This window comes from Triticum urartu, chromosome 6 (assembly GCF_003073215.2).
Source record: "Triticum urartu cultivar G1812 chromosome 6, Tu2.1, whole genome shotgun sequence".
Classification (NCBI taxonomy): Eukaryota; Viridiplantae; Streptophyta; class Magnoliopsida; order Poales; family Poaceae; genus Triticum; species Triticum urartu.
In genome coordinates this window covers 213,723,210-213,795,298 of record NC_053027.1, presented here as the reverse complement: position 1 = coordinate 213,795,298, position 72,089 = coordinate 213,723,210, and positions in this window count along the sequence as shown.

Here is a 72,089-nt window from a genome sequence, read left to right as displayed (position 1 = left end):
ATTGGGATGTGCTCAAAATGTTGCTTTATAATGAATCATGTAGAGTTATGGTTGGTTTTGTTGCATCCTACAAAGTAATAACTATGAAATGCATTTAGATTTCATTTGACTAGGATTATGTGAGTCTGAGCATATTGTGAAGTACTATAGACCTCATATACATCTTGGAATTCAACAATGATTCTAACTATTGGATTGTATAAACCATTACATTCGAAGTCAGTAGCCTAATATATTTATTTCATGATTACAACAAATGATTAATTCCATTACTAAGAAAACAAATGTCTATTGAAGCAAAAAATGGCTATTATGGCGCTGTAAATGCTTTTTTAACACGTTGCACGTTGCACGTTGCACTTCTGTTGGAGATGCTCTAACATGGCAGATGAGTGCTTTAATGTTGCCAACAAGATGCGTTAGTATTACTATATTATTCTTGCCATGTTGAGATTTTGAAACCATAAGTGCGAACATGCAGAGGAGCAATGAAGACCAAACACGCGATATTTTTCTTGCCATGTTGAGATTCAAGGAACGTGGCAAGTTAAAGAGGAGCTGCACCGAACCTGTAAAATGAGCTTTGGTAAGTAACACCCTTTCAATTACTTTCGTTTAGCCTCGTGTTCTTCATTGTGTATATGTTGTAGTTTCTTTTTCTCTTAGCCTCGTGTTCTTCGATGTGTAATAAGAAGAGTCTTAATCGTCCTAATGCTTTTGTTTTTAGCTTGATGTAGGAAGTGGGTGTTCTAACGATGGAGTCTATTTTTATATTTCTCCTTTTGAATTCACTTCTCCGAGTCCTGTTTATCTGGCTTCTACTAAATGGATCTGGGTTGCTCTGAGTATTGATCTAAAAAAGAAGTAACTTCATGTCTGGGTGCAGTTCCTGCGAGGAGGTAAGTATGGTAAACCTCGAGATCATGTTTCCAAAATGAGGCTGGATTACACACAAGGTGCCCGTTCCCTAATGATGCTGGATTAGACACAAGGTGCAAAGCCAGGTGGAGTCGTCAACTGTTCGTGTCCTCGTGGCTCTAGTAAATGCTGAAAGAAAGCGTGCATCAGCCCTTGAGAATGTAGTTGAGTTCCTGAAGAAGCGAAAAGAGCAATCAGATTCTCTCTTCACCCAAGCCAAAGAAGAGATGGAAGAAGCGAGAAAGAAGCTAGCAGAGGCAGAGCAGGCTAGGCGTCTCCTGCTTTCTAAAACTATTGTCAATGCAAAATTTCCTTCATAATAGCTAGGTTCAAATGTTTATCCACTCAGCATGCCTATTGTGATGTCCGTACTTCTACTGTTGTGGCACAATATAAATTTTTTTGTGTCATGTAATAACAACAATTACTTTTGAAACAATAAGTATGAAGCATTGGACATGGTATAGTTCACACGCAAGCCCAACATTCCAAGTTCAACTTCCACATCAAACTCATGCTCACAGATATCTGCACATTCATAGATAATGTCCACAACCATGATTTACTTCAAAGCCAAAAAAGTGAGGAGAGTTATAAATAATGATAAATCTCTAGTTCATACTACTAGTGTGAGCACAACAAGTCAAGACCATACATAATTAATTATATTTTGGACATTGTTTGACTAAACATGAATAACTTCTAGAAGCAGGTATAATTTCTAATGCCGGCTGTGGCTGGGGTCCACAATGTTTTGAGCGAAACCGGGCAACACACCGGGTGTCGGCGGGCGACGCTCTGGTCGTAGCATTCGTGGGTTCGGAGTGACGGCGGCTCTCGTGGTGTACTATTCCTCAGTGTCGGTGGTGGCCGTAGACATGTTGGCCACCTCTGCCACCATGCCGTGGTTCCGCCGACATTTGTGTCAGATGGCGTGGCTTGCTCCTCCGCCTGCCCGCCTGCAGCCTCACACATGGTACTGACGGCCTGGGGCGGGGAGGGAGGTGGGGCAGCAAGTCGCCTAGCTCGTCGGGGCACCCACCGGCTTTTATGCCGGAGAACTTGTCTTGCTGCTCACCGGATACTATGGAGAGTGTAGAGAAAATGGTGCAAGGAGGATATGGGGAGCGGCAGTGTGGTGCGGTTCTTGCCAGGCGTCTGGCCTCGTTTAAATAGCGGGTAGACGAGAGGAGCCAGCCGACTTTGTGTTCTAAAATGAAGGCCGGCTCGTGGAAGGACGTGTTGCGGGCACACGCGCAGATTCAATGGAGGCAGGCGGGGCAGTCTAAAGCCGGTTCCATGCGGCGAGGAGGCGTGTTCAGCCTGGCTTGCACCGAGTGGGGCCCTCTTGGCTGGCGTGCCGGTTCAATGCCTGCGCTATGAGAGGTCGCGTCCGTGTCAGAGAAATCACTCCCTCCTATCCTTTTTTGTTTGGGTATAACAAAATCTCATTTTCCATTTACATTTTACAAGTAAAAATCATGGACAAACTTTGACCCAAAATACGATGGGGACTAGTAAACCAGGACGGAGGTAGTAGTTATGAATTACATTTTCACTCCATACCATTCATTCTGAAAACAAGTATAACGCGCCATTGAAAATCGAATCTCTTACCCCGCTAAAAAATGATATTTTAAACGTGGCTACTCAATCAGTGGTGACTGGCGAGCCACCGCCTCCAGGTCGTTCACCTGTGGTCCCGACCATCAACTCCTATGGTTCAAATTATTACGCGAGCTGACTATTCCTAGAAAGGTGCGCTCCACCACATACCCAGTACCCGCGCATGCAACAATCATGCACATAGGGTTTTAGGGTTTATTTGTTTATGGTGCCTTTACGTAACTCTCATGTGTGCGAGACAGCGAGACACTGACTGCGTGCGTGCGCCTCTTCTCTTCGTATATGTACTCCACCGTTTGTCTGGTGTCCAAAAAATTATACAGTAGTAATAACTAGCAATATGCCAATGCGTTGCCACATGTTAAAAGTAGATTAATACATATTCACCGATTTGATAGAAAAAATTCTTGTTTTCAAATAAGTATATCACTAAAACTATGTTATGTTTCACTCAAAATATATTCCTTTGGCAGTTTTGATGAGATAATGGAGGAATGTTTCTGGTTTCAAGGTTCGAGAAGTGGTATATTGTTGCAAAAAGCCCATGTGTGTGTGGTGTGTGTGTGAGAGAGAGAGGGAGAGAGGAGGAGGACGAAGTGCATGTGTGATAAAGACACAAAGAGTGTGTGTGTGCGAGAGGTATCACCATAAAATGAGGCGATAGTGTGTATGTGCACGATCGAGAGGGCGTGTCTCAAGAAGGGACGAAAAATCTACATAGATACAAGGAGCGGGAGAGAGACATGTACGAGATAGTGGAAGCAAGAGTGTGCGGATTTATGAACCTATCTGGAGGCTAGTCGATCAATGTTTGTGAGAGAAATATGAGTCTGGGGTGCAAAAGTGAGAGTTTGTGTGTGTGAGAGAGATAGTAGTCGGGAGGGGGAGTGGAAGCAGGAGTTGTGTGTGTGTGTGAGATAGAGAGAGAAAGGGGGGGGAGAGTTTGTCTGATCGGTAAACAAATGAATAATGTCAGTTTTATTACTGAGATGAAGACAGAAAGGAGACCCCAACAAACTTTGTGTGTGCGGGAGAGAGTAATTTTAGTGGTAGGACTCATATCTAGAAAGATATAGGGTGCATGAGATAACCCTAGAGAGAAAGACAAAGTGAAAGACGAGTGAGAGTGTGTGTGTGGCGGTGAAAAAGAAAGCTTAGGTACCTAGTGATACCAGAGAACGATAGAGACGTGAGAGATAATGAAAACCGTGTAATGTATAATGATAGGGAGAGTGTGACACTTCTCAAGGGAGACGTCGAGAGACAATGTTTGCGAAAATAGGAGAAACATGAAGTGAGCATGCGGGTGAGCTAGAGAAAAGAGACTGATAGCTACATGAAGGTGCACATGAGAGAGATGGGCGTGAAAGTAGATTCAAATATTTAGTTGCGTGTATAGAAAATGTCAACATAAAAGGGATTCAAATATGTGAATTTGGTATGATGATACATGTAATTCATACTCGAACCAAAATTGATCTATCAAACATGCATACTCATATGAATTCACGCACATTTATGTTATTTAATATCTAGATATTACTGATCCATACATTTGAGTAGAACATAATTTGGTTTAAAAAATTTGAATTCAACCTTATGATTTTGAGATCATTGTATTTGTAAATCATATTATATATATAAAGTAGGATAATTCTTTGTTGTTCTTTTGAATGTACATATAAAAAATGATGTATATAGACTTTTATTCGAATCGAAAATGGATCCTGCCTGAAAAGAAAGAATACAAAATGGATTGGAATTAAGTTGGCATGGTAAACGTGCAAGCTTTTTCTCAAAAATTTTAACGAAGTGGCCAACCTCGCAGTAACCGCTCGAAACCAAAATATGGGAGACGTCAATTACTGCCTGTCCTTGACATGCAACACATGTCGGCTCGATTTCAATAGGTCTTGATAGGGGCAGGTTTGTAATTGCACTCAAATGTGACATAACCGCCCCTCACCCCGATTCATACAATGTGGGTGCCAAAACACGGTGTCTCCTCGGCTGAAATCGCCTCTCACCCGGATTCATACACGGTGGGCGCCAAAACAAACGCTTCTCGGCCGGAATCTCCGTCGGCAAATATTTGGTGTATGCGAGATTATCGTCCTATCCCCAGCAGCCCAACATTCTTGTGATGTCTGAAATTCTAAACGGGGAATAAGTTGGTAACCTTCCCCGCATTTGAGACAAGCGCGCCCCAAAGACATGGTCCCCCTACCTCTCTCCCTGCATTTCCCCATTTGTACTCCGTGGGCGCCAAAACACCCTCTCCACCCTAGCCTCCATCGTCCACCACCCATCCACCGCCGTCCTCCTCCACCATGCCGGAGTTGATAGCCCGACGCCGTCATCCATTACAAGAGATTGACCTCTCTCATCCACGGCTTCGGACAAGGATTCTTGCATCCCGTCCTCTCACTTCATCCCGACCGTAGTCCACCTTGCTGGCACCGCTCCTACGATCGTCTTGTCCACCGCGCCGGGATATTTCCCCCGCCGCCATCGTCTACCCTCTTAGATCTGCTTCCACGCCACCGACAACCATCGCTACCACAACACAGTCAAAATCTCAGCAGATGCATACACGGCGCCGCACCAGAGGCGGTACTCTTTCGTATCTGCTCAAATTATTTAGCACAGCAAGAAAATAGATTGCCACTTCTTTACTATGATTTCTTGTCCATCACTTAGGATCTTTCTTGTTAGTTGAAAGCAAGCATTGGTTGCAAAGTTGCCTTTGTCCGGTTTGCACCTTCAGATCTGCCATGGCATGCTCAACACTATACTTGCAATGCTTATGGTTTTCCCCTTTTATTGGTTGCAAAATTGGGTCAGTCGATTTTTGAGAGTTCGCCAGAGGGAAGGAAGGAGCTCAGGTGGGGACGGTGGTTGTGGGGGCGATGGCCTAGCGGTGGTGGGGCCTCACCGAATGAAAAAAACTCGACACAGGTGGGGGCGTGGGTGGGGGGCAGGGTGGCGGAGGAACATTGGCGGTGGGGGCGGTTCAGGGGAGGGCGGGCGGGTCGCGGCCAGTGGTTCGGCCGGCGGCCCTTGCGGTGTTCTGTAGGGGAAGAATCAGAGACGAGGAAGAAGAAGGATAGGATATGTAGGATCTTTATCCAACTGCCTAAAATGGTTGACTGATCCAACTGACAAAATTCACGCGACTTGCATACAAACATTCCTTTATATCCAGTACCATCATCGTAGCTACTTAGCACCGCTCCTCAATCCATCAAGCTAAATAACGTGCCGCTCATAATTCCAAACTTGTTGCTCAAATACGATTATGGTATGATGTTGATATTACTAAAAAATAACGTTTAATTGGTCAGGTAATGTTCCTACTTTACTTTTGAAAAGCACATGCACCACATACATAGAGATAGTAGGGAGTTGCATTCTTAATGCGCTCTAGTTCATCATGTGTGGGCACTGCGCAATGAACATTATATTATCCAAAATCTGCTTGCTCTTGTTTAGCATGTTCCTCTTCTGTTCTTCTTTAATAAGTACTCTCTCTGTTCCTAAATATAAGTCTTTGTATAGATTCCACCATGGACTACATATGGCGCAAAATGAGTGAATCTACACTCTAAAATGTATCTGTATACATATGTATGTGATCCATAGTGGAAATCTTTACAAAGACTTATATTTTGGAACAGAGGGAGTATGATAGTAGTACAATATGTTCCTTGTGGTGAGGAGGAGCAGGGACATTTGCTGTCTAGAGGTCTATTCGGTCGGTTGTGATGGCCACTTTCAACTCTTCGGGCCTCTCTGATTTGTAGGATTTTGTAAACATAGGAATCGGAATTGTAGTGGCCTGCCCACTTGAATCCTATAAGATTAGCAAGGAAATGCGAGGAATTGTTTCGCCTTTGAGAGTTACACTGATATTATTACCGCAACTTCAGTTGAAGAGAGCTGGTATCGGCAGCCTTTCTAGCTGTACCGTCAATAGTAGCCCATATTTTCCAGGAAGTTCCACTTTCCTGATTTTACTTGTGATGCTTACGGTTTTTCCGTTATATCTGCACTATGATCTGTGTAGCCGCTTTGTGTCGCACTAGCAGCAATCCACTCTTGAAGCTAAACAACACACCAATCATAAGTCCAAAGCTTACTTCTTCAAATACGAATTGTGATACGATACTGATATTAGTTAACAGACACACATTTAATTGATCAGCTAATGCTCCCACTTGATTTTCTAAATGCATGTGGCCACATATAGAGAGATAGCATGGAATGCATTTCTTTGGGCGCTGTGATTCATCATGAGTGGGAAACCAACATTGTATGGAAAGAAGCGGAACCTCAAGAATATGGTTCCTGTTCTTTTCTTTCACATGTTCCTCTTTTGTTATTCTGTATTTAGTACGTACAATACGTTCCTTGTTAGGAAGGGGAGCAGGGACATCTGTAGTCAATAGCTGATAGAGTTGGCCTAGACGTAATCGATAGGCTTTCAGTTAGTAGCGGCAATACAACACCGTATTTTCTAGCCAGTTCGACTTTCCCGATTTATATATGCTGGTTATGGTGTACCCCTTTTATGTACACTACGATCTTCCTAGTTGCCGTGTGCTCTTATTATCATGGTTTGGCAATAAACTCTCTATATAATATATTATGAACCTATCATCTGCCAACTATCCTTACTTCTGGAGCCTAATTTTTTTGTGTACTTGTGCCAGATTATATTAGTGCACACACCATATTACAGCACACATGGGCTCTCTCATCAGAATCCAGTGATAGCACACAAGTGTTTACAGGGAGCCCCTATATTAGAATATCCTCTGCATTACAAAGATAATCTCACTACTATTTATGTTTTCATGCTTCTCAGATATTGTATGTAATCACAATGAATATGAGAATGCGTGCATCAGAAGAATATTATGGAACACTGCAATGACTAACAAAGTGAGCACCAAGGCATTGAATTCTATTCTGGATACAATGAAACTCATATGCTCCCCACGTACAGATTCTTGTTCAGAATATGATCCTAATGGCTATTCTGACCTCGAGGAGTCGAAGGCAGATGGCCTATCCTGTTCACCCATCAAGGTGCCTATTCTGATTTGACAAAGTTTTATGGATTGCGCCTATCTTGCATAAGGTGTCTTGCATTTCTTCTACTTTGTTGCACCGCCATCTACTTACTCATCATATATGTCAAGATGCCATGCCCATCCATTATCAATACATATTCCATATGTCATCATACCATGTTTTCCCACTCAAATCTTGTTCTTGTGCATTAGACATCAAAAAGGAAGAGGGTGATTGCCGAACCTGGAGAAGCACTAGCAAAGTCCTTGAAAAACGTGGTGGTGTCGGAGAAATCAGATAGCACCCCACTTGGCTCTACAACCAGTGACACAAAACGTAGGACCGACTCCAGCAGACTGTACCCATACTTCACTGGCCACACCACTAGCCCCACCACATGACCTGCACTCCAGCAAAATGTATGCCGATTTCTGTTGCATAGCACTAGTTGTACCATAGAAAAATCCCACTCCAGCAAAAAGTACAGCAAGTCCACTGGCCGAAGACCTACCCCAACTACATAGACAACCAATTCCTGTAGATTTGAACCCCATTCCAGTTATTTCCTAGTTTAAAAGACAATGCTTTCAATGTTGTTAGGGACTACGTGCATATATTCCCATCATGGGAAGATTATAGTGAAGACAAACACCATTTTCACATCTTCCTGTCCCACTTACGTGTAAGTGCTATTATTCATGGTGATTATTTTCCTGTTTTCTGCTGATTGAACACATCAATGATTTACATGACATTGTTGTAAGTAGGCGAGGGTCAATCCGGATAGTCATGACAAGCAAAGCTTGCTTGCGCTTTTCAAGGAAGCATTGCAGCAGTGTCGGTGTTACCTGAGGAAATCACACTTCGATGGCAATTCTATAAACAAATTTCCGGTGAAGTCTCTTGTGGTAAATTTAGAAGACATTGAATGGAAAAACCTTGGTATGCACTGTTCTCGTTCCTAGGATGAGGTACTGTCTATGATATCACATGACAATTTGAACTTCTACTTCTCCGCATGTGTCTTATGGATCTCTTTAGTAGGAAATCAGCTTGAAGAAGAATTCCGTTTTGAGAAGGACGACATGATACCGCAAATATGCTGCCCGCTGCTTTGCTCTTGTTAGTACCTGTTGTCCTGTATCACTGTACTTGCATTCATACCTGGTTCATTATGTAACAGCAGTATGCATGCTAGCTTTCTTATCAATTGTTCGCTCCAATTTATCGGATCTGTATTATTGGTTACATTAATGTAGAATATACCCAATGCCAATGAAAAAGTTTAGCTCTGCATTGTTCTTGTAAGTACCTGCTGTCCTTTATCAGTGTACTTATATTGATAGCTAGTTATTCATGTACCATCACTCTGCACCTTATTTTCCTTTGCCCTCCATTTTCTATACATAGATATATATATATATTTACTCTTACCATAAGATTGGATAACACCAATGGTACTGAAGAAGTTTAGCTTTGGATTGCTCTTGGCTGTACCTTTTTCCTGTATCGCTGTACTTACTTTTATAGCTACTTGGCTATATAGCATCACTCTTCACCTTATCTTAAATATTCTCCACTTTTCTTATATTATCACATCTATATTTACTCTTAACAAAATGTAGAATAAAGGCAATGCTTATGAAGAAGATTCTATGGTAAACTTCTTGAATTGCCCCCCATCAGACAAGGGCTTTATAGAGCCGATCTTCACCACTAATGTAAGTTTGTCCTTCTCAAGCCTTCAAACTTTCTTGTGTATATATGGTTATGCATGACTGCAATAGCTGTTTATTTTTGGTTTTTGCATCAAATTGCATGTTTAAAGTTTATTATGAAGTTCATAAACAAAATCTTGTCCTTTTCAATTTAAGTTTTCAGTTGTACAACCAAGTTCCTTCTTCATACCATGTAAATTAAACTATACAGAGCAAGTTTGCACTCATGTATGCTTCTGTTCTTGATCCATAATCCAGTGGTGTGCTGAAACTACCCACTACAACACAATGTCATATTCTGCAGTGTCTTAACTATGAACAATGTAATACGATTCAACTATTATTTAAACCATCCCTTTATTTGCCAATCTAAAATGGGATAAATTGAGAGCACACAAACCATTGATACTTATGAGTTCTTGATCTGTAATCCGATGGTGCCGTGAAGCTGCCAACTCCTTTAGAATGTCATTTCCTGCCATGTCTTAACCTAAACAATACCATATTGTGTTAATGCTATTTTAAACTGTGTCACTTTATTCGCTAATAAAAAATGTGATGAATTGTCAGCACTGATACTTATATGTGCAAAACCTGTCATCTGCCTGCTTGTTTCTCTTTCAGAGTGAGGAGGATATAAGCGTCAAACAAGCGCATGCTCATTAGCTTGCCCAGCTGCTTGCGCTGCAGCTCCCGAGCAGGGCTAAACCTTTCTTGAACTCTATTGAAGTGCTGTCGGTTTTGTATATTATTTTGTCGTCATTTTTATTTGCACTGGTGGTGATCTTTGATGCCTAGTGCATGTAATAGGTTGTCTGCTTGTTCTTTATTATCATAGTAGCGAACTCTGATGCCCACTGGATGTAATATGCCATAATTTCTTTATTGTATAGTCTAGATTTTTTTCATATTCACGATGCTACAGTTATTTTATTATGTATATATATCCTCTCTTCGCTCCATGAAAAGTAAACCGGCCAAACCGTAAAATTACAGTACATAATTGGGTTGTCATGCAAATCACTATGTATGGGTCGCATCATGGGCCCAGTCATCTTGGTCCGTTAATATGCCTAAATGTAAAATTTCCCACTAGTAGTTTCGGGCCTTTAATAGGCCAAGTAAACCATCGGCCCTATTTTGGCAAGAAAATTCAATGGGCTTTTAGTAGGCTAAAAAGTAGGTTAGGCTTGAAACGCGTCGAACAGCTCACGGGCCGACAGCAGGCCGAAATAGACCCCAACCCATGATTGTGCCAATCACATCACGGGCCGTTAACAGGCCAAAATTGTCTCAGTCCTTGTTTGGCCCAATCAGATTATTGGCTGTGAGCAGGTGTAACACCCCGGATGTAACTTGCCATATTTGTAACTCCGACTCTTGGCAATTTCCGCTTTAAGTTATGAGATTCCCTTCGTGGTTGGGTTTTGTCTTCATTTTTCATTATATTCATGTCATGCATCTCGTATCATGTCATCATGTGCATCGCATTTGAAATCATGTTCGTCTCATGCATCCGAGCATTTTCCCCGTTGTCCGTTTTGCAATCCGACACTCCCACGTGCACCGGCGCACCCCTCTTTTCTCTTTTCATGAGCGGGTATTAAACATTCTCGGAATGGACTGAGATTTCCCAAGTGGCCTTGGTATTCTACCGGTAGACCGCCTGGCAAATTTCATTCCATTTGGAGTCCGTTTGATGCTCAAACGGTTAACCGGGTAACCGCACATGCCTCTTTTGTGTTGCAGCCCAACACCCCTCCAAAACGGCCCAATAACCCATCCAAACCACTTCCGTGTCCTCCGTCGTCGGATCACGATCGTGTGGGCGAAAGCCACACCTCATTTGGACACTCCTACCTCCTCCTACCTATAAATATGTGCACTCCTTCGAAATTTCGGGTCCAAAACCCTATCCCCGCTCCTCCCGCGCCGCCCGACACGTCCGTGTCCGCCGGGCGCGTCCCGCGTCCACCGCCCAGTCACTCGCGGTGCGCCATGTGTATCCCGCCGCCGCTCCGCGCCGCCTGATCCCGTCGCCCCACCGCCGCACCAGATCCCGCACCGGTCGCCGCCTTCCCTGCCGACCCTCGCCGGCGCCGCTGCGCTCCTCCGCCGCCGCGGGCCGCCACTGCCTCGTCGCATCGTCTCCAGCGCCGGTCGCCGCGCCGGGTACCGAATTCGGCCGGCCCCCCTCGCCGGCGAGCTCCTCCATCATCTCCGGCCTCCTTCTCCATGGTTTCCGGCCATGTTCCGGCGAGCTCCCCCGACGAACCTCGGATCCCGCACAACCCTAGATCCAAAAGGGTAGACCCCGTTTTCCCACTAAGTCTTTTTCTGCTATTATTTATGCTCCCGTTCATCATGTCGTAACTCCATGACTGTAGCTTCGTTTCCTGCATATGATATATCAAAATATTCATTGTGAGATGCTCTTCATTTCTTTCCATTGTTTCATGCTTGTTTGAGTTCATCTTGATGCACTAATCAGTGCTGGTACAGTGCTATAAAATGTTAGGTGCTGCTACTTATCAGTTTACGGTGATTTGTCATTTTTGTCACATTTGATGTGTGCTTCATATGGGCATCAGATCTACATATGTTTAGAACTATGTCATGCCATCGTTACATAGGTGCTTGCCTTGTATTTTTGTGATCAATGTGGTGACTAGAAAAAGCATGCAAAGTAGCCTTCGTGATGTTGCTGTTTATGCTCTATCCATCCATGCCCCTGTTTGCAATTATGGAGTGCCCTAGCATGTATTATTCTTGCTCTACTTTTGCTATAAAATGTTCCTGGGAGATTGTTTACATGTTAATCAATTTTGCCATGGTTTTTGCTAGTGTTCCATGCATGCTATGAACATTCTCATTCCATGGTTAGCTTCATGAACATGTCATCTTGCTGTTGCTATGCTTGTTTTGTCATGCAATGCTTTGTCGTGAGTGATTTGAGCTCGCAAAGTTGCCTTCAAATTTCTATTTATGCCAAGCTTAGTTTCTGCTAAGTCTGAAACTGTTAATAAAACTTGCTATGTTTAAATGGGTGCCATCATATCTTCTGTGCCTTTTCGGCTCATGTTCAGTAAGAGATTTTTTATCTATGCCTTTAGTACAATCATGCCATGCCTTGGTTTACTATGATATGTGCCTGTAGCATGTTGTTTGCTTCCTCTAAATAGTGCTTCCTAATGTTGTTTTTGACATGTTAGTAATTTCTGTAAGTCTATGAAGCTGATATCTTTTGCACTTTTGCGATGCTTGTTTGAACCTGTTCTAATGTGATTAAGCCGTAGCTCAGTGTTCATGTTTTGTCCAGCATCATGTGTACGTCACTGTCATATATTTTGTTGTTATATTGGGGTGCAGTAGCTTAGTTTCTTGTTGCGTTCTAAGTGGCACCGTGCTGTTAATCGCAGAATTGTGCCATTCTTGTTTTGCTTGCCATTTGCAAACCGTGCATCCGTTTCCGGTGATCTTTATATCGATTTCGACCGAAATCATCTCATCTTTCCAGCAGAACACTTAGTTTGCCAAGTTGATGCCTTGATCATTCTTTCTCTTCCAGAGCACGCATATGCATTGCATATCATGGCTTGCATATCATGCCATGTTTTCCATCATGTTGCTTGTGCATTGCACCGTGATTGATTGTTGGTCCTTTGCTTGTGTTCTTGCTTTGGGTAGAGCTGGGAGACGAGTACGTGATCGAGGAACCTGTTGAGTACGCTAACGAGGATCAAGCTTTCGACAACTCTGAGAACATTGTAGGCAAGATGACCAATCCCTCGAAATCACTTCTATCTTTTGCTTGCTAGTTGTTCGCTCTATTGCTATGCCACGTTACCTACCACTTGCTATATCATTCCTCCCATATTTCCATGTCAGGCCTCTAACCCACCTTTCCTAGCAAACCGTTGTTTGGCTATGTTACCGCTTTTGCTCAGCCCCTCTTATAGCGTTGCTAGTTGCAGGTGAAGATGAAGCATGTTCCATGTTGGAACATCGATATTGTTGGCATATCATTATTATCTCTTATTTACTTTAAAGCATCTATATACTTGGTAAAGGGTGGAAGGATCGGCCTTATGCCTGGTGTTTTGTTCCACTCTTGCCGCCCTAGTTTCCGTCATACCGGTGTTATGTTCCTTGATTTTGTGTTCCTTACGCGGTTGGGTGTTATGGGAACCCCTTGACAGCTCGCTTTGAATAAAGCTCCTCCAGCAAGGTCCAACATTGGTTTTACCATTTGCCTACCTACCACCATATACCTTTCCCTTGGGTTCTGCAGACTCCAGGGTCATCTTTATTTTAACCCCCCCCCCCAGGCCTGTGCTCCTCTATGTGTTGGTCCGAAACGGGCAACCTGCGGGGCCACCTCGGGGCAACTTGAGGGTTGGTTTTACTTGTAGCTTGACCTATCCGGTGTGCCCTGAGGACGAGATACATGTGACTCCAATCGGGATTTGTCGGCACATCGGGCGGCTTTGCTGGTCTTGTTTTCCCATTGTCGAAATGTCTTGTAACTGGGATTCCGAGACTGATCGGGTCTTCTCGCGAGAAGGAATATCCTTCATTGACCGTGAGAGCTTGTGATGGGCTAAGTTGGGACACCCCTGCAGGGTATAAACTTTCAAGAGCCTTACCCGCGGTTATGTGGCAGATGGGAATTTGTTAATATCCGGTTGTAGAGAACTTGACACTTAACTTAATTAAAAATGAATGAACCGCCTGTGTAGCTGTGATGGTCTCTTTTCAGCGGAGTCCAGGAAGTGAACACGACCTTGTGTTATGCTTGAGCATAAGTATTTTCAGGATCACTTCTTGATAATTATTAGCTTCTCGACCGTGCGTTGCTTCCCTTCTCGCTCTCTTTTGCGTAAGTTAGCCACCATATATGCTTAGTGCTTTGTTGCAGCTCCACCTCAATACCCTTTCCTACCCTTAAGCTTAAGTAGTCTTGATCTCGCGGGTGTGAGATTCCTGAGTCCTCGTCACTCACGATTACTTCCAAACATATGTAGGTGCCGATGATGCCAGTGTAGGGGACGCTACCGAACTCAAGTGGGAGTTTGACGAGGATTCAGGCCGTTACTATGTTTATTTTCCAGATGATCAGTAGAGGAGCCCAGTTGGGGCGATCGGGGAACTAGCATTTGGGGTTGTCTTTCTTTATTTTGGTTCCATAGTAGGACCTTTGATTGTACTTTGGATGATATATGGATCATTTTATGTATTGTGTGAAGTGGCGATTGTAAGCCAACTCTTTATCCCTTTCTTATTCTGTACATGGGATGTGTAAAGATTACCCCTCTTGCGACATGCCTACCATGCGACTATGCCTCTAAGTCGTGCCCCGACACGTGGGAGATATAGCCGCATCGTGGGTGTTACAAGTTGGTAATCAGAGCCTTCCCCGACTTAGGAGCCCCCTGCTTTATCAAATCGCTGGCATTGTTGAGTCTAGAACAAAATGTTTTGAGTCTTAGGATTATATATATCGGAGAGTAGGATTATTTTTACTCCTCAGTCCCTTCGTCGCTCTGGTGAGGCCTCCTGACATAGAGTTTTGACTCTTCCCTCCTCAAATTTCACTAAAAAAAATTTTAGGATCACGCTGGTATCTTGGAATTGTTCCGATGGTTTTGTGACGAGAACATTATTCTTGGTGCCTCCTGACATTTAGGGGTTGTGGAAGTGTCTCGGGGAGTTGAGCTCCAAGGTGTTGTCGTCACAATTTTATCGTTGCAGTTCTGGAATACCTGAGTTCGCCGACATCGAAAATCTCTTTTATGCAGTTGTTGCTGAGATAACCTCGACGCCACCCAGTACTGGGGCGGGAGTTCGGGAGTATTGCCATAACTCGTATAACGGATGCTTTTCAAAGGTTGAGGTACATGATTTCCGAAGGTTTCTTGGTTATGTGTTGAAGGATGGATACAACTGGATGTAGGATTTGCTAGTTTTGGGTGAGATATTATGCTTCCCCTATATCCCCAACACCTGATTGCATAACCAGAAATTTTCGGGAGTTTTATAGGTGGGAATTCAAGTATCTCTAGTATTTCTTCCTGTAGATATTTGGTTTGTGATTGGGTAATCCATACCACTTATTTGTTCATATCCGTACCTTGTTGCTTTATTCATCTACCTTTATGTAAGTGGCTTCTCAACTTTATGGACTTGTGATGATTTACTTTGGAATTCATTTGTTCATCCTTGTTCGAATGTTAAGACTATATGTTGCAATTTCGATCCATTGATTCAGCTTGAATATATGTCTTTCAAGATGCTAACGGATGTCAACCTTTCAGGATGGTTCCTCCAACGCGCCAGAATTAGGACCGCAATGATGGGGATCAGTCGAACCCTCCGCCACCACCTCCACCTCCGGAGGCATGGCAAGCTGTCATGGCAGCCACCAACGCCAACACTCAGATGCTTTTGCAACTCTTGCAAGAGCACAACCAAGGGCAAGGAAACCAAGGAAATCAAGGCCAAGGGAACAATCAGCCTCAGTTTGCTACCGTCAACCAGTTCCTCGTAAACCAGCCGAAGTCCTTCAGCAACTGTGTCGAGGCCACAGACTGGCTTGTGGATATCTGCAAACATTTTGAGTGTAGCAATGTCAGGCCTGAGGACTTTGTCAAGTTTGCTTTGTTTCAACTCAAGGACCAAGCTGCTGAGTGGTATCAACAATACAGAGATTCTAGAGGAGGTCGAGTGATTACCTGGGATGATTTCCGCCAAAACTTCAAAGCTCATCACATCCCACCAAGTGTTGCTGAGAGCAAGCTTGAGGAGTTCTGCAATCTCAAGCAAGGCAGTATGTCCGTGTATCAATACAATATCCAGTTTCAGAAACTCGCTCACTTCGCTAAACAAGACGTCCCCGATGAAAAAAGTATGATTTATCAATTCAGAGGCGGCATCAAAGAAGATCTGCAATTAGCTGTCGTGCTTCTTGAACCGACTAAGTCCAATGAATTCTACAACATGGCACTACAGTAAGAAGCTGCTCAGCTCAAGTGTGAGGCGTCTAGGAAGAGAGTCAGGGATGTAGTTCGATCTTCTTCTTCATCACAAGTGGCAACTAAGCAATAGATGTTCTGGTTGCCTCCTCCTCCTCCGTTTTGTGATCCTTATCAGCAGAAGAGCAAAGGTGGCAATGGATCTTCCCACCCACCCAACCTAGGCTATCAGAACAAAGCTCAGTCTCACACTCCAAGGTCAAGTGCTCCTTATCACCGTCCTCTCTCAGAGGTTACTTGCAACAAGTGTCAGCAGAAAGGGCACTATGCAAACAAATGCTTCAACCAAAGGTGCCTTCCGCCTCCTCCTCCTGTGAGATCTGCCAGCAATGCAGTGGTCAAGCATAATCACAAGCATGCTAAGGTGAACATGATGAACGCAGCTTAGGCAGAGGATTCTTCCGAAGAGATCATGGGTAACGTTCCAGTTAACTCTATTCCTGCAAAAGTTCTTTTTGACACTGGTGCATCGCATTGTTTCATGTCAAGACCGTTTTTTGCCAAGCATGACTTCACTACTTCACTTTTGGTTAAACCCATGGCTGTCATTTCTCCAGGTAAACGTTTGAGCTCTAGTTTGATAGCTCCTGATGTGTCAATCGAGATGGGCAACAATAAATTTCTGTCCTCTCCAATTGTTCTTGGTGACTCGGATATTGATCTAATTCTCGGCATGGACTGGCTTTCTAAGCACAAGGCTTAGCTTGATTGTGTTGCCAGGCAGATTCAATTGACACACTCTTCTAAGGATGTGATCATCTATTGTGATGATACCATTCGACTGTTTTCTCTCAACGAGAAGGGCGAGTTGAATGCCATCTCTCAGATTCCAGTCATTTGTGAATATCAAGACGTCTTTCCAGAAGAGCTTCCAGGAATGCCTCCTCACTGGCCAGTTGAATTCGTTATCGATCTTGAGCCCGGCACGGAACCTGTTTGCAAATGTCCTTATAAGCTTGAACTAGAGGAGTTGAAGGAGTTGAAGAAACAACTCGATGAATAAGAGCGTATGGGTCTGATCAGACCGAGTTCATCTCCATGGGGTTGTGGTGTTCTTTTTGTGAAGAAGAAGGATGGAACGGAACGACTCTGCGTCGACTACCGTCCATTGAACAAGAAGACAATAAAGAACAAGTATCCACTTCCCAACATCAATGAGCTTTTCGAGCAACTTAAGGGTGCCAAAGTATTCTCGAAGCTTGACCTCCGTATGGGTTATCATCAGATCCGCATTCGTGAACAAGATATCCCCAAGACAACATTTAGAACAAGCCATGGTTCTTATGAATATACTATCATGTCTTTCGGCCTTGTCAGTGCTCCTCCAACGTTCTCTCGCATGATGAACTTCATCTTCAACCCTTACACAAATGATTTTGTCCTGGTGTATCTCGATGATATCTTGGTCTTTTCCAAGAGGAAGGAGGATCATTCCAAGCATTTGAGATTGGTACTCGACAAACTCAGAGAGCATCAATTCTATGTGAAGTTTTCCAAGTGTGAGTTCTAGCTTGACGAAGTTCTTTACCTTGGTCATATCATCTCCGCCAAGGGCATCGCTGTTAATCCTGAGAAGGTCTCTGCAATTGTGAATTGGGAACCTCCTCAGAATGTCAAGCAGCTCCACTGTTTTCTTGGGCTTGCAAGCTATTGTCGAAGATTCGTCGAGAATTTCTCTAAGATTGCAAAGCCTCTTCCCAACCTCCTCCAGAAGCATGTCAAGTATGTTTGGACGCCTGAATGTGACGTTGCTTTCAACACCCTCAAAGAGAAGTTAGTCACAACTCCTGTCTTGACTCCTCCTGATGAATCCAAGCCATTTGAAGTTTTCTATGATGCTTCCCTGCAAGGTCTCGGTGCTGTGTTAATGCAATAGAAGAAAGCTGTGGCCTATACCTCTCGTTAGTTGTAGCCCAATGAAAGGAACTACCCCACTCATGATCTTGAGTTGGCGGCAGTTTTCCATGCATTATTAATGTGGAGACATCTCTTGTTGGGAAGGAAAGTGGACATCTTCACTGATCATAAGAGCCTCAAGTACATCTTCACTCAACCCAACCTCAACCTCAGGCAGACTCATTGGGTCGAAATGATTCAAGAATAGAATCCGAGTATTGAATATACTCCAGGCAAGGCCAATGTCATTGCAGATGCTTTGAGCAGGAAGGCTTACTGCAACAGCTTAATTCTCAAGCGCTTCCAACCGGACCTTTGTGAAGCTTTCCGCAAATTGAATCTCCAAGTTGTTCTTCAAGGCTTTCTTGCCAACCTCCAAGTCTCTCCTACTTTGGAAGATCAAATTCGTGAGGCACAACTCCTGGATTCCATGGTGAAGAAGGTGAAAAATGGGATTGCCAAGAGCCAGCCCAAGTACAAGTGCTATCGCATTGATGACAAAGACACTCTATTCTTCGAGGATCGAATTGTGGTTCCTAAAGGTGATCTAAGGAAAGTCATTATGAATGAGGCGCACAATTCACTTCTATCCATTCATCCTAGAAGTACAAAGATGTACCATGACCTTAAGCAGTTGTATTGGTGGACTCGAATGAGGCGAGAAATTTCTCAATTCATGAATGAATGTGATGTCTACAGAAGGGTGAAAGCAGAACACCAACGGCCAACTGGTCTCCTCCAACCTCTTGCTATTCCAAAATGGAAGTTTGATCATATCGAGATGGACTTCGTGACTGGATTTCCCAAGTACAAGCGTGGAAATGATGCTATCTTCGTTGTCATCGACAAGCTTAATAAAGTGTCTCATTTCCTTCCAATGAAAGAATCTATCACAGCAGCTCAGCTGGCAGAGCTATACACCTCCAGGATTATCTCTTTGCATAGCATTCCGCAATTGATATCTTCAGATCGTGGAAGCATTTTCACCTCCAAGTTCTGGGACTCCTTCCAGAAGGCCATGGGTCCAACATTTGCTTCAGCACAGCTTTCCATCCTCAAACTAGTGGACAAGTCGAGCGAGTCAATCAAATCCTTGATGATATGCTCAGGGCTTTTGTCATTTCCTTTGGTATGAAGTGGGAAGATTCTCTTCCATATGCCGAGTTCTCCTACAACAACAACTTCCAAGAGAGTTCGGGCAAGGCCCCATTCGAAATTCTATATGGCAGAAAGTGTCATACTCCTCTCAATTGGTCAGAGACTGGTGCAAGCCAACTTCTTGGCAATGATTTAATCCAAGAAGCTGAAGAAATGTGTAAAGTCATCCGTGAAAATCTCAAAGCTGCGCAATCGCGCCAGAAGAGTTACTATGATAGCAAGCACCGTGACTTGGCTTTCGAGATCGGAGACCATGTCTACCTCCGTGTCTCTCCAATGAAAGGCACTCGTCGCTTCAGTATCAAAGGGAAGTTTGCCCCTAGATACGTGGGTCCTTTCAAGATCATTGGCTAAAGAGGCGACCTCGCCTATCAACTTGAACTTCTGTCCAACTTCGCAAATGTGCACGATGTGTTTCACGTCTCACAGCTTCGCAAGTGCTTCAAGACTCCTGAGCGCACCATCAACTTCGAAGAGATTCATCTCCATGAAGATTTGTCTTATCATGCGCATCCCATTGCTACTCTTGAAGAAACCGAGCGCAAGACTCGCAACAAGTCAATCAAATTCCTGAAAGTGAAGTGGTCACACCATTCCGACCGAGAAGCCACATGGGAACACGAGGACCACCTCCGTTCCGAATATCCGGAGTTCTTTCAGTCCTAGATCTCGGGACGAGATCCTCTTGTTGTGGTGGAGTGTTGTAACACCCCGGATGTAACTTGCCATATTTATAACTCCGACTCTTGCCACTTTTGGCTTTAAGTTCTGAGATTCCCTTCGTGGTTGGGTTTTGTCTCCGTTTTGCATTTTATTCATGTCATGCATATCATATTATTTGATCATGTGCATCGCATTTGCATTCATGTTCGTCTCATGCATCCGAGCATTTTCCTCGTTGTCCGATTTGCAATCCGACACTCCCACGTGCACCAGCGCACCCCTCTTATCTCTTTTCCTGAGCGTGTGTTAAACATTCTCGGAATGGACCGAGATTTTCCAAGTGGCCTTGGTACTCTACCGGTAGACCGCCTGTCAAATTTCATTCCATTTGGAGTCTGTTTGATGCTCCAACGGTTAATCGGGTATCCCCGAAGGCCTCTTTTGTGTTGCGGACCAACACCCCTCCAAAACGGCCCAATGACCCATCCAAACCACTTCCCTGTCCTCCGTCGTCGGATCACGATCGTGTGGGCGAAAACTACACCTCATTTGGACACTCCTACCTCATCCTACCTATAAATACGTGCACTCCTCTGAAATTTCGGGTCCAAAACCCTAGCCCCGCTCCTCCCGCGCCGCCGGACACGTCCGTGTCCGCCGGACGCGTCCGCCTCCACCGCTCGGCCACTCGTGGTGCGCCACGTGTCTCCCACCGCCGCCCCGCGCCGCCGGCCCGGCGAGGCCCGGATCGGCCCCCCCGAGCCCATCTCCTCCTCGCCGCCCGATCCCATTGCCCCGCCGCCGCACCAGATCCCATGCCGGCCGCCGCCTTCCCCGCCGACCCTCGCCGGCGGCGCCGCGAGCTCACCGCGCCGCCATGCTCCTCCGCTGCAGCGGGCCGCCATTGCCGCGTCACATCGTCTTCGGCGTTGGTCGCTGCGCCGGGCACCGGATCCGGCCAGCCCCCCTCGCCGGCGAGCTCCTCCATCGTCTCCGGCCTCCTTCTCCACTGTTTCCGGCCGTGTTCCGATGAGCTCCCCCGATGAACCTTGGATCCCGCGCAACCCTAGATCCAAAAGGGTTGACCCTGTTTTCCCACCAAGTCTTAGTCTGTTATGATTTATGCTCCTGTTCATCATGTCGTAACTCCATGACCGTAGCTCTGTTTCCTGCATATGATATATCAAAATGTTCATTGTGAGATGCTCTTCATTGAATTACATTGTTGCATGCTTGTTTGAGTTCATCTTGATGCCCTAGTCAGTGATGCAAGAGTGCTATAAAATGTTAGGTGCTGCTACTTATCAGTTTATGGTGATTTGTCATTTTTGTCACATTTTATGTGTGCTTCATATGGGCATCCATGGAACACTAGCAATAGCAGGAAAAGGACTTAGCAAAATCCCTGAAAGCAGCAACATCACGAAGGCCACTTTGCATGCCATGTAAACTTGATGCTACAGTGATATACTTGCTTGTTTTGAGATACTTCAGTAAGGTTGTTTTTAACATATGGTTATTATCTATCCATCCATGCACCTTTTTGCAATTATGGAGTGCCCTAGCATGTATTGTTCTTGCTCTACTTTTGCTATAAAATGTTCTTTGCAGATTGTTTACATGTTAATCAATTTTCCATGGTTGTTGCTAGTGTTCCATGGATGCTATGAACTTGCTGTTGCCATGGTTAGCTTCATAAACAAGTCATCTTGTTGTTTCTATGCTTGTTTTGTCATGCAATGCTTTGTGGTGAGTGATTTGAGATCAGAAAGTTGCCTTCACATTTCTGTTTATGTAAATAAAACTTGCTATGTTTACATGGGTGCCATCATATCTTCTGTGCCGTTTTGGCTCATGTTCAGTAAGATATTTTTGATTTATGCATTTAGTAAAATCATTCCATTCCCTGTTTTACTATGATATGTGCATGTAGCATGTTGTTTGCTTGCTCTAAATAGTGCTTCCTGATGTTGTTTTTGACATGTTAGTAATTTCTGTAAGTCTATGAAGCTGATATCTTTTGCACTTTTGCGATGCTTGTTTGAACCTGTTCTAATGTGATTAAGCCGTAGCTCAGTGTTCATGTTTTGTCCAGCATCATGTGTACATCACTGTCATATATTTCGTTGTTATGTTGGGGTGCAGTAGCTTAGTTTGTTGTTGCATTCTAGGTGGCACCGTGCTGTTAATCGCAGAATTGTGCCATTCTTGTTTTGCTTGCCATTTGCAAACTGTGCATCCGTTTCCGGTGATCTTTATATCGATTTCGACCAGAATCATCTCATCTTTCCAGCGGAACACTTGGTTTGCCAAGTTGATGCATTGATCATTCTTTCTCTTCCGGAGCACGCATATGCATTGCATATCATGGCTTGCATATCATGCCATGTTTTGCATCATGTTGCTTGTGCATTGCACCGTGATTGATTGTTGGTCCTTTGCTTGTGTTCTTGCTTTGGGTAGAGCTGGGAAACGTGTACGTGGTCGAGGAACCTGTTGAGTACGCTAACAAGGATCAAGCTTTCGACAACTCTGAGAACATTGCAGGCAAGATGACCATACCCTCGAAATCACTTCTATCTTTGCTTGCTAGTTGTTCGCTCTATTGCTATGCCGCGTTACCTACCACTTGCTATATCATGCCTCCCATATTGCCATGTCAAGCCTCTAAACCACCTTTCCTAGCAAACCGTTGTTTGGCTATGTTACCGCTTTTGCTCAGCCCCTCTTATAGCGTTGCTAGTTGCAGGTGAAGATGAAGCTTGTTCCATGTTGGAACATGGATATTGTTGGGATATCATTATTATATCTTATTTACTTTAATGCATCTATATACTTGGTAAAGGGTGGAAGGCTCGGCCTTATGCCTGGTGTTTTGTTCCACTCTTGCCGCCCTAGTTTCCGTCATACCGGTGTTATGTTCCTTGATTTTGCGTTCCTTACGCGGTTGGGTGTTATGGGAACCCCTTGATAGTTCGCTTTGAATAAAACTCCTCCAGCAAGGCCCAACCTTGGTTTTAACATTTGCCTACCTACCACCATATACCTTTCCCTTGGGTTCTGCAGACTCAAGGGTCATATTTATTTTAAACCCCCCGGGCCAGTGCTCCTCTGAGTGTTTGTCCGAAACGGGCAACCTGCGGGGCCACCTTGGGGCAACTTGAGGGTTGGTTTTACTCGTAGCTTGACCTATCCGGTGTGCCATGAGAACAAGATACGTGCGAGTCCTATCAGGATATGTTTGCACATCGGGCGGCTTTGCTGGTCTTGTTTTACCATTGTCGAAATGTCTTGTAACCGGGATTCCGAGATTGATCGGGTCTTCCCGCGAGAAGGAATATCCTTCATTGACCGTGAGAGCTTGTGATGGGCTAAGTTGGGACACCCCTGTAGGGTATAAACTTTCGAGAGCCATGCCCGCGGTTATGTGGCAGATGGGAATTTGTTAATATCCGGTTGTAGAGAACTTGACACTTAATTAAAAATGAATCAACCGCGTGTGTAGCCATGATGGTCTCTTTTCGGTGGAGTGTTTGAAGTGAACACGGCCTTGTGTTATGCTTGAGCGTAAGTAGCTTCAGGATCACTTCTTGATAATTATTAGCTTCTCGACCGTGCGTTGCTTCTCTTCTCGCTCTCTTTTGCGTAAGTTAGCCACCATATATACTTAAAGCTTTGCTGCAGCTCCACCTCACCACCCTTTCCTACCCTTAAGCTTAAATAGTCTTCATCTCGCGGGTGTGAGATTGCTGAGTCCTCGTGACTCACGATTACTTCCAAAAAGATGCAGGTGTGGATGATGCCAGTGCAGGGGACGCTGCGGAACTCAAGTGGGAGTTCGATGAGGATTCAGGCTGTTACTATGTTTCTTTTCCGGATGATCAGTAGAGGAGCCCAGTTGGGGCGATTGGGGATCTAGCATTTGGGGTTGCCTTTCTTTATTTTGGTTCCGTAGTCAGACCTTTGATTGTACTTTGGATGATGTATGGATTATTTATGTATTGTGTGAAGTGGCGATTGTAAGCCGACTCTTTATCCCTTTCTTATTCAGTACATGGGATGTGTAAAGATTACCCCTCTTGTGACATGCCTACCATGCGGCTATGCCTCTAAGTCGTGCCCCGACACGTGGGAGATATAGCCGCATTATGGGTGTTACAGCAGGCCAGATGCAAAGCGGGCCATAATTAAGCCCAACTATATGACGGGCTTTTAACTGGCCGAAATAAATATAGGGCCGAAATGTTAAACATGCCTTTAACAGGCCGAAACTAATATCAGGCCGTACTATTAAATGGGACTTTAGCAAACAGAAATCCAAACCAGGCCTCAAGTGGGCCCAAAAGCACACCATCGAGTTGATGGGCCGAATCTAATATGGGCCATAATTTAGCCCAAAGAATGAATGGCTCTTAAAGGGCCAAATCTGATATGGGCCGTAACATGCCCCGGAACATGGTAGGCTATTAACGGGCCGGATCTCATATGCACTGGTACGCATCGGTGCTATACAAACGGTTTTTAAACCCTTTCTGTAACGACATTTGGAACCATCGCCAAGTGAGTGTGGGCGATAGGGGGTCCTTCCCACACGACCCAGAAACCGTCAGGGATAGGGAGCATACCGTACTCCTAGTCGTTTGTGCTCGCATTGCCATTGTAGTCGGTATTCTGTGGTGCTACGTTTGTGATGCGCGGCCCATCACAAACGTTTCACTATTATAGAACGTGTATGATAAGCATACAATCACACACATTTGCTTTTCCCAAACCGCATGCGATAACTAATTAAGAAGATTAGCTCAGACAGGATTACGAAATGTCGGTCCATCATAACATCGTCATACACGACAACTATCGCACACGCTATTCTGTGGTGCAACATTTACGATGCATACTTCATCAGAAACAATTCATGGTTTTGAATCGTGTATGATAAGGCAAACTAACACAAACGTTTAGTTTGCCCGCACTGTTTGTGATAATGTCTGACATCGCACACGCTTTTCTAACGGCAACTGTGTGCATGCTTGCACGCATTTCCTCTCTGTAAGCCAAGTCGGATTATGGTGTATATCACAAATGTTTGTGTTTTACCAACCGTGTGTGCCGTAACGACCTGGAGGGTGCAATTTCACAATAATTTAATTGCTGCTATTTCAAATTTTATCATATTTGAATTTGAATTTGAATGTATGTTGTAGCTTTATTCATATCCATCAGGTTGAAACAACCAATGCATTATTCGATTCATAGGTAGATATGTTCAAGAATTACATAGGAACCAAATAAAGAATGATGAACCACAGTTGTATACTTGTAGTATTAAAGACGGTAAAGAAACAGGCAAAATACATTCTGGTTGCTGAACAAGGTGAAGCGAAATGCCCATATTGTGCCCTCCTCCATGCAGAAAGGCACGCACGACTCTAGTCCAGCCCCTTGTGATTGCCGACCGCCCATCCTTCATGGTCTTCATGAAAACATCTAGATAATCATCGTGTTCTGGTAGAAATACTTAAACCTTTGCATGCCCACCAATCATGTAGTTTGAGAGGTAATCTTGAGTAAACTACTTTGGCAACAACTTCAAAGGAAAAAGATTCAGACAATGTCATCTAACACAACTCATTATGGGCAGTAAAAACAAGGCTGCAGAGTTCTTACTTACCATCATATAGTACGTTGTTGTCCTGGATAAAGTGTAAACAAATAATTTAATCTTTTGACCCATTTTACTAAAAATCTTTATCAGTTTCCTGACTTGATGCTGGTTCATCGATATCTCATTGCCCCACACGCAGAAAGGGTCAAAGCGCGGATCTTTACCAATGACATATGTACCTAAAAGCACCAATTTAATATTAGAAGCTAAACAGAAATTGCACAATGATGTAGTACACCACTGTTTTATAATATCTTATAACATCCAATATACTCACATATAAGATGAATTAACATCTTATATTATGGGCCGGAAGGAGTTTATTGCATTCTTACAAATTATCGGCTGATTAACCACTATTGTATCCATGGGTTAGAGTTAGTTTGAGCTAGTTCGGGCTCAAATAGCCCTAAAGTATATCCAAATATGAGGGCTAGTTTGAGCTAGTTGCATCTAACCCACCCAAAAAATATCGAACCCAAGAGGTGCTAATTGGAGCTAGTTCTCCTAGTGCATTTATTGTCAATCTAACCCTGTCATCCAAACACCTCTTTGGATGGAGTTAGTTCAGGGTTAGTCATGAGCTAGAAACTACCTCTAACCTCTAAGTTGAATATCCAAACAGGGATGTGTTGTTGTTGTTGTTGTTGCTGCTGCTCTTCTACGTATATCTAGACATCATCAGAACATTAAGGTAACACTCTTCCTTGTTGCTATGTTGCCTAGGATTGCGTATTTAGACATTAAGTACAGTGCTTGTTACTATGTAGCCTCAGATATATTACATATGGCCCTAGTTAACCTAATGATAAATGGGTTACAAATATATTTAGTTAAAAGTTTGATTCACCGATTAGTCCCTTATGGTACCAACTACCGATATCCCGAACAATGAGTATATATAAGCCATGGGATGAAACTAACCTCAATGGAAAACAACAATCATTCCCAAAATTGTCCTGTGTAGGTACATCGAGAGGCATGTTAAGCACAACAGGCTAAACATCAACCAAAATTATCTATGGCAGACAAAATAATCTCCAAAATATAGCTTCAGTGTGCAGGTTTAACCACGCTAGTAAAGCAAAACAAAGTGTAAAGGTGTGTTAACTGCAACAAGCCTAACATTTAACAACAAGAAAACATAGTCATTCAAACTGGTATTGTGCCAGTCTAAGTACACTGGTTATTGTTAAACAAAAATGGAAAGGCGTGTTAACTACAAGATGCACCAACCAAATCTAGTAATTCATAGTGGTATTTTTCAAACTGGTACTGATGAAATTGAACTGCACAATTCATACTTGCACATATAGAACATCACATTGTGAATAACTGGAATAAACAAGGCATATTACAAACAACCAAATATAGCATTTGAAACTGGACATATGCTAACTACAAACAACTGAACAAACAAAAAACTTTAAAAGAGGCATATGCTAGCTATAATAGGCCTAACAGCAAGCAAATATATGCATTCCTATCGGTATGTTTAAAAATGGATGGATGAAATGTATCGCACAGTAAATAATTGCACATATAGAGCATCACATTGTGAACAACTGAAAGAAACAAGGCATAATGCAAATAACCAAATATAGCAATTAAGACTATACATATTCTCACTACACTAAAAAAGGGACTCAACAAAACAAATCATGGGTTTCCCCTATGAAGAGGCACGACAAAACAAATCATGGGTTTCCTCACTTTTCACAGATGGGCTCGTTCCCATGGGAAGAGCACGGACCCTGGATGCGCTCCATGTTGTTGCAGATGGGATCCTTCCCCTTGGAAGAGCACGACTATAGGGGTGCCTTCCCTGATGTCATAGACGAGCTCTTTCCCTTTGGAAGAGCAGATGGGCTCTTTCCCCTTGGAAGAGCCGGAGAGGCTGCCCTCCTCGTGGTCTCCGTCGATGAGGTCTGACTTGGAAGCTGTGGATCCCAAGACAATGTCGCAAAAGGTGTCCTTCAGAAATAACAAAAGGGGCTCGATGGTGATGTAGGATGGAAAATTGTTAACAGCGAGCTAGAGGAGATCAGCAGCGGGGCCATGGATTAGATCGATGGCGGTTGAACCCAAGGTGTTGGGGGTGGGCCACTTAACCTAAGACATAGCCCGCCTCAGGTCGTTGCTGTCGATGACCTCGATGTCGTAGCCGGCGTCCACGACATACCCACATACTCTAGCCCGCTGCTTGATTGCCTGCTGCCAGTAAGGGTCGCCAGCTTCCTCGGCGATGTTGGGCGAAGAGACTTTAATACACCTCTTTTGGGCCAGTCGCTCCTCGAGCTCCACGAGAAGCGTAGCCGAGCTTAGGTTGCGATGCTCTGGAGTGGGGGATCAAGATGGGGATGGGGATCTATGGGAAAGGCGGTATTTGGTAGGCGTCATCTAAGAAACTCACGGTGGCTTGGGTATCGAGATTGGTGGGTAAGCTCCACGGGCAAACCGGCAGATGTTGACAATGGAGGCCTTGCGGCGGCGGTGGCGGCGGGGACCTTTCTAGGGTTTCATGTGAGAGAGGGTGTGTGTGGGGGGGGCGAGGAGGTTTTGGTGTGTGTGTGTGCGGAGGGGGGTGTTTGAGGAAATGATGCGAGTACTGGAAATTTTACTACACGGGAGTCAAACGCAGGATTGAAATGCCGGGGCTAATGCAAATTTTGATGATGGTGCATCACACACGGTCCGAAGATAACAACTGTGTGTTATGAAACAGAAAAACCCTTGAGGCGGGCAGATATTTTCCAGGGATGCAGGCGAGATTGGGAACAAGAAACATCACACATGGTCCAGAGATAACAACCATGTGTTATGTAACAGAAAAATCATCGGGGCAGATATTTTCGAGGGATGCAGGCGCGATTGGGAACAAGAAACATCACACAAGGTCGAAACATAATAACCGTGTGTTATCAAATAGAAACAAGCTGCAGGCAGGTAGATATTTTTGAGAGGGGAAGCCTCGTGCCCTCGTGGAGCCCAATGTACTATGCGGATGTGTGCGTGACAGGGGAACCGGCATGGCACACAGTTAGTTTGAGTGAACCATGTCTGTTGCATTATCTGACTTGTCTAATGTTCATAAATTTGGCAAAAAATGACGTGGGAGAGGGTCAGAACATGGACACGCTTGCATGTGGACCAAATTTATGTATGAAAAGGGTGGTTTGATGTTCAAATACCAAATGCAACTTTGATGTGGCACCTATCTCTCAAAGCGCACGGTATTGCTTTGACCCCCCTCGTGTCGGCATGAAGGGAATCCTAAGCTATGAATGCATGCCCCCCACCGAGGTTCACCTAGCAAAGTGTGAAGTAGCTAGCAGCCCGCCCGTGTCGGTAGGAAGGGAATCCTAAGCTATGAATGCATGCCCCCCTCATGTCGGCGCGACGGGAATCCTAAGCTATGAATGCATGCCCCCTCATGTCAGCACGAAGGGAATCCTAAGCTATGAATGCATGGCCCCCAACCGAGGTTCACCTAGCAAAGTGTGAAGTATCTAGAAGCCCCCCTCGTGTCAGCACAAAGGGAATCCTAAGCTATGAATGCATGCCCGCCAACCGAGTTTCACGTAGCGAAGTGCGAAGTAGCAGCCCCCCTCCCACACACACTTTCAGTCGGCGGGCCAGAGAGGCATCTCACCAAGATGGATCGTAAAATGGACCAAGAAAAATCCACCTTGGTCGTACAACCTCTCTCTTGTTGTTGGTCAAAGTGATGGACGTCCATGCGACTCCGGAGATGGGCTATCTCACCAATAATCACGCATGTAGCTAGTCTCCGAAGACAACCATCGCATGCATGTCCTCGAAGACAACCAGCGCATATATGTGTGTGTGTGTGTATGGAGAGGTGTGTTTTTAAAGACACAATAACACAACTTTGATGTGGCACCGTGATTTCGAACTAGAAATCCCCACACCGAGTGAGGGTAATTAGGTTGACGATGCATATGTATGTTACACCACACTTCAAGACGACAACGGGGATTCATGCATGCATGCATAGTATATGCGCTCATACTTAATTAGGTCTGAATCTCACCATGACCTATACAACGATAACATGAACCAAAGGAAGAATCCACCATGGTAACCAATCTTGTTGTCGGTCAAGGTGATCATGGATGTCCACGCGGGCCCACGAATATATAGGCTTGTCACCCATAACCATGCAAGGGAGTGTACCATTCGAAGACAACCACTACATGCATATGTATGGAGGTGATGCGTGCATGCATGTTTGAATACCATTTCAGAACATTGTTGTGGCGCGTGCATCGAAAATCGTACAGTCCCCACATAGAGCGAGATCGGTTCATGATGTGTCGTTGTACTAGCCACTTCGACTCGATGGGAGGGATTCATGCGTACACATGCATGTGTGTGTGCTCAAACTATATCATGTCATCCCAAAGCATGACCTATATATATACCGTATTACAAGAAAAAAATTATCCCTCCTAAGTCAAATTAACCTCTCTCATTGTCAGGCAAAAAGTAGTGATGGACCAAGTGGGCCCACGGATGGAAAGCATCGATATCGCTGATGACCGCTTAAGTGGGTGCGAGAGGACAACCACCATCGCTTTGCATGTGGGCCAAACATATGTTGAATACCCAAAATGCACAAATTTGATGTGCCACATGCCTAAAAAATCGTAAACCCCCCACACAGAGCGAGGTTCATGAAGCACACTACATATGATGGTCCCCTTCCCCCTCTTAGACGCATACTATATGCTCCTACCGTAATACAACCCAAGAAGAATCCTCCTCGATGGTGAAATTAATTAACCTCTCCCAATGTAGGTCCAAGTGATGCATGCATTAACAATGGCCTCGTGGGCCCACAGATAGAAGCGTCACACGTGAGTGTCCTGGCTAGGATAACCACCGCCTACATGGATGTGGGCCAAAGAGGTGTTGTGTGATGTTTGAATAGCCAATTCCACAACTTTAATGTGGCATGTGCCTCGGAAACCGAAAAGTCCCAACACTGAGTCCCCTCCCACCTCTTCGACACGTATTATATACTGCCAGTACACAAACAAAAAGATTCCACCGTGCTAGTTAAATTAACCTCACTGTCGGCTGTTCGTCAAAGTGATGGACGGCGACCTCGCGGGCCCACAGAAAGCATCAACGCGAGTATCGAGTGTCGTGTAGGACAACTATCGACTGCATGTGGCCAAAACATGTATGTATGAAAGGGTTGTGTAATGTTTCAAATAACGAATTCATGACTCTGATGTGGCACCTACCTAACAAAATGGCCAACCCACATGGTGGCTCACAACTCATAGTGTACTGCGAGCCACGCGCCACCCCTAGACACACACACCCACACACACACCGCGAATCCACCGCAACTACAATGCATGCTAAATTATCCCGCCGTGAACATATGTTACCAAAGGAGGGACGTTTTTAATTTCGAAAAAACAGAGATCAGGAAGACATTTTAGTACATTAATTGATTGATTTTCTACGGGTATAATGTGCTAAAATCAAATTTGAGCTACATGCACACATGACAGTGCACCTAAATCGATTTCAAAAACACATGCGTCTCACTGGGTGCATGTTTTACTCCCCATGCAATAAATTTCAAACATTGAGAATCTTGATTTTTAAATTCTAGTACATTCAAAACTTATTTGAAGTTCATGAAACTTATCATGTCGTCATATGGACACCAATAGAAAGTGGCATTGTACTTTATTTTTGTCAATTTTGAGACCAGTTTTGATGTAATCTTTATCTAATTACAAACGGGAGATTATTAATAATTGGGAACCAATATCCCAAACAGATTATTTAATTTATTTGAACCGTGAGCATTAGACCAACAATGGATACGTGCCATGCTTCTGTTAAGCAATAAAGCGGCAGCATTAATCATCCAAATAGAAAAACATTATAGTGTGTGTTGATAGGATGCATGCAAGCAGTCCACCGTGCTGACAGACCTGGAGGCGTGCGTGCGGGTGTTTGAATCGACGGAGGCTTGCTCACTGCGAAGTGTCATCGTGAGGCTGGCGAGTAGCTATGTGAAACGACGATAGGCATTCCAGCAGTCCGGTGCGTAGGCTCACCGGGAGGCGAGCCAGTGGTTTGACCGCCGCCTGCCTCTCTCCCACTACTTCATATTAATGGTGCGCCTCAGCGGCCACCCCCGATCCTCGCCGCACACACAATCCTCTCTCTCCTCTTGCATCCTCGATGCCGCTCTTAGTCCTCAAAGCCGACATTTTATGAGGATGCCGCCGAAGTGCCCCATCGGAGGGAGTGGCGATGCTGGGGCTGCTGAACCACCAGAGCATGGCGTGGAGATGGAGACAGAGGTTGCCGTCACCGCCGGTGAGTTATCGCTGAACCTTGACGTCATCGACGATGCTGAGCTTCCACAGTCGGAGGCGGAGTTCCACATTGACTCTGGTGACGACTCAGACGACGACCACGATGATGACTCCGACGACCACACCGGCGACGACTCCGACGACTACAGAGAACTGGTTAGTCATCTATACCCATTTATGTGTCAAACAGATCCTCGGGTTTCTCTAGTTACTCCTGCCTCCCCCTTTTTGGAATACAAATCTGTCGGCGTCCTGGGAACGGGGGTACCCAGACTTGGCATCCTGCGGCGCACGGCGTGGCTCTACCGGCGGCCCAGTACGGCCCATCTTCATCAGCAACCACTCAAGACCCTCACGAGGGGCCAAGCCTCATAAGACGGAAGACACAAGACCTCCTCAAGGGCAGCCTCGCTAGGCTGGCTCCCGAGGAGCGGAGATATCAAGGCAGGGGGCACCTCGCGAGGTTCGCGTGACGTAAGCCGTGACGACCAAAGCCAGGAGGGCGCCAGCGAGCTCAGAGTGTCAGTTTCCTCTTTGGTGCTAAAGAGGCAGGGCGCAGGCGAGGACTCTCGAGGCATCAGGAAAAGGTTTCCATATCGGTGCAACAAGACAAAGACCAGCAGGACGGCAGGACGGAGGTCACCGCAGAGCCCACAGCTGCATCACGACCATAACCTTTGGCAGGCGAAGACCACCTTTTGTCAGGATAACTTGTGCTAGTTGTCTCCCTTCAAAATTGGCCGTGGTGGGATCCCTTCCCGCCTAACATTTGGGAAGAGGACCAGTGCCTCTATAAATAGGACTAGCCAACACCGTAGTCAAGGATCAACTCATCTTGGATCGGATCCACTCCACCAAGGCCATCTCACCAGCTCATCGAGCGCAAGAACAACTCTCCTCAGGAGGCCGTTCATCCACTGTATTGGTAAATCCTTAGCCCATGAGGAAATCCACCACACCACACTGGAGTAGGGTATTACACCACAACGGTGGCGCGAACCAGTATAAACCATTGTGTCTCTTGTTCCTTGGGTTTGGCGAGATAGGCCTTGAGATTGTCGCGCCAGGTAGGGGTGCGCCAAAGCTTCTTCTTCGTTGACCCACCCTTCATTGCGCCGCGACTCCAATGTCTGACGGTCCGAGGACCCAAGCCAACCACTGGGCGGCCTAGCCCCCGGGCGCCACCATCTGCTCTAGAAGACCTCAACTCCGCGCTCCAGGAGGCCCGCGCACCGCCGAACACTTGCGGATGCGGGCAGAGCGGGCTGGTGCCCGCCGCCCTCGCGCCGCGGCGCACATGCGCAGCCGCGCGATCCTCAGGTTACGCTACAGCAACGGCACCACATACCCGACGGGAGCAGGCGAACATGAGAGCCGCGCTCATCATGGCATAGGAGCTGCTGCGGTGTAGGCTGGCAGAGAGCGGCCGTGATGCACTACTGGAGCGAGTCACCGAACTACTGGACGCCGCCTGCAGGGGTGCGCCGCCCTTCTGCTCCTTGACCACACCCCAGGTTGTGACGGAAGCGCGCGCGAGGTACAGGCGAGCCCGCGCACCCCTGGGGCGTCAGGGAGATCCGATGATGCCGGCGCAGGTCCTGGCGTGGGCTGTCCTGCCGTGACCATGCCATTGCTAGGAGGGACAAGCGCCGACGGCCCGCCGCAAGGACACGCCAGGATAACACACAACAGCCACCAGGGCCAAGCACCGTGATTGGCGGCTGAAGGCATGGGGCACCTGGGCGGCGGTTCTGGTGAGGTGGTCACGGACGCCTACGTGCCCCGCATGGTGAACCCGGAATACTTGCCGGGGAAAGGCCCCAATCCGTTCCCCAGACCAGGATGGGAGGCTGGAGGGCCCGAGGGGCAGGTCTTCCAGGAGCCGCCCGGAGGCTGCATTGACCCCTTCAGCGACGACGATGGCGGGGTACGGTCAATATCTCAGGAGCAAGCTTATGCTAACCCGAAACTGCAGGAGAACTTTGTTGCGGTAGCAGTTAGAGACCTCAGGGTAGTGGCCCAGCCAGCGGCAGGAGTGGTGCTCTGGGGGCTGCACGGGAGAGGGCCGGAGCCAGGCCCTCCCCCGTTCCACACGGAGCAAGGTGCTGCACGGAGGTAGGCCACCTGCCGAGGGAAGCGCCGGTAAGCCATTTCCTCTGACAGAGGACCCGTGGTCGCCAAGGGCGCCGCCAGCATCCTCTTTGCCCCTTGGTCTCGTCCTGGTTTCCGGACGCCTCGATGGTGGTTAAGGGTGGCGCAGGGCTGGGCCCTCGCCCGGCGATAGGAAGTAAGGCTCACGCCTGTGAAGGTCTCCGCTCGTGACACTCTCACGTAATAATGAGTGGGGCTGTACACGCCCCGGAGTCTCTGGAGTGCCACCCTCGGGCCTCAGGGGCTCCCACCCACGTATTAGTGGAAGCACCATGCTCCGCGCTAGCCATCGACACTGTCCCCCAATGACTATGCTCATAGCCAGTGAAAGCACTTAGCTCCGCACTGGTGGGAATGCAAGAAGACTAGCTAGGTGCCGGATGCGACCATTTGTTTTCAACCCCTTTTCTGTAGCTCGGTTTGCCGCCTTTTGGATTTGAACTTGAAGTCGTATTTTCGTTGGCAAGTACGGGGGCGTCTTTTCTCGTTCGTGTTGATTTTCTGAGTTTTCTGGTTCAGTGCCTTGTTTCGAGGCTCGCGCCTATTACCCCTTCCCTTGCGAGCACCTCGCGAGCGGGGGCTGGCGTGGCATGCGCGCGCTACGCACACACCCTGCCATGGTCTGGTGTTCGTTTCTCGCGAGGCCCTCTCGGACGGAGTAGTAGGCCCCTCAGAAGATCAAAACCTGGCGAGCCCGCGAAGGACTCCCCTCGAGAGCCCGCAGAGGACTCCCCTTGGGAGAAATGCATATCGGCAACTACAAGACCAGTTCGAGGCCTGCCTGGACTGAGGTAAGTTACAACAGCAAGCCCGCGGAGGAACTCGTGGGCTCACAAAGGCACGTTTCAAGTCTGGCTTAAGGAATAAAATAGTAGTCTGATTACATGAGGGGCTCCCCATCCCCAAAATGCTCTTACACCTTGAGGGGCCGCGCCCAAGCTTTTCCGTGCAGGTTCAAAGCAAAGGAGCACGGGCTCAATCAGACATGTCACTCACAACATCTTCCGAATCGCTCCCAGACAGGCTGCTGGCGCTGTCGCTGGCATCATCTTCACCATCATCAACCGCGCCGCCTTCATCCGCCACGACCACCACTGCGTCATCCTCGGAAGCGAAAGCCCTGACCGGAGCATCCACATTATCATCCACCCAGCGCGCCAGGTTGTCCCGGATGGCTCCAGGCATTGTAGCGATGGCGGCGTTGAAATCGATGTGGGGATCGTTGTTTTGGAGATGACTGAAAATATGGGAAAATGCGTGCCCGAGGAGGCCTCAGCTCTTTTCTTTAACAAGCTTGCCAGCCCTCTCGGCCCGGTCCTCCAGGCGTGTCACGACGTCGGTAAAGAAGCGGAGATGGCTGGCATAATCTTCTACGTGGGGATGAGGGGCGTGTTCATCATAGATGGCGCCCAGCGCCTGTTGGCCCTCACCTTGAGGGCCCAGAGCATGGGAGTGTGCTCGTGCTATAACGTCTGCCGACGGAGCGCTTCCTCCCTGGTCTACTGCACGAGGGACTCAGCATCGGTAACCCGCCGCTGAAGCGGGAGAAGTTTGGCACGGGCGGAGGCCAACTCGGCCTGGACAGAGATCAGGGCTGCTGCATCGGCCTTCTCATGCTACTCCGCTTCATCCAGCCTTGTGCTTTGGGCGGTGGTTCTGCCCTCAGCTTCGGCTTCCTCGAGCTTCAGCTTCAGGTCGTGTCTGTTGGCAAGATCTTCACGAGCCTCCGCCACCCTATGGTCAACTTCCTCCTGGATCCTAACCTCGCGCATGCTGGTGGCATCCTCCACCTAGGTGACCTGGCGCTCCCTCGTCTTGAACTGTTCAAGCTCGAGGCTGCGCTCCATGGCCTCCAGCATCAGCGCCTCCTCATGCTTCAAGATCTCCTCCTCTTCGGAAGGCACCCCCTTCGTCGACGCCAAGGCAGCGCTGCGCGCCTCAACTTGCTGCTCCAGGGAGGCGTTCAAATCCCGGAGCTCCCCTTTGCGCTTCTCTATGGCCTCATGGCAGTGGTCAGCCTCCCTGGCCTCCTCCAAGGCTCAAGCGTTGGCCTCGCGCGAGGTAGAAAGGGATGCCTCGGCGTTTGCGCTGGAGACGCCCGAAGTCGATGGCCACCTTCAGCTGATGCCATTCGTCTGCCAGCCGAAGGCCTTCGGTTTCAAGACAGGCATCAACATCCATGAGCTCTTCCCCGAGCCGGCTCAGCACGCCCATTGCCTCCCGGAGGATCTCATGACAGACGGCGCCGCGCTTGCGCGCAAGCTTGAACGCGTGGCCAGGTCCGTCCTTCGCACCAGGGGTCGTTGGAGAAGTTCGAAGTGCCTCGCTTGCTCCCATCAGGGGGCTGTAGGCTGGCGCCTTTTCGGCCGCCCTTCAGGCCTCGGCGGAGGCCCGGCGGGGCGAGGCCTCGTTGCTTGAAGGTGAGGCTAGTGCCGAGGTCGCCCAGCCGCAGGCAATGACCAGTGGTGGGGCCCTTGGCGCACTGTCCGCACCCCAGGAAGGACTACGAAGGAGGAACAACAAGAGCACAAGGTCATGATGCCAGGCCGGCACATCCACCTCCGCGGCAGGCCTCGCGCCATGCGCGGCAGGCCGACATGAGGCGCTCCGGGTCAGCAGAGGGCCCAAAGTAGGGAGAGGTCGCTTCTCAGGAGATTTCGTCGCCTTAGTAGAAGGGACCCTAAGGAACTGCGGTCAGGAGGAGAAGCAGCGCCTAAGAAATGTTATAGATAAGGTACTCACTCTTCTATGTCAATGTACTTCCTCTGCTTGAATTGCTGGAAGGCGTCGCCGCTGCAGCTTGGAGACCCCTTCCTCTTGCGGAGCGCTTCGAAGTTCGGTCGGAACCGGCCGAAGCCCTGGGTGTGGTCACCAATGTCGGGCGCGGCTCATGTGGCTCCTGAGAAGGCGACCTCAGGAATGCTGGGCTGCATGGAGTGCTCGGACCCTGCCTCATGGCGACTTGCCAGGGCCTCGGGGGCTTCAGCCTCAGGAGTATCAGATTGCGTCCTCCCCCTGGCCGCTTCCTCAGGACGACTCTCTCGATCCCGAGGGGACGACGCATCAGGAGCCCTGAGCAACGCCGGTTCCTCAGTAGCCGCGCCGCCAGTGTTCGACAGCGACCACCCCCTGCACCCACTTCTAGGACGAGCACCGCACTGGCAGCAGGCAAGGGGGCCACGAAGACGGGGATCTCGCGAGGCCCTTCAAGGCCAACCAGGCGTAGTCCCCATTCGTCGAAGGGGGGCATCTGCCTCATGAATTCCACCTTGTTCGAGCAGTAGTACAAGAGGCAGCCCTCCTCCGGCATATTGGCTGGTGATGGGTCACCCGTCAGGAGCTCAAGCATAGTTTGTTGCGCCTCAAGAGGAAGCCCGGGCTCGTGAAGCCTTATGCGGTCCTTGCTGCCAGAGAAGGTCCACATTGGACGAGAATGGCCCTGGAGTGGAGCAATGCGGCGCCGGATGAACTCCTTCACCACCATGGGCACCGTCATGCTGAGATCCTTCAGCCTAGTCAGCTGGCACCAGACATGGGCAAGATGCGGGTCAGCGAGCTTCTCGTGCCCCCAGCCGGAGCTGGGAGCAGTTGGTGCCGTCGGAAGCAAGAGTAGGGGGCTAAGCACACCGGCGTCCACGAACACCCATCGCCTCCGGAACCCGCTCACAAACAGCGAAAGCTCAAAGTCAATCCCCGCGCCGGCCATTGCAGCCACGGCCTAGAAGCTCAATCTTCGAGAGCACTTCCGAGGGTCAGTCAGATGCAACAAGATGAAGTGGCGAAGTAAGGCCACGGAAGGAGCAATGCCCACCATGGGCTCGCAGACAAAGGCGAAGACGGCAATAAGGACGATGGACTCAAGATCCATGTGCAGCATATTGATTTGGTAGTGAGAAAACACGACATAGAAGAAGGCGGAGAAAGGGGGAATCAGGCCAGCCCAGAGGGCGTGAAGATGAATGTGGATCTCGGTGGCTGTCCTGTCGACCACAGCGTGGGATGTGGGCCAAGCCACCATCTTCCCCCACTCATTGGATTCAGCGGCGATTTCTAGGCGACCCTTGTCCATCGCCTCCTGGTTGAGCACCTCCGACCGCTCGACGGCGGGCTCGAAGGCCGGCGGTACTTCGGCCGAAGCCTATGGCTTCTTCCTTCCCTTCTTCTTCTGGCTCGGTGCCATGGTGGTGGAGAGGATGGGATCCTGGTTGGGTTGGAGGACAAGACCGTTACTTTCGGGAAGACGGAGGAGTAGGGAGTGCACTGCCAGCAATGAAGGTGGGGCTGTGTAGACAACGGTGGACACCTAGCTAGGCGGATATCAAGGTGGCATGGGGAAGCGGAGACGCCCACACCGTGTCAATCTCCATGCGTCAATCAAGGCCGCAGGCGGTTGGGGCCCCTGGCGCATCGTACTTGCCCTTCGGCTTCGCCTCGAAGCCAAGTCCGAGCGCGCCTTGGGCCCTGGGGTTACTATCGGTGTCCTGGGAACAGGGGTACCCAGACTTGCCTGCTTGCGGCCCATGGCGTGGCTCTACCGATGGCCCGGTATGGCCCATCTTCATCAGCAACCACTCAAGGCCCTCACGAGGGGCCAAGGCTCATGAGGCAGACGACACAAGACCTCCTCAGGGGAAACCTCGCTAGGCTGGCTCCTGAGGAGCGGAGATATCAAGGCAGGGGGACCTCGCAAGGTTCGCCTGATGTAAGCCGTGACGACCAAAGCCAGGCGGGCACCATCGGGCACAGAGTGCCAGTTTCCTCTTTGCTGAAAAGAGGTAGGCGCAGGCGAGGAGTCCCGAGGCATCTGGCAACGGTTTCCATATCGGTCCAACAAGACCAAGACCAGCAGGAGGGTAGGATGGAGGTGACCGCGGAGCCCACAGCTGCATCACCATCAGAGCCTTTGGCAGGCGAAGACCACCTCTTGTCAGGATAACTTGTACTAGTTGTCTCCCTTCAAAATTGGCCATTGTGGGATCCCTTCCCGCCTAACATTTGGGAAGAGGACCAGGGCCTCTATAAATAGGACTAGCCACCACCATAGTCAAGGATCAGCTCATCTCGGATCGGATCCACTCCAGCAAGGCCATCTCACCGGCTCATCGAGCGCAAGAACACCTCTCCTCAGGAGGCTATTCATCCACTGTATTGGTTCATCCTTAGCCCACGAGGCAATCCATCACACCACACTGGAGTAGGGTATTACACCACAACGGTGGCCTGAACCAGTATAAACCCTCATGTCTCTTGTTCCTTGGGTTCGGCGAGCTAGGCCTTGAGATCGTCGCGGGAGCGAGCTAGGAAGAGAGAGATATTCGTGCGCACCCCAAATTTCGAACCGCAAGGGTTTGCTAGAACCCCGAATCTGATAAAATCCTATGGCCATGTTCTCCCAATCCATGAAATCTGAGTAAGTTTCATTAGATCCGTGTAGTGTATTGATTGTTTGAATGGCACAAGTGGTAAGTGATTAGTTGTTTCATATGTGCAAATGATTTCTGCTACTAATCTAACTAGGGTGAGTGTTCTTGCTAATAATTCCTAGCCAGGACTTGAAAATTGATTTTGAATAACCTACATATGTTTCTGCCATTATTTTCTTCAAGATTGGTCTGTACATAGACGACAATGCTTAAAAATCGAACCACAATATCTGGATATGTATAAATAAATAGCCATAAATTCCTAATTCTACTTCACATTGATCTGATGCCAAATTTGCTTTACTATTTGTATAGGTGTTGTCTGACGATGTGGACATCGAGCATGAAGATGGCCAGAGGAGATACAAGTGGCAAATCCCGAGGGAGCTTTATGCGGGAATGCATAACAGGCATATTAGGACCTGGAATGGCGGCTATCGATGACCATTTTGCAACCACAATCTTCATGACATGTATCTAAGTGTACTGGCGCATGCAAGAGGATGGGCCGTTGGCTCCTTCAAGCAGAAGTATTCTCGCAGGGTGGAGCACGGTGCGTACGCCGAGTACCTGGAGTAGCTTCAGGATCATGCCGACATGTGAGATGAGATGTGGGATCGAACTATGTATGTTTGAGTATGCTTAATGACGGTTGAACTATGTACTTATGGTTGAAGTATGCTTGTGTACGTGTACGCTTATTATCTATGTCTGAGTATCTTTAATCTATGTTTACTTATGTCTAACCACGGGATATGGATGCAATCAGTTCGGCTGATGGAATCTACCTCCGTCTTGGTTTATTGGTCCCCTTTGTAATTTGTGTTAAATTTGGACCAAAGGTTTAACTGAAAAAATGTTAGTGCAGGTCAGCAAAAATTATATCGTTGGATGGGTATTTGATCATAGTGTTCAATGATATAATTTTTGGTGACATGCATAAACATTTCTTAGTTAAATATTTGGTCAAAATTTGGTAAAAATACAAAGGGGACCAATAAACCAGGACGGTGGTAGTACGTCGATCACACACGTTCCCAAAATTGGAATCGTGTGCAATGACTTTCATTTTTCCTGTTGCGTCAATCACACACGATTTGCTCTAGCAAACTGTCACCTCCAAAATTCTTTGTAAGACAAAAAAACCCTCACACCCAATTCAAAAAATAAAAAATAAAACCCTCACCACCCCCACATCACAAAAACCCTCACCCCGCCCGCCACCCCCTCCAGTCCCAATTCACACCTGCACAAGCTCCTCCGTGTCAGCTCGACGCCTGCCGCCGCCAGGCTACCGGTAAAGCCCACCGCATTTCTCCACTTCTGCTTGCCGCCATCGAGTTTCTTGACGCTGCTCGCGGTCGACCCAGCTCCGATCAGTTGGGGAATCTTCTATACCGAGGGTTCTTTCTCATGGACAACAAGCTAACTAATTTAATGAGATATTATCTCATTTCTTATCCCAGTTCATCTGCCTTCTTTAATCAGCCGGCCAAAATCGCCGTGAATTCATTTTTATTCGAGCTGATTTGATGGTTTTCTTCTGTTCATAGAGTGTCTAGTGTGCGGACACTTCAGGACCTTACTTCCTCTGCCAGACATTCCATCTCACCGTACTAGATGACTTGAGGATGCATGCGGTATGTTCAATCTCACCCTAAATCGGTTGGCATGGCCTACTTTCCAAAACATATTCTAAATATTGCTACATTTGGATAAAAGGTGCCACATGCACCATATACGTTAAAGGGGATTTTCTACTCTTCTTTCTATATTAGGAAAATTAATGATGTATTGTTCTTTCAATTAGTCTCATATTTCCATGACATCATGTTTACCCTATCTGTTTAATTATAGATTTTTGTCCTTCGATTTCAACTGTTGTGCAGTTCTCTCAATTTGAGACCATATTTGCATGTTACCATATTTTCTTTAACAATCCTACCATTTTCTGTAGTGCATCACTTGCTATGCAACAAAATCTGTAGTGCACAATCTTTCCCTTTACATAAATCAAGACTGCAGGGAAGTCATACTGAAGACAAACCATGGATTTACAATCATTGCTACTATAAGACTTGATGAATGTGGTGACTCCTATTTTGTCATTGGCCTTAGGAAATAAATTTGTAAGTTCTATGTACTGAAAGCTGGCATTATAATTGCATTGCACATAAAAGGGCCAGGTCATGAGATATATGCTAACTTCCCCCATGATATCATCCATCCAGACTTTGTTTGAAGTAAGTTTTCTTTTCAAGTATCCGCATGTTGCTTACACAACAATATCAAATGAATTGTGTAGTATTTAAGCAACCAAGTGTTATTCCATTTTCTTACTATATTCCTACCTAATAACTTCTAGTTACCAATACACTTTTCTGTTGCCCTATTTTAACTAAATATTCCCTGTACTCCCACTTCTATCAGAAAGCATTGCTGACAAGGAGACTCTGGAGGTGGAAAATGGGGCTGCCAACAAGCAGAGGCGGGGCGAGCAAGAACCGCAAGCGACTCCAGCAGGCCCAGACTTCGTCAGTAACATTCGAGATGATATGTTGACAATCATCATCTCCCTCCACCCAGTCAAATATGGGGCGTGGACAACCGTCCTTTCCCGGCGGTGGCGCCCCCTATGAAACTCCAGCCCTCTCGACCTCATCGACACCCATGAGCTCTGCCATGGCTACCGCAAAAGCTTGGATGCATTCTCCAAGATCCTCGGCAATCACCTTGGCCCAACCATAGGCCTTAGAATGGGCATGTTCCATTCCAACGGCAAGGACCGAGCCAAGCTTGACGACTGGTTCCGATCCCCCGCCCTAGATAAGCTCAAGGAGCTCACTTTTGATGATGGGCGTATGCGCTCGCTGCTAATGTCCGTGCTCCGCCTCGCACCCACGCTGCACGTCGCCAAGTTCAGGAACTGCCATCCCCCCATTAATGACGCGTCCGCTCTTATTCTACGACGATTTAAGCACCTCAAGCTCGTCGCCGTCTGCCTCCCAAATGGTGACATGGAGCGCCTACTCCGTGGCTGTAATGCACTCGAGTACCTTTATCTTTAGGCGATCAATGGGTTGAGTAGCTTCCACATCACCTCCATGACTCTCCGGACTATTTATGTGTGTTGCTGGTGCACCAGGAAGACATCAAAAGATGTGTACCACGGTATTGTCACTGAGGACACATCTGCACTTGAGATATTACTTGTAGTTGATCAAGAAGGTCCAACAAGAATCAATGTCATTTCTGCGCCGAAATTGACAGTGGTGGGTGGGCTACTTGTCTGAAAAATACTCCAAACTTGTTATTGGATCTACACCCGTTCAGGTACAACAGCCGCCTTCTACCCCTCCTTCTACAAATTAACATTATTTCTAATTTTGAAGATGTTTGTTCGTCTCTCATCCAGAAAATGATTCCGACAAGCTTGACCACGAAACTGCGCATAGTGAAGGTCTTGGCACTAGAATCTATCAACCCCAACCTGGAGCAAGTTGTCGGTTTCCTGAGATGCTTTCCGTGCCTGGAGAAGATATATATCGAGGTGATGTTCCTTTCCTGTTAAATGTTAACCATAAGGGAGTTCAATTTGTAACACCTTTTTCCAAGTTTACAATGACAATGTTCTATGATTTATGACGAATTCTTTTGGAGGATTTTAGTACATACATGTTCCCCCCCCATATTCGTTGCTTGATCCATATGGTTACAATCCATAAGCATTTCTCCTTTGGATTCATGTGTACTAGTTTTCTTAGGGAACTTTTCAGCCACTCCAACCTCTTGTGAAGAAGGCTACATTTTTCTTAGAATGTAATCAAATGCCCATGTTAATCATGTCAGATCGAAGATGGCATGCTAGTGCATTTTACAAATCCTGCAAACCAAATAGGTCTTTAGTAGTGTTCAAAACTGCATGTACGCACTAACACGTTTTCTTCTTTTGCAGATAAGATTAGGCCTAGTGGTGGATAATGTGATACAATATAACAATTACGGCGAATGCCTAGATCTACATATCTCAGAAATTACTTTGAACTCCTATCGAGGGACCTTACCGGAGATTATATCCGCCAGGTTCTTTGTTTTGAGAGCAAAGGTGCTGAAGGTAATGAGGTTTGCCCTACATTTATTTTGCAAAAATGAATGGTTTGTTGATCAACATCCGCGCATGCGGCAGAATGGAATAGGCTCCAAAAATGTTGAATTTCTATTTGGAACTTCAGATGACAGAGTAATCGGAAGTCATCGTGTCAGCCCATACATGACTTCTTAGTGGCTGACCCCTTTGCAAGAATTATGAGGTTTCGAAACCAGACTTATAAGTGGTAATATTAGTTTGAACCTCTCTGATATCCATGTTCAGTGGATTAGCGCTAGCGTTTGCACCTGATGAGCTGAATTTCATTTCTAATATTAGTTTGAACCTTGTAATCTTCGAAATTGAGCCATATAACTCTGGAATTTGAACCTTGTAATATTTCGAGCTTTTGTGGTACAATCGTTGAAATGGCATCGTATGAGACTCGTATATTGGTAGCACTATTTTGACCTTAATATGCAATGGTCTTAGATTTTATTAACCATTCTCAAATATGTTTACCTTGTCGGTCTCACATCACACGATCTATATAACTAACTCGACTGCGATTTTCGATATTATTGCACACAGTTGGTTTGTTCAACCCTGTGCCCTGTAGAGCGCAGAATTAATTATCACACTCGAGTGTCCATCATCACCCTTCTATGTAACTCTGACATCATCACCCACGAGTAAAATTATGACTGAAGTCCTTCCACACACTTCGTTTTTACAAAGCCTTTTGCCAATAAACGCCCATGATCTGTCCCTCTTCTATCCGAGGCATGGCCAAACTATTCAGGTAAGAAGCTAGCATGGTAAACTGCACGGTAGCGTGGGAAGAGGATCACCGACGATACATTTGGCGCCTCTTCGAGCCCACGCGTGGTGAGGGAGTCCTGATTAGGGGGTGTTCGGGTAGCCGGACTATACCTTCAGCCGGACTCCTGGACTATGAAGATATAAGATTGAAGACTTCGTCCCGTGTCCGGATGGGACTTTCCTTGGCGTGGAAGGCAAGCTTGGCGATGCGATATTCAAGATCTCCTACCATTGTAACCGACTCTGTGTAACCCTAACCCTATCCGGTGTCTATATAAACCGGAGGGTTGTAGTCCGTAGAGGATCAACTCCATACACAATCATACCATAGGCTAGCTTCTAGGGTTTAGCCTCCTTGATCTCGTGGTAGATCTACTCCTGTACTACCCATATCTTCAATATTAATCAAGCAGGAGTAGGGTTGTACCTCCATCGAGAGGGCCCGAACCTGGGTAAAACAAAGTGTCCCCTGTCTCCTGTTACCATCCGGCCTAGACGCACAGTTCGGGACCCCCTACCCGAGATCCGCCGGTTTTGACACCGACATTGGTGCTTTCATTGAGAGTTCCTCTGTGCCGTCACAATCAGGAAGGATGGCTTCTCCCTTCTTCAAAGACGGCGCCGTTGCTAAGGAAGCCTTGGCTGTGGGCCAAACCCTCCGGCTAGGTGGTTTCCTCATGACCGCCTGTTCGGCTGTTGCGCCGACGGTGACCTCTCGGGTCATCAAAAGCAACCTACACATCAGCTCGGGGCTCGTCGAGCAGCTAGATCCAATGGAGCTCTCTTCCATAAACGGGCTCCTGGATCGCATCGCCGCCCTGGGGGTCGCTACGGATTACGACTAGGTTGGGCTTAAACCCGATCTAAGAGAAATTAACTCTCCCCAAGTCACCCACCAAGTTGCCGTGGTAGAGGCGCAGTGCGGCGACCCTTCATCTATTTTAAGGACCAGCTACGTCCGAATTCCCAACCCCTCCAAGCCGGATACCCGCGGAGAGGAGGATGTAACTCAAGACTTGAGCTTAGGATCAGGCAACGGGCCGGACTCGCTGGAGAACATCCAAGAATCCAAACTTCAGAGTTCGGAAACTCTTCGGCCTCCGAATCTTGGATCAGGTGAAGTCTCAGATTCAACAACACCCACCCACCCGAATATAAGCAATCTCTCCCAAGTCAGGCAGAGGCCCGACGAAACAGTACATCATTACTGGGCCAGATTCCTCCTGGTTATGAACAGGATAAAAGATTGCCGCAAGGGAGACGCAATATCAATCTTCTGCAGTAATTGCACGGACGAGGGAATCCTTAACGCCATAAGTCGCCGTGATATTACGCGCTTCGCTGACTTGGCATTCATAGTACAAAAGTACTGTGCGATGGAAAGTGCCTGGAAAACCGAAATAAAATTTTGGGACAATCCGACCTGGAATAATAATCCCATCCGAACTAAGAGGGTGCATCATCATAAGACACCCGGAGTAAATAACAAAAAACCAAAACCCTCTACAGGGCATGGAACCGTACTGGAAAGGTGGCTTGATGGACCCTGTAGAATTCACAGTACAGAGGACGCCACACCAACTCACAGCCTTAGAGCGTGTTGGATACTCCGGCAGGTAGCCAAAATTGGCGAGGACCTCTTAAATCGGGAGGCCGCAGAAAGCCAGCCCGAGGACACCAGTACTGTTCTCACAGTCTTCGAGACTTTCGCATCAAACAATATGCGAAAAAGAACACTCGCAGCCTCGCCAAAGTCTATCAAGTTGCAAGAATAAATCCATGGAGCGACACTGCTATCACTTTTAACGCAAGTGATGAACCTATATTCTGAACAGCCCGAGCACCAGCCGCATTGGTCCTCAGTCCCATAGTGGACGGCTTTCGCCTCACCAAGGTGCTCATGGATGGAGGCAGCGGACTGAACCTCATTTATGAGGAAGCCCTTCAAAAAATGGAAATAGACTGGAACCGCGTCGAGCGAAGCAGCACAACCTTTAGAGGAATAATCCCCAGTCAAGAAGCGCGCTGCACAGGAAAAATCACAGGAATAATCCCCAGTCAAAAAGCACGCCGGATAATTACAGGTCTGAAGAAGTCACGTTTCAGGTGGCCCCGTTTAAAAGCGGGCATCACGCCTTACTAGGGCGGGAAGCATTCACAATCTTCCAAGCGATACCCCATTACGGGTACATGAAGCTTAAGATGCCCAGGCCGAAAGGAATTATCACTCTAGCTAGTGATCCGGACATAGCACTCCGCGCCGAAAACAAGACGGCCGCATTAGCCCTCGAGGCACTATCCGAAGCCTTAGCGGCCGAGGAACTGACTGTGCTGCGCTCCACGGTTAACAGGGATGATGTGATACTCGACAAAAGATCCAAATCCACATCCTTCAAGCCAGCTGACGAAATAGTCAAATTCCAGGTCCATCCAACGGACCCCAATAAAATAGCTTCCATCGGGGCACGTTAAACCCTGATGTAGACGCCGCACTGCGAGAGTTCCTACGAGAGAACTTGGGACATTTTCGCCTGGCACCCTTCAGACATGCCAGGAATCCCACGCAGGCTGGCCGAGCACAGCTTAAATATCCAAAGGATTCAAACCGGTCAAACAGCTCTTCGGCGTTTTTCGAACCTAAGAGACAGGCTATGGGAGAGAGCTAGCAAAGCTATTGGAGGCCGGATTCATTAGAGATATAAAACATCCGGACTGGCTAGCAAACTTGGTGATGGTACCAAAGAAGGACAAATCCTGGCGCCTGTGTGTCGATTTAAAGACCTTAACAAGGCTTGCCCAAAGGATCCCTTCCCCCTCCCCCGTATCGATCAAATTATCGATGCCACCGCAGGACACGATTCGTTGTGTTTCCTCGACGCATACTCCGGTTACCATCAAATCAAGATGGCAGAATCAGACCAAGCTGCAACAGCATTCATCACACCATACGGCCCATTCTGCTTCAACACAATGCCCTTCGGGCTGAAAAACGCCGGCGCAACATATCAGCGCATGATTCAGACATGTCTGGCAAACCAGATCGGCAAAACAGTGGAGGCATATGTGGATGATGTGGTCGATCAAATCAAGACATGTCGAATCTCTAGTAGACACTTGAGGCTCACATTCGATAACCTCCGAACATACGACATCAAGCTCAACCCGGAAAAATGTGTTTTCGGCGTCCAGCCGGAAAGCTCTTGGGCTTCATTGTATCCGGTAGAGGAATTGAAGCAAATCCAGCCAAGATCCGAGCTCTGTCACAATTGGATATCCCAAAGGACCTCAAACAAATACAAAAAATTGACTGGATGCATGGCGGCTCTAAGCCGCTTCATCTCCCGCTGGGAGAAAAGGCATTACCCCTTTATCGCCTCCTCGGCGCACCGAACACTTCGAGTGGACGGATGCCGCCACGGCCGGACTCAACGAAATAAAAGCCATATTGGCAACAAACCCAGTCCTGGCCGCGCCAAACATTGGCGAACCAATGCTATTATACATTGCGGCAACTCATCAAGTTGTAAGCGCAGTGCTCGTCGTCGAGAGACGGACGGACACAAATTCCCCCTTCAAAAGCCGGTCTACTATGTGTCCACTGTCTCACTCCATGCAAATCACGGTACCCACATTATCAAAAGATTGCATACGCGGTATTCATGGCATCCCGGAAGCTACGACACTACTTTCAAGAGTGTCATAACAGTAGCTCGGAAGTACCACTCAACGATATTATAAACGATCGCAACGGGCCGGATTGCAAAATGGGCCATCGAGCTCCTCCCGTTCGATATAACCTATAAGCCACGGCGAGCTATCAAATCGCAAGTTTTGGCCGACTTCGTCGCAGAATGGACGGAGGCCGAACTCCCTAAAGAGTACGGCACATATTCAAACTGGATCATGCATTTCGACGGCTCCAAAATGTTGGCCGGACTGGGGGCTGGTGTCGTTTGACGTCCCCCACAGGAGACACAGTCCAATAGTACTACAATTGTACACGGACTCCAACAACGCAGCCGAATACGAGGCCCTTCTACATGGCCTCCGGATGGCAGTATCCATGGGCATTCAACGCCTAGAGGTACGCGGGGATTCGAACCTCGCGATATCCCAAATAAATGGCGACTTTCGACGCCAAGGACCCAAAAATGGCAGCTTACCGCAACGCCGTCCTAAAAATGTCAGCTCGGTTCGAAGGGCTGGAGTTTCACCATATAGCCCGAGAAAACAATCAAGCAGCGGACGTCCTGGCACGCATCGGAGCAAAACGTCGATGCAGTCCCCCCCAACATCTTTTTGGAAAGATTGTTCAAGCCATCTGTAGCATGGGAGGGGGAACCCGCAAATAACAGCCCGGACCCAGCCGCACCACTCGACGCCGAACAATCTGACACAATTGGAGGCTCTGCCAATGAAATTACACCTTCAGCCCACGTAATAATGGCGGTCATCGCCCCGTGGACAGAACCATTCCTAGCCTACCTTACTAGGCAGGAACTCCCGGAGGACCAAAACGAGGCCCGCTGCATAGTGCGGCGATCTAAAGCCTATAGAGTCCATGAGGGAGAGCTTTATAAGAAAAGCACTACCGGAGTCCTTCAAAGGTGCATATCTGAAGAGGAAGGGCGGAACCTTCTGGCTGAAATTCATGCCGGACTCGGTGGTCACCACGCCGCTGCTCGGTCCCTTGTTAGCAAGGCTTTCCGTACAGGCTTTTATTGGCCGACGGCCCGGGCAGACGCTCAGGACTAGTCCAACGATGCGCTGGTTGCCAACTTTTTGCCAACCAAAGCCATATGCCACCCACCGCACTCCAAACTATACCATCACCTGGCCTTTTGCGGTCTGGGGGCTTGACATGGTCGGACCCCTTAAAGGCGGGACCGATAGAAAAATACTTACTGGTCATGGTGGATAAATTCACCAAATGGATAGAAGCCAAGCCTGTTAAAACGGCCGAATCCGGACCTGTGATAGACTTATATCCGGGGTTGTACACCGTTATGGCGTCCCCCACAGCATCATACGATAACGGTACAAACTTTACCGGCCGACGAGGTAAAACTCTGGTGCAAAACATGGGCATCAAGCTCGATTATGCTTCCGTCTATCACCCACAAACCAACGGCCAGGTCGAACGTGCAAATGGTCTTATCATGAGCGGCATCAAACCCAGATAGTGCGGTCCCTTAAGGAATCTAATACGCACTGGGTAGAGGAGCTCGACTCCGTACTCTAGGGGCTGCGGACCACGCCGAATCGCCACCGGATACACACCATTCTTCATGGTGTACGGCGCAGAGGCAGTTCTGCCCTGCGACATAATTCATGACTCACCTCGAGTGTGCATGTACGAAGAAAGAGAAGCCGAGCTCGATCGGCAGGACAGTTTGGACGCTTTGGAGGAGGAGCGCGACGTGGCAAAAGCCCGTTCACATTCTATCACAGCAGGCTCGAAGATCAAAGCAGAGAAGTACGAGCCAAAAATTACAATTTCGATTAGTTCTACGCCTGCCGGACAAGAAAAAGGACAAACTCAAGCCCAAGTGGGAAGGTCCATTCATAATCGACCAAGTCCTGACTGGCGGGGCGTACCGCCTGCGAGATGCGTCGGATAACCGACTCGAGCCGAACCCGTGGAACGCCACCCGTCTCCGAAGATTCTACGCCTAGCGCCGGACTCTGTGTTCGTCTCCTTCCTCTGTCCATTTTTTTGCATTTTTCTGTCTTACATTTCTCTCCTTCCCCTCTTTTCTTTTTATCGCCCTTAAAGGCTCATCTAAGTGATGCGCCACTCGCGCTCATTAAACCTGGGGGCTTCTTTAACAGAAGCTTATTTTATGGGCTTCATGCCCAACACATGCGTCAACACTTCCGCATGTACTTTTTCACCATTATATGCATCGATATGACTTAAGTTTTGGCCAAGCTGGGTTGCCTGGCTCCTATGCTTACCCCTACGTTCCGATTGTTCGGCTAGGTGGTAAAGGGAGCACCTCTGCGATTGTTACTGCCGGGTCAGCCGGATGTGTACCTCAGACTGGGTGAAGCCGAAAGCTAGCGTTCTTAAGGGAATATTCGGTCGGTGAATAAAAGATGATCTTTTTTCACATTTATGCGCCAGATGCTTTTTTCTGCGTCTCTTTTCGCAGGACATGCACTTAGGGCATGCCTCCCAGGGAAAGGAACCCTTAACGGAACTATTCTCTGGAAGATGTTTCTTACTAACCATGTAATATAACATAACTAGTTGGGCACTTGTATGGATGAAATGCACTAATGACCCCCTATACGCCTGGTCTCCACGCATACCATGGTTCTTATATAACGCTATGGTATTCGGACACACTCCAGACCGCAGGTCTCGAGGTTGAACGAAAGGTTCGGCAACGCAAACGATTACAATCCGGCTAGAAGGCATTACACATGTCAATTCAAAATTACATAGTCATTATGACTGATTGTATTCCTCTTCTATACCATCTAACAGGCTCTCTAATTTATAGTCCTGCTGGGAATACTTTGCGGCCAACTCTACTTGGCCGTACACTAAGCTCACAGGGATCTCCTTCCGTCAGGCCCACTGGTCCGACCTCGGCCATGTGGTTCGGGTCAGACTTCGTAAAACGGGTCTTCACCATGGCCCAGGCTTCCCGAGCGCCTTGTCGGCAGGCCGATATCTTCCACAACCGGAAGCGCCGCCGAGCTCCCTTCAGCTTCTCCGCAAGCTCTCCAAGGCTCTCGGGCACGGAGTGGGCAGGCCATAAGGCTTGGGCAACACCTCGCATCGCTGCCGAATTCGCTCGTGCAGTTGCATGAGTTCGGGAAGAAGGTCACCCGTAGAACCAGGCATCTCCTCTGCAGGACGACCTGTGAGCATACCTACAGACATTACTCTGTTAGTCGACTTCCTCGCCGAACTCTTTTTTCAAAGTTCGTTCAAGCACTTACTAAATGCCGCGTCGAAGCCGCTGATTCTCCTTCGTGGAGTCCGACAGCTGGCCACGAACATCTTTAAGTTCGATCCAGCCTGTGTGTTGGCATCCTGAAGATCATTCTTCTCTCGCCTCACCTTTGTCAAAGTACTCTCACCGGCCTTTAGCCGGCGTAAGAGTTGTTGCTTGTCCGGATCGAGTCCGGCGCCATCTGCAATTTAACTTGTCAGATTTGCACCCACACCGCACAATACTAATCTTTCAAAGTGTATTTTACCTGAGGGGGTTTGGGCTCCCCTGCTGCGGCTAGTGCGGCCTCTAGTTGGGCCTTGCACTTCTCCAGCTCCTGGGACAGTACAGTATTCTTCTCTGTAAGAACCTGCATATTAAATGATCCTTAAATCAGTTGCTCTAACTGTTTCAAGTCTCGGGGGCTACTGGGCATATGTATATATTTAACCAAAATTTTCTTACCTGTATGTCTTTCACATACTTCCCCGTAGCTCTAGCCAAACCATTTTGAGCGGCACGGAGGTACGCATCTCCTGAATTAAAGGCATCTAAAGCCTCTTGGGAGAAACAACCGTCGCGTAGAGTTGTCCGGCGACGCCTGTGGTTCATGGCACTCTCCACTTCTGAATTCGTGGCGGACAGCCTGTCCGCATCCTCTATCGGATGAGCGTCCGGTGCGCGCCTTGTACTCGCCTCCGCTTCCTGGCCAGACGTTGGAGCCTGGCTGGTGGAGGCGCGATTGGCAACCTCTCCGAATGTAGTCCGGCGAGGTCTCTTCGTCTTGAAGATAGCACGAACGTTAATATGACCTTGACAGAATAACTCCAGGGAAGCAGAGGATACACTATACCTTTGCGCCGGCATTTCAGTCCGGACTTCATTCCTTTTTGCCCTACGGGGCTCTACGGCCCCTCGTTGGCTAGCAGCTGCAGGTTCGGCCTCCTGCCGTGGAAATCTCCCCTGCAAAACGCGGTTGCCGTCAGAAACACCGAAATACATGAGAGTGTAATCCCTCTCAAGCGAATGAGACTCCGGTTTCCGTCACCTGGGAGGCCGGGATTAACCCTGGGTAATCAGCCGTGATGGCTACCAAGGTATTGTCCTTGCTTAGCTGATAGAACACCCCGTCGATAAGCTCCACCGATATGTCCGGATCCTCTTCAGAGTCCGGATCGAGGGACCGTTCTAGGTCCTCGGGCTGTGGAGGGCGGCTGCTGATATTTTTTACCTCCTGTCGTAGTTCCTGCATTGAAGTCGTTAGACTACCTATCTAACCATGGGAGTGTAAAACAAACGGGCAAGCGCAATTGTTCACTTACCCAACTTGGAGGATCGTTCATACTGAATCCGGCCCGCGGATTGACGTAGAGGAATTCCTCCTTTTCTCCCTTGTACAAAGAGGATAAGATCTTTCTAGAGTGGCAGCCGAGGCTGGCCCTTTACGACCATAACGGGTGGTGTCATCCTCCCCGTTGAATTCCCACATTGGGTGGCCTCTGTACTGAAGCGGCTGCTCCCCCCGCATAATGCATGCGACCATAACTCCAATCATGGTTAGTCCGGAATGAGCCAACAGTCTTATCCGGCCCATCAGGTAAAGGACGTCTCTGTCACTTTCTCTCTGAGAGCTCCACGCACGCCAGCTCAAGCGTTTCTTCAATGGAGCACTGTTGAACTCAGGGAGACCGACCCGGATAGGGTCCGGTAGCGGGAAGTCATCTATGTAAAACCATTCCGAAGGCCAGTCCTCGGACGCTTCCTTTGGGGTTCCGGATAGGTATCCAGTCCCGGCGATGTGCCATACTTCGGCTCCGCCCACTTGGTATATGGACCCCTTTTAAGAACGGGGCACCAGGCAGAATAACCTCTTCCACAGTGCGAAATGAGCCTCAACGCCTAAAAATAGCTCGCAAAGGGCGACGAAACCCGCAATATGCAACACGGAGGCGGGCGTGAGATTGTGCAGTTGGAGGCCGTAAAACTCCAGAAGCCCGCGGAGAAATGGGTGAATTGGAAATCCCAGTCCCCTTAATAGATAGGAGACGAGGCACACCCGCTCTCCCCTAGAAGTATTGGGGGTGCTCTCCGCTTGTTTTCCGCCATTATAGGTGGCAAGACCGGCTCGGCCGGGACCATGCATGCCTGGGGAAGGAATCCCTGGGCTTGAAGTGACGCTAACTTGCTATGTGGGATGGTACAGCTCTCCTAGTCCCTGGGTTTGGGACCGGAGGGGCGAGGGGAGGAGCTACGACGGCTGGTCATGCTGGAATAGACCTTTGCTGGAAGCGCTCTGATGATCACTCGCGGAAAGGAGGAGATGTGGTTTGGATCTAAATCCCCATCCCGTTAAATAGGCGGCTCGTTTATACGGCCAGGGGTGTGAATGTAAAAACGCCCCGGCTTTTCGCATCTGCTTTACACGTAGAAGAAGGCCATTATTGGGCATGGAAGCCGAGGAGCACTACATTACAAGAATAGGACATTATTCCTACAGGTACACAAGATTTGGAGAAGAACCCGCCTTGCAATGCCGAACAATTTGCGCGCCGGACTCGTCATCATTGAAGCCTGGTTCGGGGGCTACTGAGGGAGTCCTGGATTAGGGGGTGTTCGGGTAGCCAGACTATACCTTCAGCCGGACTCCTGGACTATGAAGATATAAGATTGAAGACTTCGTCCCGTGTCCGGATGGGACTTTCCTTGGCGTGGAAGGCAAGCTTGGTGATGCGATATTCAAGATCTCCTACCATTGTAACCGACTCTGTGTAACCCTAACCCTATCCGGTGTCTATATAAACCGGAGGGTTGTAGTCCGTAGAGGATCAACTCCATACACAATCATACCATAGGCTAGCTTCTAGGGTTTAGCCTCCTTGATCTCGTGGTAGATCTACTCTTGTACTACCCATATCTTCAATATTAATCAAGCAGGAGTAGGGTTGTACCTCCATCGAGAGGGCCCGAACCTGAGTAAAACAAAGTGTCCCCTGTCTCCTGTTACCATCTGGCCTAGACGCATAGTTCGGGACCCCCTACCCGAGATCCGCCGGTTTTGACACCGACACGTGGTCAAACGAAACATGTGTGGTGCAGTATTGTCAAGCATGCACTGGAATCCTCCGCTATAAACGTCGTGACAAGACGTGAAGATTATAGGACGGCTAGCCCCCATTTATTACAGCGACCATTTAACACTTGTGTCTCTTCAGCCTTTCGATCGCGCCCCAACATGGTAAGAAGCACACCCACCACGAGAAATTCTTAGAGGGTATCCTACGCGGCTCCAATGGCGCTCCGAGCGAAGGCCAATGATGAGCAGCTGTTCACCATGCATGCGGTGGTGGACATGCACAGAAGCTTCACGAACCTCTCAGTGGTGTACGCCAAGGACCCAGTTTGGGTGGAGCACTCCATCCACATCATGGAGCTGTTGCTTGCCGAGGAGAAGTACAAGGTGGCCAGGTTCGACCGCGAGTACACACACGCTCGTGCCAGGTCTCGTCCCAAGGTCGCCGTCGCCCAGATGTGCATGCGCCACCACGTCCTCGTATACCACTACCGCCTGGCCACAAGGCCTTGCGAGCGTTTCGCCAGGTTTGTCAACAGCCCCCACTACATGTTCGCTATGGTGGACATCACCAATGATGTAAAGGTGCTCGAGAATTCAGGCATCGCCTGCCAGAATCTTGTTGACATCCATGGCCAATACAAGATCTGGGGGGGAAGGAGAATGAGAAGAACTCACTGGTTCACCTAGTCGAGGCCATCATCGACCCCTACTATAGAGACATGAAGGATTCCTGTAACAAGGACATGCGTTCCTGGCACTCGGCCTGGATGGAGATACTCAACAAAGCTCACGTCGTGTACGCGGCCAAGGAGGCGTACACGAGCTACGACATGTACATGTGGATCGTTGTCATGAGGAAGTCCCTCCTTCCCCAAAACGGCTAGGGATCTAGCCGGAAGCAGAGCTTTGGCAGGCGTCGTCGCAACAATAAGTAGATGATTAGATCCTCGTTTCCACTAGTTTAGTATGCATGTCATTGCTTTCTTTGGTGTGTGGAAATTTTATGTGTCTAGTCACTTGGGTAATTGTATGCTTAATTTGGTTATGCAATGCAATGCTGTCTTTTTAAGTATATATGTTGTGCGGAGAAAGAAAATCACATCGCACATGGACTAAACAATGGAACCCGTCGGTGCTGTTTTCACCAATCACTCACAATTGTATACCAGTAATCATTTGCTCACAACAGACACGGCTTGTTAACAGGAATCGTTTGTGTTGTTATAGGTCTTCCCACACATTTCCGATTACAGACCTGTTTGCCACGTATCACACAGATCTTGGTATGTTGAACCGTTTCTGTTCTCTAGGCTCAAAGCAAACAGTTCATCCGACTGAACCGCATACCGTATATCGCACATACCTTGATCTGGCTGACCGTTTCTTTTGTGTTGCCTAATCACAAACAGTTCATCTGAGTGAACTGTATGATGTATATATCGCACACACCTTCATCTGGATGCCTGTTTCTTTTGTTCCTCCTCATCGCAAACAGTTAATTGAACTGAACTGTATGCCCTGCATTGCACACGCAACTAAAATCTGAACCGTGTTTGAATCATCCACCATCATAAACGTTTTGCACCTTTTTGACGGTTTTTACACTACCGTTTGCGATTATTGCATCACACACAGTTTCGTCGATGGGTCTCTGATCGTAGTGTCGCGTTAGCAGCATCCTGCAGTAGTGATGGACTCTTAGTGGGCCCATAATGTGGCAGGCTATTAATGGACAAGATCAAATATGGGCCCGCATTTGGCCCAAAACATTGCAGCCTGTTAACAGGCCGGCCCACTAGTGTCTTCAAAATCTTGTGGGCCTTTAGCTGGGACAGCCCATTATGGTCTACAAAATCTTGTGGGCATTTAGCTGGGCCGGCCCATTATGGTCTGCAATATCTTGTGGACCTTTAACTAGGCTGGCCCATTTACTATTACGGGCCACTTTTGGGCCGGTCCACGCGTCAACGTATCATAGGCGCATCTCGCCCATTGGATAGGTGACATATGTGCCAACGCAGAGCTGACACGTGGTTCCGTCGGCCAATGAGAATTTTACACGTGGAAAATCGCCATTGGTCGTGGCTGTTAGCGGGTTATCGAATCCAAAACCGGACATGATAGCTTAACGGCGACCCATTACGCTGGATGCCACATGTCGGTTACCCTTGATGAAAGCACTTCCATGACGCGGCATTTATCGTCATGGAAGTGGACACTTCAATGATCATAATTTTGGTATTGTCATGGAACACTTCTACGACAACACAGGTATGACTATCTTGATTCTATCATAAAATCCTCATGGATGTACATGCATGACAAAAAACATGACCTACTGTGACAAACACGTATCATCACGGAAGTGGTTTTTTTGTAGTGACGGTAGTTCTGCTGAAAACAACGTCAGTCCGGGTTAGTTCTAATCAAATAATACCAAAACCATATAAAATTGTTGTAAACATGGCATGAATACTTCATAAATTATAGATACATTGGAGACGTATCAGCATCCCAAAGCTTAATTCCTACTCGTCCTTGAGTAGGTAAATGATAAAAGAAATAATTTATGAAGTGTGAATGCTAGCATAGTGCATAAATTTGATCAATGATCGTTCCAAACACTTTTTCTAGCATAGTTATATATCATAAACAGTAGCTCCTCTCATAAAACTTCTCATGACCATGTAACAAGCTATTCACATGTTAAAGTATAGACCATGAAGTTTCTTGAAAACTAACAAACTATGCTTTCAGTCACCAAACAATTGCAATTCATCTTATTTTCAGGAAGGGTCTTTGTAAGAGCTTTGATTTAGCAAATTCCACATACTCAACTATCATATAGTCTTCCATGATTGCTAACATTCAACGCATATTTTTAGAACAAATAGCATCCGTCGAACACAGAGAAAGATAGGGGCTCGATGTTTCGCCTCCCAACTTATTTATCATATAGATAATTGTCAAGAATAATAATTCATGTTCAAATATATTTGAATGGCCATATATTCTCGGATCTTTCCCCGCCATATGATGCTTATCAACTAAAGAGTAATTGAGGTTGAACTAAGAAGGAATACTATCTACTCTTGCATAAAAGTAAATACATGAAAGTAAAAGATATGCCCTTCGTAGAGGGAAGCAGAGGTTGTCATGTGCTTTTTATTTTTGGATGTGCAAACCCTTAATGCAAAGGAACATAACATTTTATTGCCCTTTGTGATAGCAACCTCCATCGCTTGTATTTCTTTACCATCACATGTTCGTACAATGCTTACTTTCCCTTACAATAAAAGATCATACATATTTAGGAGAAATTTTTACTGCTTTTTGCACCGATGACAACTTACTTGAAGGATCTTATTCAATCCATAGGTAGATATGGTGGACACTCATGGCAAGAAACTGGGTTTAAGGGTTTTGGATACACAATTAGTATCTCTACTTAGTACAAATTTTTGGCTAGCAAAGGATCCTAAGCAAGCACCACATGTTGGAGGATGCATAACAATATAACTTCTATACAAATATACCTAAACATAACTCATTACGTTGTCTTCCTTGTACTACTTCAACTAATTTGCTCAAGTTTTAAAATAATAAATGGGGCTCACAATTATAGAAGATGTCCAGCACAGTATATTTATATGTGAAATCTCTCTTCCTTCAGTATTCTTTCATGAATTGTTCAAGTGACCAATGTTGTGTTTGCTAACTTTCAATAAATTTTACCACCTATACTTCTTATATGTGAAGTCATTACTCCCCACGGGATAAGCATATGAAACATATATAATTTTAGATTTATGATATTCAATTCATTCAACCATTTACTCATAGGATATACGTGAAGCACGAGAGTAAATGACAAAACTACTCCACAAATATATATGTGAAGATCAATGAGTAGTCAAATAGTTAAATAACCATGGGAGGATTCTCTCTCATTCAAAATTTAAGACCCAATGATTTTATTCAAACAACAAGTAAATTGAAAATATGCTCCAAGGAAAACACATATCATGTGACGAATAAAAATATAGCTCCGAGTAAGGTATACCGATAGTTTTGAAGACAAAAGAGGGGATGCCTTGTGTGGCATCCCCAAGCTTATGTGCTTGTGTCTTCCTTGAATATTACCTTGGGGTGCCTTGGGCATCCCCAATCTTAGGATCTTTCCACTCCTTATTCTCCTCATATCGATATCTCACCAAAAACATGAAAACTTCAATCACACAAAACTTAACGAAACTTCGTGAGATGGGTTAGTATGATAAAGACAGATCATTCACTTTGGTACTGTCAAGATAAGATTCATAATTGTTCTCACACAATTCCTACTGCTACATATCATTTCTACAATTTATATTGAGCAATATAAGCCATAGAAACTATAAAACAAGCAAACTATGCATTGAAAACAGAGTCTATGAGAAACAGAATAGTCTGTAATGATCTGAACAACAACCATACTTCTATTACTCAAAAAATTCTGAAAAAATAGGAAAACTTAGGAAAATTTTATATCCATCAACTGTAAAAATTTCAGAATTTTTCGACGCTCCAGTGATTTTTAATAATTCTGTTACTTGGCGAAAAAGTTTCTGTTTTTGCACAGAATCATGTCAACTATCACCAGCACTATCCCAAAGGCTTTACTTGGCACTTTATTGAAACAAAAACTATGAAACATGATTACTTCAGTAGCTTAATCATGTGAACACACAAAAACAATAGGGGTAAATATTGGGTTGTCTCCCAACAAGTGCTTTTCTTTAATGCCTTTGAGCTAGCCATGATATTCTAATGATACTCTTCCAAGCCCAATTTCGGTGATAATTTTATTCATACTCTAAAAGATATAAGTGAAGTTCATAGATCATTCTAAAATTAATACAAGTTGACCAATATCCAAGCTCAAAATGTATAAGTGAAGCACATGAAGCATTCTATAAAGCCATACTCAAAAGATTTAAGTGAAGCACAAAGAGCATTCTATAAAGCCATGCTCAAAAGATTTAAGTGAAGCACAAAGAGAATTCTATAAAAAATGAAGGACTAGCTCATACTAGCATGGTGAATAAAGGAAAATAAAAACACAAATACACATATCATGTGAACGAAACAAAAACCTAGGTATACCGATAATTGTTGAAAAAGAAAAGATATTTTGCTAACCGGGGCATACCCAAGCTTAGATGCTTGAGCATCCTTGAAATATTTACTTGGGGTGCCTTGGGCATCCCCAATCTTGAACTCTCGCTTCTCCTTATTATTCTCATATTGGTAACTCCTCGATCTTCAAACACTTCATCCACACAAAACTTAACAAAACCCTTGTGAGATCCGTTAGTATAATAAAGCAAATCACTACCTTTAGGTACTATTGCAAACTCATTCCAATTTCATATTAGCATTATATCTACTGTATTCCAACTTCACCATGCTTTATACCCCCCAATACTACCCACAGATTCATCAAAATATGCAAACAACACATAGAAAACAAAATCTTTCAAAAACAGGACACTCTGAAGTAATCTAGATACTTCGTATACTTATGTAAGCCCCAAAATTCTAAATAATTAGTAAAAACTAAAAAAAATTGTATAGCAGTACTGTGTAAAAATTTCAGAAACTTTTGACTTTCTAGTAAAAAAATGTAAATTCAAGCACTATAGCCAAAGTTTCTGTTTTTGCACCAGACATAGCAAACAAGCAATCTAATCATCCCAAAGGCAAAACTTGGTACATTATTTTTTTAATACAATGGATACCTACAAGGGGATAATTATTTCTAAGAAAATTCCATGAAAAATTCTACATTGTTCCCATGAGCATGAACACAAGTGTTCATGGTCGACCATCACTTCTCTTTCCGAAAACAAGTTTTTAGGCAAAAGAGGCAAGTGATGTTTTTTGTATTTTGCATTCTTTAAATTTTGTTTGTTTATTTCACCCACAACAAAACAAAACAAAAAAATAGAAACAAAATCTACTTCGTGAAGAAAGCAAACAAGCACACACGAGAATATCAACCCCACGCTATTGCTCCTCGGCAACGACGCCAGAAAAGAGCTTGATAATCCCCAAGTGCAAGGAATCATCGTAGCAATTTTCAAATGTGAAAGTGATAAGTATGGAGTGTCGAACCCACGTGGAGCTAAAAGTAAGATCAATATTCTCTCAAGTCCTATCCGCCATTGATAAAGCTCTACGTACACCGAACGTTTGCTTCCATCTAGAAACGAGAAATAGAACTATGTTGTGACTATGAAGAGGATAGATTTGCAAGATATCGGAAAACTAAAATATAAAAATAGGTGTCGTTAACATAAAGTTAGAATATATTGTCAGTGTCCTCAGAATGGGGGTACCTAGACTTGCCTGCCTACGGCCCAGGGCATGGCTCCACCAGCGGCCTGGTACGACCCATCTTCATCACCAAATACTCAAGACCCTCGTGAGGGGCCAAGCCTCTCGAGGCGGATGACACAAGACCTCCTCAGGGGAAGCCTCACTAGGCTGGCTAACAAGGAGCGGAGAGATCAAGGCGAGGGGCACCTCGTGAGGTTTCCGTGACGTGAGCCATGATGACCAAGGCCAGGCGGGCGCCAGGCGAGCGCCAGCGCGCAGAGTACATATTGCCTCTTTGGTGCTAAAGAGGTAGGCACAGGCTAGGAGTCCCAAGGCATCAGGCAAAGGTTTCCATATCGGTGCAACGAGACCAAGACCAGCAGGACGGCAGGACGGAGGTTATCGCGGAGCCCATGACGGTGTCACCACCAGAGCCTTTGGCAGGTGAAGACCACCTTTTGTCAGGATAACTTTGTTGGAAATATGCCCTAGAGGAAATAATAAATTGGTTATTATTATATTTCCTTGTTCATGATAATCGTTTATTATCCATGCTAGAATTGTATTGATAGGAAGCTTAGATACATGTGTGGATACATAGACAACACCATGTCCCTAGTAAGCCTCTAGTTGACTAGCTCGTTGATCAATAGATGGTAATGGTTTCCTGACCACGGACATTGGATGTCGTTGATAACGGGATCACATCATTAGGAGAATGATGTGATGGACAAGACCCAATCCTAAGCCTAGCACAAGATCGTGTAGTTCGTTTGCCAAAACTTTTCTAATATCAAGTATCATTTCCTTAGACCATGAGATTGTGCAACTCCCGGATACCGTAGGAGTGCTTTGGGTGTACCAAATGTCACAACGTAACTGGGTGGCTATAAAGGTTCACTACAGGTATCTCCGAAAGTGTCTGTTGGGTTGGCACGAATCAAGACTGGGATTTGTCACTCCGTGTAAACGGAGAGGTATCTCTGGGCCCACTCGGTAGGACATCATCATAATGTGCACAATGTGATCAAGGAGTTGATCACGGGATGATGTGTTACGGAACGAGTAAAGAGACTTGCCGGTAACGAGATTGAACAAGGTATCGGGATACCGAAGATCGAATCTCGGGCAAGTATCGTACCGATAGACAAAGGGAATTGTATACGGGATTGATTAAATCCTTGACATCATGGTTCATCCGATGAGATCATCGTGGAGCATGTGGGAGCCAACATGTGTATCCAGATCCCGCTGTTGGTTATTGACTAGAGTGTTGTCTCGGCCATGTCTGCATGACTCCCGAACCCGTAGGGTCTACACACTTAAGGTTCGATGACGCTAGGGATATAGGGAAAGTATGTACGTGGTTACCGAATGTTGTTCGGAGTCCCGGATGAGATCCCGGACGTCACAAGGAGTTCCGGAATGGTCCGGAGGTAAAGATTGATATATAGGAAGTATGGTTTTGGCCACCGGAAGTGTTCCGGGCATCACCGGTAGTGTAGCGGGACCACCGGAGGGGTCCGAGGGTCCACCAGGTGGGGCCACCAGCCCCGGAGGCCTACATGGGACAATAGTGGGAAGGGACCAGCCCCTAGGTGGGCTGGGGCGCCTCCCACCAAGGCCCAAGGCGCCTCCAAGAGGGGAGGGGGGCAAACCCTAGGGCAGATGGGCCCTAAGGCCCAACTCAGGTGCGCCTCCCCCTCTCCCCCTTGTGGCCGCCACCCTAGATGGGATCTAGGGCTGCTGCCACCCCTAGGGAGGAAACCCTAGGTGGGGGCGCAGCCCTCCCTCTCCCCCTATATATAGTGGAGGCAAAGGGGCAGCCCAACAGATAAAGTTCTTCTCTGTTGGTGCAGCCCTACCTCTCTCCCTCCTCGTCTCTCATAGTGCTTGGTGAAGCCCTGCTGGAGTTCCGCGCTCCTCCACCACCACCACGCCGTCATGCTGCTGCTGGACGGAGTCTTCCCCAACCTCTCCTTCTCCCCTTGCTGGATCAAGGCGTAGGAGACGTCACTGGGCTGCATCTGTGTTGAACACGGAGGCGCCGTGGTTCGACGCTTAGATCGGAATCAACCGCGATCTGAATCGCTACGAGTACGACTCCTTCATCCGCGTTCTTGCAACGCTTCCCCTTAGCGATCTACAAGGGTATGTAGATGCACTCCCCTTCCCCTCGTTGCTAGATTACTCCATAGATTGATCTTGTTGATGCGTAGAAAATTTTGAATTTCTGCTACGATCCCCAACAGTGGCATCATGAGCTAGGTCTATTCGTAGTTTCTATGCACGAGTAGAACACAAAGAAGTTGTGGGTGTCGATTTTGTCAATTTACTTGCCGTTACTAGTCTTATCTTGATTCAGCGGCATCGTGGGATGAAGCGGCCCGGACCAACCTTACACATACGCTTACGTGAGACTGGTTCCACCGACTGACATGCACTAGTTGCATAAGGTGGCTAGTGGGTGTCTGTCTCTCCCACTTCAGTCGGATCGGATTCGATGAAAAGGGTCCTTATGAAGGGTAAATCGAAATTGGCATATCACGTTGTGGTTTTGGCGCAGGTAAGAAACGTTCTTGCTAGAAACCTATAGCAGCCACGTAAAAAACTTGCAACAACAATTAGAGGACGTCTAACTTGTTTTTGCAGCATATGTCGTGTGATGTGATATGGCCAAAAGGATGTGATGAATGATATATGTGATGTATGAGATTGATCATGTTCTTGTAATAGGAATCATGACTTGCATGTCGATGAGTATGACAACCGGCAGGAGCCATAGGAGTTGTCTTAATTTATTTATGACCTGCGTGTCAACATAAACGTCATGTAATTACTTTACTTTATTGCTAAAGCGTTAGCCATAGTAGTAGAAGTAATAGATGACGAGACAACTTCAAGAAGAAACGATGATGGAGATCATGATGATGGAGATCATGGTGTCATGCCGGTGACAACGATGATCATGGAGACCCGAAGATGGAGATCAAAAGGAGCAAAATGATATTGGCCATATCATGTCACTATTTGATTGCATGTGATGTTTATCATGTTTTACATCTTATTTGCTTAGAACGACGGTAGCTTAAATAAGATGATCCCTCACTAAAATTTCAAGAAAAGTGTTCCCCCTAACTGTGCACCGTTGCGAAGGTTCGTCATTTCGAAGCACCACGTGATGATCGGGTGTGATAGATTCTAACGTTCGAATACAACGGGTGTAAGCCAGATTTACACACGCAATACACTTAGGTTGACTTGACGAGCCTAGCATGTACAGACATGGCCTCGGAACACGGAAGACCGAAAGGTCGAGCATGAGTCGTATAGAAGATACGATCAACATGAAGATGTTCACCGATGTTGACTAGTCCGTCTCACGGGATGATCGGACACGGCCTAGTTGACTCGGATAATGTTTCACTTAGATGACTAGAGGGATGTCTATCTGAGTGGGAGTTCATTAAATGAACTCAATTATCATGAACATAATCTAAATTGTCCTTGCAAATATGTTGTAGATAAATAGCTCATGTTGTAGCTCCCTGTTTCAATATGTTCCTAGAGAAAGATTAAGTTGAAAGATATTGTAAGCAATGATGCGGACTAGGTCCATAGTCCGAGGAGTGTCCTCACTGCTACACAGAAGGCTTACGTCTTTGATGCACCGCTCGATGTGCAAACCCCTACAACATCGTCTGTGGATGTTGTGAACACCTGACAGACACATCCTGATGACTACTTGATAGTTTAGTGCACCATACTTTACGGCTTAGAATCGGGATTCCAATGACATTTTGAATGCCATAGAACATATGAGATGTTCCAAGAGCTGAAATTGGGATTTCAGGCTCATGCCCGTGTTGAGAGGTGTGAGACCTCTGACAAGTTCTTTTGCCAACAAGATGGAGGAGAATAGCTCAGCTAGTGAGCATGTGCTCAGAATGTCTGGGTGCTACAATCACTTAAATCAAGTGGGAGTTAAACTTCCAAATAAGATAGTGATTGATAGAGTTCTCTAGCCACTATCACTAAGCTACTAGATCTTCGTGATGAACTATGACATGCAAGGGATGGAGTTGATCCCGGAGCTGTTCGCGGTGCTTAAGACCGCAAAAGGTAGAAATCAAGAAGGAGCATCAAGTGTTGATGGTTTAACAAGACCAATGGTTTCAAGAAGGGCAAGGGCTAGAAGGGAAACTTCATGGATGGCAAACCAGTTGCCGCTCCAGTGAAGGAACCCAAGGTTGAACCCAAACCCGAGACTAGGTGCTTCTATTGTAAGGGGAACGGTCACTGGTAGCGGAATTACCCCAAATGCATGGTAGATTAGAAGGTTGGCAACTTCAAAGTATATACGTGTTATTAATGTGTACCTCACTAGTACTCCTGGTAGCACCTGGGTATTGGATACCGGTTCAGTTACTATTATTGGTGACTTGAAGCAAAAGCTACGGACTAAACGGAGACTGGCTAAGGGCGAGGTGACGATGTGTGTTGGAAGTGTTTCCAAAGTTGATGACATCACCATCGCACGCTCCATCTGCCTTCGGGATTAGTATTGAACGTAGATAAATGTTATCAGGTGTCTACGTTGAGCATGAATATGATTAGATCATGTTCATTGCAATACGGTCATTCATTTAAGTTTGAGAATAATGGTTATTCTGTTTACATGAATGATACCTTTCAGGGTCATGCACCCTATGTGAATGGTTCATTGAATCTCGGTCATGGTAATACACATGTTCACGCCAAAATATGTAGAGTTAATAATGATAGTACCACTTTCTCGTGGCACTGCCGCTTAGGTCATATTGGCGTAAGATGCATGAAGAAACTCCATGTCGATGGATGCTTGGAGTCACTTGATTTTTGAATCACTTGACACATACGAGCCATGCCTCATGGGCAGGATGACTAAGACCCCGTTTTCAGGTACAATGAAACGGACAAGTGACTTGTTGGAAATCATGCATGCTGATGCGTGTGATCCAATGAGAATTGAAGCGTGCGGTGGATATCACTATTTTCTCATCTTCACTGATGATTTGGGTAGATATAGGTATATCTACTTAATGAAGCAGAAGTCTGAAACGTTTGAAAAGTTCAAGCAATTTCAGAGTGAAGTTAAGAATCATCATAACAATAAGATCATGTTCCTACGATCTGATCAAAAGGGGATTTTCTGAGTTATGAGTTTGGCAATCACATAAGACATTGTGGAATTGTTTCACAGTTGAAGCCACCTGGAACACCACAAGGTAATGGTGTGTCCGGACATCGTAATCGAACCCTATGAGATATGGTGCGATCTATGATGTCTCTTACCAATCTACCATTTTCATTTTGAGGTTATGCGTTAGAGACAGCTGGATTCACTTTAGATAGGACACCATTTAAGTCCGTTGAAATGACGTCGTGTGAACATTGGTTTGGCAAGAAACCAAAGTTGTCACTTCTTAATGTTTGGGGCTACGATGCTTAAGGCTTCAGCCGGAGAAGCTCGAACCCAAAGCGGAAAAACACATCTTCATAGGATACCCAAAGGTGAAAGTTGGGTACACCTTCTATCTCCCATCCGAGGGAAAATTGTTTGTCGCTAACAACGGGTCCTTTCTCGAGAAGGAGTTTCTCTCGAAAGAATTGAGTGGGAGGAAGATAGAACTTGATGAGGTTGTCGAACCTTTATTTCAACCAGAAACTGATGCCACACAGAAAGATGTTTTCTGTGGCACCTACATCTGTTGAATAGGAAGTTAATGATAGTGATCATGAAGCTTCGAATCAAGTTGCTATCGAACCTCGTAGGTCGACAAGGATATGTACTACACCTGAGTGGTACGGTAATTCTCTCTTAGATATCATGTTGTTAGACAACAATGAACCTACGAGCTATGGAGAAGCGATGGTGGGCCCGTATTCCGACAAATGGTTAGAATCCATGAAATCCGAGATAGGATCCATATATCAGAACAAAGTATGGACTTTGGTGGACTTGCCTGATGATCAGCAAGCCATTGAGATAAATGGATCTTTAAGAAGAAGATGGACGTGGGCGGTAATGTTACCGTCTATGAAGCTCGACTTGTGGGGAAGAGTCTTTTCACAAGTTCAAGGAGTTGACTACGATGTGAATTTCTCACCCGTAGAGATGCTTAAGTTCGTCGGAATCATGTTAGCATTAGCTATATTTTTCGATTATGAAATCTTACAGATGGATGTCAAAACAAGTTTTCTTACCAGTTTTCGTAAGAAAAGTTGTATGTGATACAATAAAAGGTTTTGTCAATCCTAAGGATGCTAAAAGGTATGCTGGCTCCAGCAATCCTTCTATGGACTAGAGCAAGCATCTCGGAATCGGAATATATGTTTTGATGGAGTGATCAAAGATTTTAGGTTTATACAATGTTTGCTAGAAACTTGTATTTACAAGAAAGTGAGTGGGAGCACTACAACATTTCTGATAAGTATATGTGGATGACATATTGTTGATTTGAAATGATGTAGAATTTTTGGAAAGCATAAACAGTTGTTTGAAGAGTGATTTTCAAAGGAAGACCTGGATAAAGCTGCTTACATATTGGGCATCAAGATATGTAGAAATAGATCAAGACGCCTGATGATACTTTCAAAGAACGCACACCTTGACATGTTTTTGAAAGAGTTCAAAATAGATCAGTCAAAGAAGGGGTCCTTACCTGAGCTGTAAGGTGTGAAGTCGAGTAAGACTCAATGATTGACCACGGCAGAAGAAAGAGGAAGGAAGAAGGTCGTCCCCTATGCTTTTGTCATAGGCTCTATACGGTATGCCATGCTGAGTACCGCACCTGATGTATGCCTTGCCACATGTCTGGCAAGAGGGTACAAAGGTGAGCTAGGAGTAGATCACCAGATAGCAGTCAAAATTATCCTTAGAGGAATAAGGAAATGTTTCTCGGTTATGGAGGTGATAAAGAGTTCGACATAAAGAGTTACATCGATGCAAGCTTAACACCTATCCGGATAGCTCTGAGTAGAGATACCGAATACGTATAATGGAGAAATAATTTGGAATAGCTCCAAGTGGAACGTGGTAGTAGCATCTACGATATAAAATTTTGCAAAATACATAGGGATCTGAATATGGCAAGACCCGTTGACTACAACCTCTCTCACAAGCATAACATGATCAAACCCAGAACTCTTTGAGTGTATATCACATAGTGATGTGAACTAGATCACTGAGTCTACTAGACTCTTGGATGTTGGTCACATGGCGATGTGACCTGTGAGTGTTAATCACATGCCGATGTGAACTAGATTATTGACTCTAGTGCAAGTGGGAGACTGTTGGAAATATGCCCTAGAGACAATAATAAATTGGTTATTATTATATTTCCTTGTTCATGATAATCGTTTATTATCCATGCTAGAATTGTATTGATAGGAAACTCAGATACATGTGTGGATACATAGACAACACCATGTCCCTAGTAAGCCTCTAGCTGACTAGCTCGTTGATCAATAGATGGTTACGGTTTCCTGACCATGGACATTGGATGTCGTTGATAATGGGATCACATCATTAGGAGAATGATGTGATGGACAAGACCCAATCCTAAGCCTAGCACAAGATCGTGTAGTTCATTTGCTAAAGCTTTTCTAATGTCAAGTATCATTTCCTTAGACCATGAGATTGTGCAACTCCCGGATACCGTAGGAGTGCTTTGGGTGTCCCAAACGTCACAACGTAACTGGGTGGCTATAAAGGTTCACTACAGGTATCTCCGAAAGTGTCTGTTGGGTTGGCACGAATCGAGACTAGGATTTGTCACTCCGTGTAAACGGAGAGGTATCTCTGGGCCCACTCGGTAGGACATCATCATAATGTGCACAATGTGATCAAGGAGTTGATCACGGGATGATGTGTTATGGAAGGAGTAAAGAGACTTGCCGGTAACGAGATTGAACAAGGTATCGGGATACCGAAGATCGAATCTCGGGCAAGTATCGTACCGATAGACAAAGGGAATTGTATACGGGATTGATTAAATCCTTGACATCGTGGTTCATCCGATGAGATCATCATGGAGCATGTGGGAGCCAACATGGGTATCCATATCTCGCTGTTGGTTATTGATTGGAGAGTTGTCTCGGCCATGTCTGCATGACTCCCGAACCCGTAGGGTCTACACACTTAAGGTTCGATGACGCTAGCATTATAGGAAAGTATGTACGCGGTTACCGAATGTTGTTCGGAGTCCCGGATGAGATCCCGGACGTCACGAGGAGTTCCGGAATGGTCCGGAGGTAAAGATTGATATATAGGAAGTATGGTTTTGGCCACCGGAAGTGTTCCGGGCATCACCGGTAGTGTACCGGGACCACCAGAGGGGTCCGAGGGTCCACCAGGTGGGGCCACCAGCCCCAGAGGCCTACATGGGCCAATAGTGGGAAGGGACCAGCCCCTAGGTGGGCTGGGGCGCCTCCCACCAAGGCCCAAGGCGCCTCCAAGAGGGGAGGGGGAAAACCCTAGGGCAGATGGGCCCTAAGGCCCAACTCAGGTGCGCCTCCCCCTCTCCCCCTTGTGGCCGCCACCCTAGATGGGATCTAGGGCTGCCTCCACCCCTAGGGAGGAAACCCTAGGTGGGGCCGCAGCCCTCCCTCTCCCCCTATATATAGTGGAGGCAAAGGGGCAGCCCAACAGATGAAGTTCTTCTCTGTTGGTGCAGCCCTACCTCTCTCCCTCCTCGTCTCTCGTAGTGCTTGGCGAAGCCCTGCTGGAGTTCCGCGCTCCTCCACCACCACCACGCTGTCGTGCTGCTGCTGGACGGAGTCTTCCCCAACCTCTCCTTCTCCCCTTGCGGGATCAAGGCGTAGGAGACGTCACCGGGCTGCATGTGTGTTGAACGCGGAGGCGCCGTGGTTCGGCGCTTAGATCAGAATCAACCGCGATCTGAATCGCTACGAGTACGACTCCTTCGTCCGCGTTCTTGCAACGCTTCCGCTTAGCGATCTACAAGGGTATGTAGATGCACTCCCCTTCCCCTCGTTGCTAGATTACTCCATAGATTGATCTTGGTGATGCGTAGAAAATTTTGAATTTCTGCTACAATCCCCAACAAACTTGTACTAGTTGTCCCCCTTCAAATTGGCCGTTGTGGGATCCCTTCCCACCTAATATTTGGGAAGAGGACCCGAGCCTCTATAAATAGGACTAGCCACCACCTTAGGAGAGAGGACTCATCTGGGACTGGATCCATTCGACCAAGGCAACACACAAGCTCATCGAGCTCAAGAACACCTATCCTCAGGAGGTTGTTCTTCCCTTGTACTTGTTCATCCCCAGCCTACAAGGCAATCCACCACACCACACTGGACTAGGGTATTACACCGCAACGGTGGCCCGAATCAGTATATACTCTTGTGTCTCTTGTTCCTTGGGTTCGGCGAGCTAGGCTTTGAGATCGTGGCGAGAGCATGAACTAGGGGGAGAGAGATCTTCGTGCGCACCCCAGAGTTCGAACCTCAAGGGTTTTGCGGGAACCCATAATCTAACATTTGGCACACAAGGTAGGGGTGTGCTGAAGCCTTTCTTCCATCGATCCACGTTCTACTGCTCCATCGCATCCATGTCTGACGCTCGGCGAGCCCATGCTGAGCGCCACGCCGCCCTTGTCGCCCGCATTGCTCAGACGGCGCCCATTGGCGGCCTCCCCGCCGTTCTCCATCACCCGCTGCCAATGCCGCCATTGGCCCGACAGTGAACGAGCAGCAAGCATCATCGCTGCACCCATCTATGCGGCGGGACGGCCGCACCACCACCCCATCGCTGATCCTGACCGGCTTGTCGTCCCATGCTTGTCACGCGCCCACGGACGCGCAGGCCGCGCTGCTCATGGCACACGAGCTCCTGCGCTACCGCCCGGTCGACGACCTCTACAAGGACTGGCTGGACCGCATCGCCGAGCTTGTCCGTGTTGCTGGGGGCTCTCCTGCGCCATCCCTCTCGCTGCCTCGCCCTCCCCCAGTCGTGGGTGACGTAGCTCATGGAGCGCCTCCACCGCCTCCGCATCAAGATGGTGCCCTTGTGTCGAGACGCGTGGCTCACGGAGCGCCCCCGCCTCCACCACATCCAAACAGTGTCCTCGCCCCAAGGCGCGCGGTCCCGCGGCGTGATCCGGCATGCCGTGTGCCCGCGCATGAAGAAGGAAGCTGCCAGGAGGTCCCTCGACTGCAAGAAAATGCTCCTGCACTCCCCGTGCCACCATGTAAAGACCGTGCACTGGCCGTGGTGGTGGTGCATGGGTACCAAGACTAGGGACCACCACCACGACGGGCTCTGGTGACCAATGTAGGCTGCCGAGCCTTTACTCCTGAGATGCACACCGTCATCTGGCCAGGCAAGTTCAAGCCGAACCTGCCTCCGTGCTATGACGGTACCCCCGACCCTGCGGAGTTCTTGCAGGGCTACAAGCTGAGCATCGAGGCAGCCAACGGAGACGAGAAGGTCATGGTGAACTGGTTTCCCATGGCCCTCAAGGATGGCGTGCGCTCGTGGCTCCTAAACCTGCCCGCCCGATCGATCTCCTCCTAGGGCGAGATGCGCGAGCGTTTCGTCACCAACTTCCAAGGCACTCGCGACCTCTCGCCAGCCGCAACTGACCTGCGTTGCATCAAGCAGCAACTAGGGGAAACCCTTCAAAAGTACATCCAATGCTTCAACAACGTCCGCCTCAAGATCCCCAAGGTGACAAATGAGGCCATCATCTCCGCGTTCTCCGATGGTGTCCGCGACGTCAAGATGAAGGAGGAGCTCTCCATCCATGAGGAGCTCTGCTCGGCCCTGAAGATGTTCAACATGGCGACCAACTGCGCAAGGGCTGAGGAAGGGTGCCTGTGCCTTCTCGAGCTCCCAGCTGCCAACCTGGAGGAGAAGAAAGCCAAGGCCAAGGACGTGAAGCGCAAGGGAGTAGCCGTTCTTGAGGAGGAGCCGGACACGAAGTGCGGCTAGGACCACCCCGAGTCATCTAAGAGCAGCCGTCCGTTCTGCGCCTTCCACAACGTACACAGCCATAACACCAATGACTGCCAAGAGCTCAGGGCTATTCAAGATGGA